This window comes from Geotrypetes seraphini, chromosome 14 (assembly GCF_902459505.1).
Source record: "Geotrypetes seraphini chromosome 14, aGeoSer1.1, whole genome shotgun sequence".
NCBI lineage: Eukaryota > Metazoa > Chordata > Amphibia > Gymnophiona > Dermophiidae > Geotrypetes > Geotrypetes seraphini.
The window spans coordinates 59,465,072-59,529,415 of NC_047097.1; the positions used below are offsets into that span (position 1 = coordinate 59,465,072).

Genomic DNA, 64,344 nt, shown 5'->3' on the forward strand with positions numbered 1-64,344 from the left:
TTAATTTTGTATTCATATTTTTGTATAATTGTATATTCCTTCAATAAAAATGGAGGGAGCAGTAGAAGAGCCAACTGCTCAGGATCCCTCATCTTTCCCCATTTCACAGGATCAAGGCTGGTGCTAAGGCCCAGGGTACAAATTTGGAGCTTAGAAGCAGGCTGTGTCTTCTTGACATTCAGTTGACATTTGGGGATCCCATAATATGGACCAGATGGTGAATGATGAGTTATGAGTTTGCTTGTTGACTGTCGAATTAATTTGCACTCAAAAACAAGCTCATCCATTGCATTGGTTAGCAGTGATATTCTATCTACTTTAATTTCACCCTGGTTATAATTGCCTACACATAACTTAAAAAACTTTAAATAAATAACCGTCAAATTTAATTTTTTTTTTTTAGTTTTTTAGTTTTATAATTTCAGTTAGAATGTGCCGTGAAAACCATTTGCTCTGTTTATTGTGCTGGAGCTAAGACTCTAAGCCTGAGTGTGTTTCCTTTGTGGCATTCCTACAGAGAAACACTGCTATGAGAGGAAGGAGCCACAGAACCAGGACAAACTACTTTCCTGTTTTGTCCATCTCAGAGTCACGTGGTTGCATTAGGTATCCTTCTCCTGGTTTACGTGCTAGAACTTACTGTAATTCTGGAAAACAGAATTCAGACATAGATCTTTTGTGGCATATCCCACGTTCCTTTTATTAAGATGTTAGTTGTTCATACATCAATAGGTATAATCAGTCTGGAAAACAACCTCACGTCTTACACCCTGCCAGTCTTAGAACCCTGGGTATAATCTAATGCAGGGGTGTCCAATGTCGGTCCTCGAGGGCTGCAATCCAGTCGGGTTTTCAGGATTTCCCCAATGAATATGCATGAGATCTATTAGCATACAATGAAAGCAGTGCATGCAAATAGACCTCATGTATATTCATTGGGGAAATCCTGAAAATCTGACTGGACTGCGGCCCTCGAGGACCGACATTGGACACCCCTGATCTAATGCAAGCACCAATGTTCCTGTGATATGGCAGATACTGCAATCACTGAGCTGGATGGGGAGAGGAATTAGCTCACAGCTAGCTAGGACTGAGGGCTTCTGGGACCATAGCCCTAGTAGGAGTTGGTTCCGATTGAGCTGGAAGCCAAATGAAGCAGGAGGAAGCTACCAAGATAAAAATAAGAATGAAACGACTATCTGAATCAGTATTTCCCATTTATAACAAGTAGGGTGAAAGAGGCATTATTCTGTACATATAACAGTGGATTGATAAATATCTCATGTATAAACTGGAAGACATGGGCATATTTTATGCCTTAAATATACCAGAGCAAGCCATGTGCTTTCTGCACAATTAAACCTTTTATGTTAAAGAGGATTAAAGGTCTTGAGCAAATTTGTATTAAAGGAGAAGTTGCTTCAAGGACCCTCCAGGGGGCAGTCCAACAGTATACTAAAGCAGTAATGAAGGGGAAGATATTGAGTTGGTGCTCAGCATTTTGCTGACTGCTGCCAGCGTTATCCCCGGAAATTCAGTGCCAGATCATGTTCAGCCTCGGGCATTGAATTTCCAGGTGGTCAAAACATAGCAGCTTAAGTGCGGCATTTAGCACTTAAGCAGCTATAGTGAACCGCCTAAAGATAGAACTATTTTAATGCAATCTTGTTCATGAAGTGATTCTAGCTGCTTAAGTGCTGAAAATCAGTCGACTCTGTCCCGAGAACCCCCACAAAATATCCAGTTCTGGCTTTTCGCTAATGAGGCGAATTTCTGGCCAATCTCTTTGAATATCTATCCCTTCTTCGCTTTTAAAAAACTGGGTGATGGGATTATTTTATGATTTCTTTTACTTATGAATAAATATAGGATACAAGGGAGAGGGATTATTCGATATAGTTTAGAATTTGATGTTATATTAAGTGTGATTTAAGTATAAATGATTGTATTATATGTTACACTTACTGGGAGCTTTAAAAATGAATAAAGATTAATTAATATAACAAGTTATGGGGAGGAGGGGGGGAATGATTGTTTTATGTATTAATTGTGTATTTAAAGTGCCTTTTTGGTAGTGTTTATATCCAAATTAATTGTATGGCACTGTCAAAGTTTAAAAATCAATAAAGATTTTTTTTAAAAAAACCCAACAACTGTGAGATTTATTTTTTCTTTTGGGGGGGGGGGGTGAGAAATTTGCTGCAGGACCTAGTCCTACCACCTTAATCTCACCTTGGCCTTGAATTAGGGTTACAATATTTGTGATGGAAAAAAAAGAGGACATAGGACTCTGTTCCTGCCCCCACCTCCAACCACACCCACATTAAGTAGTCCCCTCTGCAGTCCCCTCTGGAGCTGGCCGCAAGCCCACCCATCTTGGCAGGGTCGGCTTATAGGGAGACCGGTGGCTCTTTCCAGGGCTTCTCTTACCTCCTTGGCACTTCAATTCAATTTTTGTCGGGCTGCCAACAGCTCAGTGAGCTGAGCCTGCTGCCTTTGGCCTGCCCTTGAAGCCTTATCTTTGCAGTGTCCCGCCTATGCGAGAACAGGAAGTCACTGGAGAGAGAAGGCCTCCAGGGTAGGTTGAAGGCAGCAGCCTCAGCTCGCTGAGCTGCTGCCGACATGAAGAAAATTGAAGTGCTGAGTAAGAGGGGCCCGGGGGAGAGCCACCGGACTCCCTATAAACCACTGCCAAACCTGAACCAATTGGGGAATTTAAAATACCCATCCAGACATTCGGACAGTCCTCTAAAAAGAGGACATGTCTGGGTTTCCCCAGACGTATGGTAACCCTTCCTTGAATGTAACTTCTATTACAGGGTGACTCAGATAGACACAGTGACAACTGCTTTCCAAAAATTTCCTGACTGGTTAAAGTGACAGGGATCGTGCAGCTAAAGGCAGAGGACCAGGTAGTATTGGTGCCATCACTGGGGAATGGGCAAATGCCAGGATCATTGCTTGTGATTCCAGTTGATGGGGCGGCTCTTGTGTGCATCACACTCCAGGAAGGACTTGATCTTAGGGCGGGCAGAGAGACGTTCCACGTATGCCTTGAGCAGAGGGAAGTCCTGCAGGCAGCTGGGAGCGAGGACCAGGTGATTGAGAAGCACATCCAGGAAGCTGTAATCGGCGAATGAGATCTGGCAGAGACCCAAAACAAACGTTAAGTACCATGTGAAACAGCAGGTGCAGTGCAGTGAGGGAGGGGGGATAGTTCAGGTCAGCTGGCTGAGAGGGGGTGGGAAGATGCAGGAACATTGGATGTAGGAATGGTGATGGTGGGGAGAGTGTACAGTATGTGTTGATGACCATGAGGGATAACTGTGGCCTTGCTATAGGGTAGGATGGTTTAGGAGCACTGATTGGTGGGATGAGGTAGCAGGAAGATATCGCAGTGCTAAATGCAGGGAAGAAGATAACCCTTATTTATTTATCTATCGGAATTTATTAACCACCTTTTTGAAGAGATTGAAAGCTTTACAGTGGTGGTTGTACATGAGGGAGGGTCTTGTGGGAGTAGCAGTAGTCAGATGGTGTGGAGGGAATAGTATAGGAATGATGACTATGAGTTGGACATGTCGGAAACAGGGTCGACCCAACCATTAAAGAAGACTAGATGGTCGGCTAGGGTTGCAATCAAAGAACCGTATTTTTAAAGGAAGTTTGATGATTATGATTGTTGAATTTTAGTTAACAAAATCTTGGGGGAAGGGACTATAGGCCAGCAGCCTGACAGTTATTTTTTTTGGGGGGGAGGATAGATGTCTAAAACATGTAAGACAGAAGGTTTGCGAGAACACCCCCCTACACTTAAAGTATGTCTGTGGTTAGAATGTTTGATGAAGAGGAGATTGTGTTAGAGTCCTGGCTGTGGGAGGAGAGGATTGGGATGCTTGCCGAGGTCAGATGGTGTGGAAGGAATGGTATCGGACGGCTATGGGAAAGATTTATCTGAATGCTTGGTGTGGGGAGTAGGGGATGGTGTTAGAATGAGTAGGGGTGCTGACTGTACGGAATAGATAATGAAAAAAATCCAATCCAATCCTTGGTTTTATATACCAATTCCTCCAATAGGGCTCGACTCGGTTAACAAAATATCCATAGAACATGGAAAGAGTTAGATAAGGCTTTAACCTCTATAAGCATTAGTTTGAAGTAGAGGGATCAGTCAGAAATTTATGAAATAGATAGATTTTCTGAAAGATTGATAGGTGAGAAAGAAGTCTAACGTCTAAAGGGAACACTGGCTGTGGGAGAAATGATGCTGGACAGGGCTTGTATATACTAACTAAGTCGCCAGTGTATACAAATCTATCATCTGTATTTTCATTGTGGAAATCATGAAGATCAGGAAGGACAGGTCTGGGAAACCCTGGTGGGAAACATTGACTTTTTGCAGGATTGGGGGAGGGGGGATATTTTACCTTATCTCCCACAATGAATCCTTTCCCTGCATTGTTTTTTGATAGGTGACACTCAAAGTGCTGGAGGTCATTGGGTAAATTCTTTATGTACTGTTCCTTTTCTTCATCCTGTGAAAGAAGAGAAGGGAGACTGTGGTTCTCTTTCTCGTTCTGTAGAGCAAAGTAAAAGGAACAGAAACCCCACGTAAAATCCAATAATGAGAGAACAAGTGGGGAGTGGGATAAAACCCGTCAACCTTGGCACAAACAATCTTTGATTTCTTATAAATTCAAAATAGGTACATGAATAAAAACACATACAGTATATAAAAGTCCTATGAAATGTCTTTTATTTCAGAAAGCCTGTATGATTGGGCATAAATGTATTATGCAATTTTGGCTACAGAAAAAATCTCCAAGTTTCTGGCATTGGAGGAATCAATTGCATCGTTTATTTTTATTTGAGAGCTGGGAGTTTCGTCGTTCACCTAGAAAAACTCGTCTTTTTATGGAGGTTTGGGATCCTTATATTCAGAATCTTTCACCAAGAATAAGAAGTTTGGTTCTCAATAATTTACGATGAAAATTAGGTTTTCTAATTACATTCCAGTTATTTATTTCTTATTTTTGTCAACTTTCATCCGAGGTGAGGGATTTCATTTGGGGGGAAGGTAGGGGGGGGTAGGTGATGGAATTAAGGGGGGTAGAGTTAAGATTGGATTAGTTCACGTGAAAATTTAATTTGAAGGAATGATATAAATTTGTATGAAATATTATTATTGTGATTCTTATTGTATTGAATATATTTTTGTATTATCTTATTGTACTGATTATTTGATTCTTTCAATAAAAATTGTTATATATTAAAAGTCCTATGAACGTTGGAAGGATCCAGCTGTTTGTCCCAAGGTTGACATGTTCTATCCCACTCCCCACTTGTCTCTTTCTCTCTCTCTCAGCCCTGTGCATTTAGGTTCTCTCGGTGGCTTCCCTATTAACAATGAATTTGAAAATCACTAGCATAAGCTGATGATCCTTCTGGGATTCCAAACAAGCTTAGCGATGAGAAGAAAAGCCAGTGCTTGGCAGACCTCTGCAGCCTGTGCCCTGATCAGGACTGGCAAATTCAGCTTTGGTAGTTGCAAAATAAGGCCAGACTTCTACCGTATATGTCCTGGTTGTGGCTGGAGAATTTGGAAGGGCTGGAGTAGGGCTTCACTGAAAGCTTCAGTGGTTGGAGAATAAGGCCAGTGCCAGGCAGACTGTGCCTTGAAAATGGCAAGGACAAATCAAGATAAATACACCAATGTAATATGAGTTCATCTTGTTGGGCAGACTGGATGGGTAATACGGGTCTTTATCTGCCATCATCTACTCTGTTCCTATGGGGCTCATTTTCATAAAAGAAAGACCTCTGAAAAACGGCACTGATTTTTGGACGCTTTTCTCAAAATGCCCAAAGTCCGATTTAGACGTCCTATTGAAAATGCCCCTCCACATTTTAGCCCAATTTGCTCAGCCCTTATTATTACAGCCAGGGGTCATGATATAATAGTTCCCGCCAGCTGAACAGGTCAACCCACACAGGTTAATCCTGTCTTGGTTCTGCCCCGTCGCATGTAGGGAGATGTAGTTCTGTTGTGCTGCTCATAGTGAAATCAGAACTACAATTCTGAGCATGCAATGGGGATAACTTTAGGAGATGGAGGTCCATGTCCTCAACCTGAGACTCTGTGCTTGGAGCTAAGCAGAAGAGGAGGAGGACTCACATAAGTCTGGTAGATCAACTTGACATATTTTGAGCGTAGATCTTCTACACCATCATTGACCATGTCTATTAGAGCTGCCTCCTGCTTGTCCTTCCCGTACAGATCTAAGAAGAGAGACGGAGACAGGAAGAAATAAAATCACAGGAAAAAAATATAAAAGCCCACAGCCTGTGGCAAACTCTTCTAATATTCTGTAATTATCCCTCCCTTGTTCCCCTTTTCACAATCTCCCTGTAGACCTTACTCTCTTCATTCCAAAATCCTCCATGCCGCCTCTCCCCTGCCAGTCACAATCTTTCTTCAGATATTGAACCCCCCTCCCCCCCCCCCCCCTCCCCCCACTGTCTTCATGTGGAAATTTTCCTCTACCACACACCAGCTTGACAAATTTTAGGACAGAAGAGTCTAGGAGCAGAACTTGGACTTTAAAGTCATTGTTGTGCTGGGACCGGGGTGCAGTGTTTATCTCTGAGTTGCAGGTAAGGGTGTGTGCGCGGGAACATAACCTGGTCCCCATCATAAGAACATAAGAACTGCCATCACCGGATCAGACCCTGGGTCCATCAAGTTCGGTGATCTGCTCACGCGGAAGCCCAGCCAGGTGCGACCTGGCGAAAACTTAGTCACCGGTATCCCTCTATTTGCCTTCCGAGGAGATGTGCATCTAACTTGCCCTTAAATCCTAGAATGGTGGGTTCCGCAGCAATCTCCACCGGGAGAGCGTTCCAGGTGTCCACCACCCGCTGTGTGAAGCAGAACTTCCTGGCATTTGTCCCGGGCTTATCCCCCCTCAGTTTCAGTCCATGACCTCTTGTCCTAGTCACATTTGACATCTCCCCTCCATGCCCACCCCATTCCTATCATATTGCTACATTTCTTCACCAATCCCAGTCAATTCCTATCCCCATCACATTGCTAACATTTATAGTCCGTTGCATCCAACAATTCTGCATGGGTCACAGTAAAGCATACACAGTAAAATTAACAGACACTCAATAAACATACTGTTTCATTTAAGAAAACACTTGCTCAAATAACATAGTTTTTTTTCCCTGAACTGTAAAATACTCAATGCCTTTTTTTATTTCACTAGGCAGGCCATTCCGTAATATCAGACCCTGCACGGTCAACATGGCATGGCGAGAACCTGAAAGTCTAACCATATTCATGGCGGGAACTGCAAGAAGCATCTCATTCTTCCCCTTACTATCGCCACGGTTTTCTTTCCCGTCCCCTCACCCAACCTGGATTTAAATGATCTGGGTCCTCCTCTCTATAATAATAATAATAATAATAACTTTATTCTTATATACCGCCAACAATCTTGCGACTTCTAGGCGGTTTACAATAAAGAGAAACTGTACATACAGTTTCTCTTTATTGTAAACCGCCTAGAAGTCGCAAGATGGCTCACTAGCCCACTCACCAGGCTACTTAAGACACCTGTGTGCTGCTCAACTAGGCTTTCCCATACCTAGATGCTGCTGTTCTAAAGATAGGTATATACTGTTTCATTCAGATTTGGGGGGATGGGAGGGGGTCATAACTTAATCCCTCCAGTGGTCCTCTGGTCAGTGGTTAAAGCTACAGGCTCAGCACCCTGGGGTTGTGGGTTCAAACCTACGCTGATCCTTGTGACCCTGGGCAAGTCACTTAATCCCCCCATTGACCCAGGTACATTACATAGATTGTGAGCCCACCAAGACAGATAGGGAAAATGCTTGAGTACCTGGATAAACTCATGTAAACTGTTCTGAGCTCTCCTGGGAGAATGGTATTGAAAATAAACAAATTGATGCCTTTTAAAATAGGTCCAGGACATCTTAAGAACATAAGAAGTGCCTCTGCTGGGTCAGACCAGAGGTCCATCATGCCCAGCAGTCCGCTCACGCGGGGGCCCACCAGGTCCAGGACCTGTATAGTAACCCTCTATCTATACCCTTCTATCCCCTTTTCCTTCAGAAAATTGTCCAAACCTTTCTTGAATTCCAGTACCGTACCTTGTCCTATCAAGCCTTCTGGAAGCGAATTCCAGGTGTCCAACACCCGTTGGGTGAAGAAGAACTTCCTAGCATTGGTTCTGAATCTGTCCCCTCTTAATTTTTCCGAATGCCCTCTCGTTCTTGTAGTTTTTGAAGAATCTGTCTCTCTCCACTTTCTCTATGCCCTTCAAGATCTTGTAAGTCTCTATCATGTCCCCTCTAAGTCTCCACTTCTCCAGGGAAAAGAGTCCCAGTTCCTCCAATCTTTCTCTCTCTCTCTCCCTCTCTCTCTATTTGTCTCTCTCCCTTTCTCTCTCTCCCTCTCTCTCTTTCTATCCCTCTCTACTCTCTCTATGCCCTTCAAGATCTTGTAAGTCTCTATCATGTCCCCTTTAAGTCTCCACTTCTCCAGTGAAAAGAGTCCCAGTTTCTCCAATCTTTCTCTCTCTCTCTCCCTCTCTCTCTATTTGTCTCTCTCCCTTTCTCTCTCTCCCTCTCTCTCTTTCTATCCCTCTCTACTCTCTCTATGCCCTTCAAGATCTTGTAAGTCTCTATCATGTCCCCTCTAAGTCTCCACTTCTCCAGGGAAAAGAACCCCAGTTTCTCTAATCTTTCGGCGTATGAAAGGTTTACCATACCTTTTATCAAACGTGTCGCTCTCTTCTGAACCCTCTCGAATATCGCCATATCCTTCTTTAGGTATGGCGATCAATATTGGACGCAGTATACTCCAGATTATTACCACAAGATGTCCAAGCCTAAGCCCACCTCCAACACGCCTCCTTTGGTTTTTGGATGCCGCTAGGACGCCTCACAAGACATCCAGAAAAACAGTTTCGAAAATCAGCACGTGGACGTATTGGCCAAAAACATCCAAGTGCTGATTTATGCTGTTTTTTTTTTTTGGATGTCTTAGTGTTTTGAAAATGCCCCTGATAGAAGGGGTCTATTACTAAGTCGCGCTAGCTGATTTAGTGCGTGCCAGATGCTAACTCGCCCGTAATAGGCGCGCTAAATCAATTAGCACGCCTTAGTAAAAGACCCCCTAGAGAGCAGATCATTTTGCTACAGGGAGTGAGAGAACTTGACATGAAAAGGGACAGGGCTACATTAGCCCTGCGTTTATTGCGCTGCGTGTAGAGACTTGGAATCCTGGTTTCCATATAGAAAGGCAGCAAGCGCGACGGAATGGAACAAAGACTGGCTCAGACTCTCCACCCTGGAAAATGGATTCGTCTTCTGAGTCACACTGAATCTGCTCCAAAGCGTGGATCTGTTGCGTTCTGGCTAGCTGTCCTCTGAGCTCACGTCTTTCAAAGGGGATCGCAGGCTACAAGAGTGCGTTCAGTCACAGGGATTCACTCACCGTGTTCTCTGGCCAGGTAGCGCAGGATCGTATTGGATTGGAAAATAATAAAGTCACTCTTTATCAATGCTGGCAGCTGACCAAATACCTGTGAGAGACCAGAAAGAGAGTTACGTTCAGGGCAGGGCTAAGACACATGTAAACTGTGGCCCTAATGTTTAGGGTTACCATATGGCTCCAGAAAAAGGAGGATGGATTAAGACATCCGGGTTTTACTTTCATTGCTTTCGGTGGAAATAATACGGAGATGTCTCAATCTGCCCTCCTTACTTCTATTGCTTTCAATAGAAGTAAAACCCAGATGTCTCGATCCATCTTCCTTTTTCTGGAGCCACATGGTAACCCTGCTAATGTTTATGAGTAGGGTTATCATATGGCTTCAAAAAAAGGAGGACGGGTTGAAATATCCAGGTTTTACTTAAAATGAAACCAATGGAAGTAAAACCTGGATGTCTTAATCTGTCCTTCTTTTTCTGGAGCCATATGGTAACCCTACAAATGGCAGCAGCACACCCAGAAATAGACCGAGTAGAGGTGTATCCTGATACCTACACAAGTCTTCTTCAAATCGCCCTGATGCCAGGTTTCGGGGCTCACAACTTTCTCTTCCCAGTTTAGGTCCTGGTCTTCCAAAAGTATTCGTATTGGCTGAGCACGTCCTGTGATATAACAGCGAGAGGGAGGGAGAAAAGCAATATTCAATCGGAGTAGTTCAAGGCTTCCTCGCCTTCCCTTCTCCATGCTGAGCAGTTACAGACTTCTAGCACCTTCTACAGGGGAGAATAGAGCTGAGTAGCTTCAGATTTCCTCCCCTTCACTGCTGTAGCTCCCTCTATTGGGGAGGACAGTGATCAACTGCTGCAGACATCTTCCCCTTCGTTTCTATAGCACCATCAGTAGGGAAGGGTAGGGCTGAGCAGCTGCTGACTTCCTCCTCCTGTTTGCTATTGTACCTCGTGAAAGGGCAGGTTTGAGATGAATGGCTATTTCTCTTCATTCAAACCAAAACAAGAAGACCCAAGTTTCCACAGGAAATGAAGAACAGATCCAAACCAACGAGACTGTGGAAACTCAATGTTCTCGAACCTTGGAGATGATTTTATTTGAAATTTTCTTTTTGTTTATAAATCTTTATTCATTTTAAAACATACATAAAGTGCATACAAAAATACAACAATTGGCACTAAAGACAGCACTTTTTTCTAACAATAGTGATATAAATATCTTTGCCCCCCCCTCACCCTCCCTCCCATCCCGCATGTACATAAAACTCAATAAAATGGGAGGCTTATACTCTTAATTGGTGGTTACAAAGTTTGCTAATGGGTCCCAAATCTCATTAAAATATTTATAACCTTTTAGTTCTGCATTCATACGTTCAGAACGATAGCATAGGCATAGGGATTCCCACCAAAAAGTGTGATTCAATCTATCGCAATTTTTTGTGATTATCTGGACTGCAATCCCGGTCATTACAAGAAGTAGTCTATATTTAGCTATATTTAGAAATAGGAGACTTATGATATAATATAGTACCAAAAAGAACAACATCGTATGACATTGGAATGGAAGTTTCCAATATTTTATTAATCATAACCCATATTGACTTCCAAAAGCCAAGTATTAAAGGACAATAGTACAACTTATGATCCAGCGTCCCTATATCAAGATGACAATGCCAGCATCTATTAGACTTTGAACTACCCAACTTTTGTAACCGAACAGGGGTCCAAAATATTCTATATAACAGAAAAAACCAAGTCTGTCTCACAAGCACAGCAATAAAAATTATTTCATAGCTCACATCCTTTTGGACACCATTTTTTCTTAGCATTTACACATACTTAGTCTAACACACATCTTTTGAAATTCATACCCTAGGATCCCTGAGGAAGGCGTGTTTAGCCGAAACACGGCCCGTGTTGGGTCCTTCCAAAAGACACATGTGGATTAAGTTTTTATAGCAGTTTTTATTGCTGCACTTGTTTTTATCAAGAAAATTTTGAATAAAATCATCTCCAAGGTTCGAGAGCATTGAATTTCCACAGTCTCGTTTATTGGGATCTTTCTCTTCATTCAGCATTCCTTGGTTCTTACTACATGCGAAGTATAAAGAACTATTTCTGTGTTATCCGTGGAGTGAACGTTGCAGTGACATAGCCAGACAGTAAGTTATGGGTGGGCACAAAGTTTTCTCTCTGCTCTGCCCTCCCTGCTCCCCCAGCATCCCTCCCAAACTCAAAATCTAAATGCCTGAACTGGGGTGGGGGGGATCCCCAAGCCCTGCCACTGAAGTCCTCTTCCACCAGTGGCGAGAACTCTTTCCAATTTTTTCAGTAGCCGCACCCGCATCATGGAACGCCCTACCCCTGACCCTGAGACAAGCAAAGAACCTTGACGACTTTCAATCTAGTCTTAAAACATTTCTTTTCAAAGATGCTTTTGAGATCTATTCCGAGGTCTCCTTATGCATAACACTAGGCCTAACATTAAAGATTCTCTCGACCCCTTTCGATTTTCACTTCCCCTCTCTTTTTATTTTTAGGCAACGTATCCTTCCCATGTGCCCTTATGTATCATGTCATGTCTGTACTGATCTTGCGAATTTGTGGTCCACCATTTTATATTTTTCACATTTTTGTATTTTTGTATAAATTGTAAACTGCTTTGCACCTAAAAGTGGTATATGAAGACTACTTAAAACCCACCTATTCCGAGAGCAAGACCCTTAAAGTCCCTAATGCCCCTTCCTTTAATCCTCCTCCTCCCTCCTACCGAAACTTCTCCCCCCCCGTCTCTCTCCTCTCCCCCCTTCTTCCTCCTTGTAGTTCGTAATTCTATGATCAATTTGGAATGTAACCACTTGTAACTACTTTCTCCTTGCTATTCGCAACTCTATGATCAATTTGGTATGTACCCATTTGTAACTTCTTTCTCCTTGCTGTTCGCAACTCTATGATCAATTTGGCATGTAACCTCTTGTAATTTGTTCTAACCAATGTGAACCGCCTAGAACTCTTCTGGGTATGGCGGTATACAAAAATAAAGTTATTATTATTATTATTATTAAAAGAAACTTGAAGCTAGATTAGCAGAAGATGGTAACTAGCAGCATCTGATTGTCTCTATTCTGGAATTAGTAGTGTCTGATTGGTCAATTGAAGAAGGGCAAAACTTACCTCGAACATGGAAATATTGCAGTGTATACATGACCACTAGTGAGGAAATAGAAAAAATACAGAATTAGAATGAGAGCAGGGGAGAGCTTTTTGAGGCTCAGGAGGAAACAAATATTGCAGAGCAAACTATATTTAGCTACACCAAATCCCGGACATAGGGCCCCACCCCCGTTCTGCCCCGCCCTGTTCTGCCCCCAGCCTGCCCTCACAAAGCCTCGTCTCTTCCTTCTCAACCTCCGGGGCCATGTCCGGAGGCCCTTCGAGAAGGCGCGGATGCGTGTGATGTCATCTGCGCATGCTCGGAGGCCCTCCAGATGCGGCTGGAGGTCAGGGCTTTACAAAACCCAGGTTTACAAACTACCAGGTTTTGGAAAGTCTGTCTGGGCACCCAGACAGTCCTCTAAAAAGAGGACATGTCCTAGTTTTCCTGGACGTCTAGTAACCCCATATCAAACGTAATGGATATTTAACCACACTGGATGAGTCATGCTAAATGCAAAGTTGGCCAAATGTGTTTACCCTCTTCTCTATCATTTCAAAATTGTAGTTTGACCTCCTAACCTCACTTTCATGTCGTCTGTGATATATTTGTATCACTAATCACCCCAGTCCTTTTCCCATTGAAATTTAGGTTGTAAGCCGCCCGGAAGGTTTGCCGTTGGTGCCGGATAGTAAGATTTGAATAAACTTGGATTTATTTTATTTATTGGGATTTATTAACCGCCTTTTTCATAAAATGATTCATCCAAAGCAGTTTACAATACACTGAATAGTAATCAGGTACTCTTAAGTATTTTCCCTATCTGTCCCAGAAGACTCACAATCTAACTGTGGTACCTGGTGCAATGGAGGGATTAAGTGACTTGCCCCAAGTCACAAGGAGCAGGTTGGGATCGAACTCATAACCTCCAGGTGCTGAGACAGCGGTTCTAACCACTAAGCCACACCTCTACTCCGATCTTCATTTTAGGGTTTCCAGACCATCCGGATTTACTGGAATGTCCTCTCTGTCTTAACAGCTTTCATCCTTGTCCAGATTTTCTTTCCAGTCCCCCACCTACCTCCAGTTCCTCTGAAATGTAATCTTCAGGCTAGCTGGCTGTTGCTGTTGGCCTGCTACAGAAGCTGCTTCTCTGGAGAGCCCCACCTATGTGAGATTAAGAAGTTGCTCCAGAGAGGTGGCTTCTTAGACAGGCCAACACAAGAGACTCACCTTGCTGTTGCAGCTAGTCAGCCTGAAGATTACATTTTAGTGGAGCCAGAGGTAGTTGGGGGACAGAGAAAAGAGACAAGCACTGTCCCATTTGGGGGGGAGGTTGGAGACAGAGAAGCACACATAGGAGGGAGTTGTCATAGCTGAAACTCAATATCTGCTTCAATAAACCTTACAAAATGAAAGCACCAATGCCAAACATCAATTAGCTACACTCTCCCTTTCTTCATATATTTGTTTTTTTTTTAGTTCATTAATTTTATTGAATATTATAAGTAATATACAGAAAGCAGTTCAAATACATAAAAATTGAATAAGAAATAGTGATTTAGGAACAAAAGAAACCATAATTGCTGTTATTTGCATATAGTAGATTAGTAAGAAGAATTCAGAGTATTTGAAACTGCTAAGAAAAGAAATAGAAAGGATAGAAAAGCAGAGAAGATGAATTGAAATAAAAAAGAAAAAAGAGAGATAAAGAAAGAGAGAGAGAAAGAGAGAGAGGCAGAAGTGTCTACAAGGCAGAATGAACATATGAATCTAAGAATGACCAAGGTGATTTATTTCGCACCAAATTTGTAGATAAACGAGATATCGTGTTCTTTTCATATGCATATGATTCGAATTTGTGGTACATATATTCTTCATATATTTGTAATTGGTGTACACAAGTATTTTAACGGTGGCAAGTCAAATACGCGTAAGACAAATGCACGCAATGCCAATTGCACCGACAAACGCGCACGATTGCAACGACAGTTCTTATTGAATACGCCCTAATTTTAAAAAAGCACGATAATGAAGCGAATGCACTTTGAGAAATGCACGTCAAGGAGTGACAATAGAAAGGGAAGCCAGCGCATGCCTGATAAACTGGTGCGCCCTCATAGGCCATGCCGTGTTCGTGCTGCTTGCAACGGCTTTGTGGGAGGGCGGAATGAAGGCGTCATGAGCACAGTCCAGCTCCCTCTTCCACTAGTCCAGGGGTAGGCAATTCCGGTCCTCGAGAGCCGGAGCCAGGTCAGGTTTTCAGGATATCCACAATAAATATGCATGAGAGAGATTTGCATCTCAAGGAGGCAGTGCATGCAAATCCATCTCATACATATTCATGGTGGAGATCCTGAAAACCTGACCTGGCTCCAGCTCTCGAGGACTGGAATTGCCTACCCCTGCACTAGCCTATCCTCTTCTTCCAGCTGCTCCCATTTCTTGGGGGAGGGGTTGTCCCAGACTGCACGAGTTGACTAGGCATAATGTATATTCCACTCACAGAAATGGATGTTCAAACAGGCAAAAGTCTTCCTCGAGCTCTGAAGACATGCACAGACTCTATTTCATTACCTGTATGTCCAAGCAAAGGTTGTGAAGCCCTGAAGAAGTATACAAAAGGTGGAAGAGAGAGCACTTACTGTTGCTGGGAGATCTTGGCTTTAGAGAGTGCTTGCCCCAGAGTGAATTTTAGGCTGCTCCACTGGTGATTTTAAATCTTTAGCAACACCCAAGAAGACTGTGTGTACGCCCAGGGAAGATTAAGCAAAGGCAATGCGACCTAGTCCTGTTTTTCTAGTTTCTGCAAGGTTGTAACTTGGATCACAATCTATAAATGCATTGCCTGATTGGTTTTGTATAAATATACTAGCTGATGACCTGGCGTTGCACGGGAATTTAATTATAGCAATAACACTGTAAATGGATTCAAATAAAGATACTTTATAGTGGTGAATGAAAGTATTTTTTTACAGCTTAATAAAAAGTAAAATATTCAAAGTATAATGTGAAATATTTGACAAAATGAATACAATACAACTAACGCAAAACGTGATAATAAACAAAATTTTTAGTTTCACCTCCAGGAGCAAGAATATATAAATTGTTGGGTGAACCCACCCTTGAGCAAGCAACATAGAGTTGTGGGCCGAGAGACCCCCAGAACATATCACCCCAGGTAGTGAGGGATCTGCATACCAAGTTTCGTTCAAATCGGTCAAGCCGTTTTTGCGTGATCGCGGCACATACATACATACATCTGATTTTATATATATAGATAAGATGAACGCTCAACATTTTTGAGGTACAGTACTTTGTTCACATTTTTCTGATTTCAAGGCCCTACTGTCTGATTCTTTTCTACACTGGCTCACCATCTGTGGGGTCCTGGAGGAGGTTCATATAATTTATGAAGAGTAGGCAGTGAGTATTGGAGTAGAGAATGACACAGTGACAAAATTCATCACCGTTCCCGTCCCCGCGGATAACCGCGGGAAATAACCCATGACATTTTCTAGTGTCTATTTCAACCTCGGTCCTTCTACACCAGCATTCTTCAAAGCAAAGCTTGCGGGTCAGTGGTTGTGGCCATTCATACTCTGATTCTTATGGGAGCCAAGGATAATGAAGCCATTGTGACATCACTGATGTGATTGGCTCTTAGGCACTGGTGGAATGAGGCATTATGACATCACAATATCTGCTCTGGAATGTTGCTGCTCAATCTCAGCATTCTTCAAAGCAAAGCTTGCGGGGCAGTGGTTGTGGCCATTCATACTCTGATTCTTCCCTCTCTCCTTAAAGAATGACATGAAGATGGTTTCCCACGGTGATGAATTTTGTCACCGTGTCATTGGTTGCCCACCGCAGGCATAGAGTAGTTGGATCTCTTCTTTAACACCTCCACAAGAGCAGATGGCTTCTAGAAGACTGATTGAGTATCTGTATAGAGGTTGGGGAATAGGTTGTGAAAGCAGGAGGAGAAGGAGGACGATAAACCAGGAATGAGCCAAAGTTTACATCTCTAATACCTCAGAGATAATGATCAATGTGATGCATAAGTTGTGAGGTCATATCCAACTTGGCATAACATCTTCAGATTGGTCTCTGGGTACCTAGTTGATGTGGAAGCTTTGTACACCACCAAACATATCTTCCCAAATTACAGTAATACATTAAGAAGGTCATTTTAGAAAAGGGTAGGCATGAGCGCATATTGGGTCGCTTAAAACCAGTCTAATCCCTATATAGTTGTCATGGGCAGATAGTGAAGTCAGCAGAATGCGTGGATAGAGGCTGTCAACATTGGTTCTATTGGAACCTGAGATACTATTGGAATGATCTCGTATAGAGTTTGGCTAATGGTACTATTTGGAAGCGTTTTATAATAATAATAATTTTATTCTAATATACCGCCATACCCAGCGAGTTCTAGGCGGTTCACAGCAATTAGATTAGGATCCGCATTGACATGTACATTTACAACAATTTATCAGATTTACAACAAATTTAGCCGAACTTGGCAGATGAAAGAAGGAAGAGGGTAGAAGAAAGAGATGAGCCGAGCGAGGGGTCAGGCGATTGCCGGAAGGGGGAACGGTTAAGGGTCTTGTTTGCTGAATAGGTAAGTTTTGAGTAATTTTCTAAAGCCGAGGTAAGTGGGGGCCTCGAGTATCATTTGGGCTAGCCATGGGTTCAGCTTGGCTGCTTGGAAGGCGAAGGTTTTGTCTAGGAATCTTTTGAGATGACAAAGCTTTAGCGAAGGGAAGGCGAACAGCTGAATTCTGCGGGATTTCTTGTTGGTGCAGTAAAGGTTAAAGTGGGGATTGATGTATCTTGGTGAAAAGCCATTTACCGATTTGTAGCAGAAGCATGCGAACTTGAAAAGCACTCTGGATTCGAATGGCAGCCAGTGGAGTTGGTGGTAGAACGGGGTGATATGTTCCCATTTCTTATGAGCATAGTTTAAATATCAAAGAACTTCGATGGATGTATAATCTCAATACTATGTATCCTCATGGATTGAACCAATCTACTGATTGGTTAACAGCGAGCATTTGATTACATCTTCAGGACAGTCTGGCTTTAGTTGTTTAGTTTAGGTTCGGCTGATTTCATAGGTCAAAATTGGGTCAGGTGACCGGGGTTTTTCAGTTTATTAGTCCCTCCAAATTGTAATGGCTACACTTCCGGCTCTTTAACTATGGATCTAGCGTTCGGCTAGGAAAAGATTCTGCTCTGGTATGCTTAATAGTGGTTACTATTTGTTGTTTTTTTAAATGACTGGGTCTTTTATAGTTTATCAGCTCTTTTTTAATGTATCCGATGTCGTTGTTTTTTTTTTTTCAGCGTTCTCTTTCCCCGACCCTGATGAAAGTGTGAAACGCGTCGGTGGGGATCGAGCTAGACCCAGAGCCAGACCAAAGCTAAGTGACTGTTATCTTTGCCACTTTTGCTAAAAATGATAACTTATTAGGCATAAGTATCTCAGAGTTATAAATTATTGAATATATTAAAGTAAGAAAAAGGAAAAGAAAAGTATAAAAAATAATGAAAACTATACACGCTATAAAGTTCCTATGAGGACAGCTACCATACTCAACCATTGTGTGGCAAACTGAGGAACCAGTGATTAGTTTTCTATATACCTTTATTTGGTGACTAATTCACTTTATTGATTAGTTTTTGAACCCATTTCTTTAGGCCACAGATGAGGCGAACGGCGGTGTTTTGGATCATTTTTAGTCTCCTGGTAGTTTTCTTCGTGGAGTTCAGGTAGATAATATTGCAGTAGTCTAGAATGCTGAGAATGGAAGATTGCACTAGTAGGCGGAAAGAGGTGTCATTGAAGTATTTTTTTATGGTGCGGAGTTTCCAAAGAAGCATTTCCTGACGATAAGGTCGGTGTGATTTTCTAAGGATAAATTTTTGTCCAGAGTGACATGATAGTCTACGGACGCGTTAGCATTTAGCGCATGTGTATATTTAGCGTGCCCTAAAACGGCTAACACGCCTTAGTGAAACAGGGTCTCAGATAATGGAACGACGCATATTAAATGAGAATTCTCTAATGTTTATTAAAATCTTTATATGCCGCATATACAACCAAAAAAAGGATCAAATATAATTTAGTCAAAATGATGAAAAGAACTCCATTTAAATAGAAAAGAAAAAGAAAAGAAATAACATTTCTAATACATATTATATGACATGCAAATTAATCAAATTAAATTTAAAATTAATTAGCTACTAAAAAATTATAAAAATGTATAAATGCAGACTGAAGTCCCGAATTCATATCCCGTCAATTTAAAAAGGCCAGTTGAAAAAAAAATATGCCTTTAAATGTCTTTTGAAATTCTGAAAAGATTCTTCCTTTCTCAATTGTACAGTAACATAGTAGATGACGGCAGATAAAGACCCGAATGGTCCATCCAGTCTGCCCAACCTGACTCAATCTAAATTTATTTTTTCTTCCTTCTTCTTCTTAACTATTTCTGGGCAAGAATCCAAAGCTCTGCCCGGTACTGGGCTTAGGTTCCAACTACTGAAGTCTCCAAGCTGTTCCATAATATTGGGACTAATAAAAAAAAAATGCACAATTTCTCATCGAGGCAATTCAACACAGAGATGCTGTAATGGAGTACTCTACCAAACTATTTTGACTCACTTCAAGTTATCAATAACTGACCTGAACAGCAAATTCGCTCAGAACAGGCTGTACAATCCAATGGGAATTCTGATTCCACTTCCTCAAAACGAGTCAGCGGTGTTGGGATTCTTCATCATTCCCCATAAATGGAAAGTACTATATTTAAATTTTTTAAATTTTTCTTATTTTCTTTTCTCTTTATTTGTAACTTATTAATAATTTATAGCTTATTTATAATTAGATAAAGATTTAAAAGTGTATCACTTATCTTCAATCCTTATCGGTTCCCCTTCCCGACGCTTTTCAGAACTCTTTTTCAAGGTCGGGGGAACAAGAGATAAGGGTAATCCTCAACCATGCTTGAGTACCTGATTGTAAAAACCGCTTAGATAACCTTGATAGGCGGTATATAAAAATCCTAATAAACTTGAACCGATAAGGATTGAAGATAAGTGATACACTTTTAAATATTTATCTAATTATAAATAAGCTATATGTAAGCTATAAATTATTAATAAGTTACAAATAAAGAGAAAAGAAAATAAGAAAAATTTAAAAAATTTAAATATAGTACTTTCCATTTATGGGGAATGATGAAGAATCCCAACACCGCTGACTCGTTTTTGAGGAAGTGGAATCAGAATTCCCATTGGATTTGTACAGCCTGTTCTGAGCGAATTTGCTGTTCAGGTCAGTTATGGAGTACTAACATATGTCTGCATTTTCGCACTTAATGCAGGCGCCTATATGCTGGCGGTTAGAAGCATACGCCATTCTATAACATCATGCCTAATGCTTGCCATTGCCCCTGACCTACTCCCGCCCCTCCCAGATCTCTGTCTCCTTTGGAGTTGCATGCCATAGAAAGTAGGCACTTGATTTATAGAATAAGGCCCTGTTTCTATAAAAAGCTAAGCACCTACCTTTAGGTGCCTAGATTGGCATGCCTAGCAGATCTGGGTGCATAACTTAATTTTTTTAATCGGTTCAATCAGCACAGTCATTAAGAAACAACTAAAAAAAATGTTTTTTTTCAAATTTTGGGGTAGGTGCGTAATTCATAAGAACATAAAACTAGCCTTACTGGGTCAGACCAATGGTCCATCAAGCTCACTAGTACTTGGCCATGTAGGCATCTACACCGAGGCACCTACTTGAAAAGTAGGTGTGGCTAGGGGCGGAGTTTAGGTGTTCACTTACCCAAAGAAATGTCCTTTTCTCCTTTCCTCAGATTTCCTGCCTTTCTGTGGTACAAATCAAAGTGGTTTACATTGCTGTTACATGCAGGTTATCCAAACATTGGATTCTCCTCCCACCTTGCATCCCTACAGGCTGGTAGCCAGGGACAGGTTTAATCTGACATCATCTCCTGCTGCAGTGAGACCAAATCTGGCAGCTCTTATTGTGAGATTTGGGCCCAGGGCAGGAGACGATGCCAGATCCTGCAGCAGCGAGATCAAATCTGGCAGCTCTTATTGTCCCCAAGGCAGGGGATGATGCCAGATTAAACGTTTCTCCTGCTGTTGGCGCTCAGTAATGCATAATCGGAGGAGAACTGGATCTGGTAACCTGCAACAGCTGCTCGGCCTGGGAGGATGGGGAAAGTTGAGAATAATAATAATAATAATAACTTTATTTTTGTATACCGCAAATACCACAAAATAGTTCAGAGCGGTTCACAATGCAAGAGACTGTACATATACAGCGATGATACAGAGAATTAATTATCACAATGTGCAGTGGAGATACAGGGAATCAATTATCACAATGTCGGGGATCAAGCGGTTCCGGGCGGTTCGCAAGGCAGTTAAAGTTTGGGGAGAAGGGAGAGAATGAAGGAGAGAGTTGAAGGAAAGAGTGTTCCCGGAAACCTATTGGGGCAGCCGCCCCCCTTTGCCACCCCATAGTCCTGTTGCTGAAAATATATTCTGAATACTCATGTGTAAGCAGTATATAAAATTTAATAAATCAAATCAGAGAACCCAAGTATATAGATCACAAGTACTTGGGGTTTTGTCAGGTACTTGTGACCATAGGAGCCAGCTCTGTGGGTGCTTAAGCACCCCCAATATTTGAACCAATTCCTTGACTATGTTCAGGGAGAGAAAATGTCTGTTGGGCTTAGCATCCCCAATTTGGAAAAGTTAGCTCCCATGCTTGAGACCTGCATTGACCACTGTGGAAACCGTGTTGGGACTGATTTACCCCTGAGGCAGTTCTTTTGAGCTGAAACATGGACCATGTCTGGTCTGATTTATTTATTTTCAAGTTTCAAGTTTTATTTAAATTTGATAATCGCTTATATATAATTTACTAAGCGAGTTACAATAAAATATAAAATAAACATACAATTTAACGTACAACTTAAAATGGGTGAGATGGACAGACATATAAACAAACTTGAGGACGTAAGGAAAAAAGGGAGAAAGTTACAAAGTTAATGATTTTCATTTTTAAAAGAAAAGAAGAAGCCATGAATGGAAGGTACATGAGGAAAGGTAAAAAAAAATTTTTTTTTAATATATATAAATGGTGTTTGGTACGTTAGATATAAGTCATTTAAAGATTAAAAGCTTCTCTAAAAAGGAAAGTTTTCAGGTTGTTTTTAAATCTATTAAGATTTAAATTTTAATATTTTAATAGAGACTTTTTAATATTATATTATGTGAAAGTTATATTTATCCCTGGTTGATAGGTATGGTTCCACCCCCACTAGCTTTGCTTTAGATTGTCTCTTGTGGGGTTTTATTTCCTTGGTTGTTGGGTATTTTTTTTGTTTGCTAGGAATACTACCAATGTGAACAAAATCCCAAATAAATTAATTGGAGCAGTCTAACCCTTTGGAATAGGCTACATTTTGCATTAGCCATAGAAGATCTTTCTTTGAATGATAGTCTGGAAGTCTCTCTTTAGTTTTTTCATTGCAGAAAGATGAAACATATTCCTCCTACATGTAGGAGATTGGTAGGGTAAACACTACACAAATGACCCTTCTCTCTGCAAAATGAAGGATATTGCTCAAGATTGATGGTGCAATGTGTCTATTTTACCTCTATAGGCAGGGCCAGTGTTTTATTTTGTTTTTTTCATTTTTGGCCATCTTCTCTCAGGTCATTGTCTCTTTAAGAAGGGGGCGTGGGTGGGGTCTGTAAGGGATTGGCACATAGAAAATGACTCAGCAGTATTGGTGGTGGTGGTGGTAGGGGGGTGATCATGTGATCTGAGCTTTAAAAGGAACCCGGGCAGAGGTGATAGTTTTCTACCAGTGCACGTTTTGTTACTGGAGTTGGACTTGCTGACCAGTAAGTTGCTCTTCCCCTTTGGCAGCGAGGGCTTTGGGGTTTCTTCCCCCCCACCAAAAAAGGATAATTAAAAAAGAAAAATTAACCACAGGTAAACAGATCTACAAAAGGTTAATCAAAATAGAGAGAAAAAAACCATATAAATAAATGATTTAATTACTACCAAAATGAAGGAAAAAATCTCAGAATTGCCACTCCAAGGATCATAATACTATCATCCATATAAGGAATTGTGGCTAGGGTTTCTTTCATAGATCCAAAACCTTCATATACCGCCGCTTTGAGCCCCGTGTATCACATCCAACGGGGCTCAAAGCGACGGTATTTCTATGCTGCTTTACTGCTAATGTCAAGCTGAAAGATAAGTGCTTTGCTAAGGCTGTAAAGTTTTTTACATAAGTTATTTTGCCTTTTGCACAGCTATTTTGCACAACTTTGCATTTTTGCACTAATGTTAATGCTATTTGCACAGTTTTTGAATTTAAAAAGTTTAAAAAAGCTAAAAAAAAAGTTAAAAATCAAAATTTAAATTATTGAGTAGTGAAGCTATATATTTACAAATGAATGACGGAATAAGTCAAGTTAATATATGAAGGTTTTGGATCTATGAAAGAAACCCTAGCCACAATTCCTTATATGGATGATAGTATTATGATCCTTGGAGTGGCAATTCTGAGATTCTTTCCTTCATTTTGGTAGTAATTAAATCATTTATTTATATGGTTTGTTTCTTCCCCCCTCCCCCCCCCCACCCCGGGTTCTGGGCTTTTCTTTGCAGGAAGTAAGGGCGATAGCTGGTTCCCGTTTCCCCTTTTTTCCCCGAAAGAGAAGATTTTTGCTAAGAATCGTTTCATTGACTCATATCTAGTCTTTCTTGACTACCCAGTGTTACCTTTCCTCCTTCTTTTCTTCTCAAAGCCAACGATTATTATCTTGGGTGTTCAATCTTTTAATGGGTCTTTCTTTGTTGGAATTAAGGGCATTACACCTTAAACTGAAAACTCATCTGTTTGACACTTAATCTCTTGCACCCTCTCCTCTCCTCTTCTCCTCCCCTTCCCCTCCCACCTCCACTCCCCCCTCTTTTCTCTCTCCTCCCTCTCCCTCCTACCTCCCCTCTCTCCCTCCCTTCCCATCCTCTCCCCTCTCTTTAAAGTTACCTTGAGCCTGTATAGGTATGTACAATGCACAAATAGAAGATTAGATTAGAAAAATAGATTTCAGTACAGAACTGATGATGCAAAAACGTTCAGTCTTCCCGGTGCACTTAATCGATTAGACCTTCAGAATTATGGGGTTTTGCACCCAAGCACCCATGTTCCTGTCTTAAAATCTGTTGCATGATCCTCGGGCTAGGTGATCTTACAAAGCCTCAAGCTCCTGTCTTGAAAGCTGGTGTTTGTGAGCTAAAAGTTTAGACCCACTTGCTGGACCTCAGGATGCTTGCTTTAAGTATTAACTTTTGTATTTTTAACCTGGCTTTCTAGTGCAAAAGGCATATAAATCTTGAACCAGTGGATTTTCCTCCTCTAGTTGCAAGTTGTGTAGAAGGCATCATCCACAGTTTTTCTCTCTTGGTTCCAACTCCTGCAATGCTCTAGTTCCTCAGTTTTTCCTTCTACATGTAAATTGGAAGATGTCTTTCTGATCTGCTCTGATCTTACTTTGTTATTTTCCTTTTTATAAAATCCGGATTTAGGCGCCTGAAATGTAGGCCTTTAAAACATTTCAGCCACCTAGGTTTTTACATAGGCCAACTGCGATTCTATTCACTGCACCTATGCGCGATTAACATGTGGCCGGTGCATTTTTTTATAGGCATTGGCTGATTTAGGCACTGCTTATAGAATCAGCCCCTTTGTGTTTACATGTTTTGTCAACCTGAAGAAGGCGTTATAACCGAAACACAGCCCATGTTGGGTCTGCTGCTCATGAACCCCTTTGTTTGGATCCTAATAAAAGGTCTTTAAGTTGTCATCCTGGTTCATCTGCGTGCCGATTCTCACCGTTCCTGTTCCTTGAACAGAATGCCATCACCCGTAGAGCCCCCTCTCTCCCAGTTCTCAAACAATTCAAATGCTCCACAATGTGAAGCGTCAGCTTCTGTTTTGTTTGTCCAGCAGACCATAACCCACAAGGGCACTGGATCAAGTTAAAAATTGTTACTACTTGTGAAACTGAGCAAGTTATTTACCAGAGCTGTTAGGGAAAACATCTCTCAAATTTTTACCTCTACAGGATGCAAATTAAGGAGGAGTTGAAAACACATCAAACAGTTTAAAAAATAATAATTTATATTCTACGTGGATTACAAATTATTCAAGTACTCAAGCATTTTCCCCTAACTGTCCCGGCGGGCTCCCACTCTATCTAATGTACCTGGGGCAGTGGGGATTAAGTGACTTGCCCAGGGACACAAGGAGCAGTGTGGGATTTGAACCCACTTCAGGGTAGGCTGTAGCTCTAACCACTGCACCACACACTCACACTGTTTATAGGTTTTGTTTTGGGGTTGGTTTGTTTATTACAGTCCATAGGGGTAATTTAAGTATTTATATACCACTTATAGTCTAAGTGGTTTATATTCAGGTACTCAAACATTTTCCCCTGCCTGTCCCAGTAGCCTCACACTCTATCTAATGTACCTGGGGCAACGGGGGATTAAGTAACTTGCCCAGGGTCACCAAGAGCAGCATGGGATTTGAACTCACAACCTCAAGGTGCCGAGACCATCGCTCTAACCACTGCACCACACACTATTGCTTGCTAACCCCCGGATACCATAAAGTTGGGCACCCAAATTTCCGACTGATGCACAAGTTATACAGTAAAATAGCGCCAGTTGCATGTCTAAATTAATTGCTAAATTAGGCACTGATTGGCATTAAAAGTACCAGTCATAGCCTTTAAGTTGTGCTAACTGGCACTAAATCGGAGCACGTTGGCAAGTCACACTGCTGAATCTATACAGAGGAGGATCAGCCTTGAAACAGCCTAGTCAGGGCGAAACACGGATTTGTGTCAGCATTAACCACCCCCCACCCCCCTCCGATACAGCTTTAACAATAAGCGCTGTAAATTCTCTAAATTTCAAGTTTATTATAAAATTTGATTAATCGCCTATTCCAAATTCTAGGCGATGTACACTAGCTAAAATAACCAGATATGGGTTAAAAGATTTAGATATAAGAATTCACAGCTAAAATTATGGATTGATGAAGAAGTGATGTTCATTCATTATGTTAGGAACAAACAAACCAAAACGGCAGAAATGTACAACGATGTAGGCAAATTTTATTGTGACAACCAAAATATATTAAAAACCTTTTTACCAAACAGGGAACCCAACACGATCCGTGTTTCGGACAACCTTCATCAGGGGTCCATGGTAGAAAAGGGAAAAGAACATATGTCACAAAAAAATGTCGAAAAATACAGTAGAAACAAACGGATGATTTGTCACGCCGAAAGTTACTCAATCGTAAAATCTGGCTTGTTTGTCCACTCATTATGCTATACTGAACAGTATACCGTGCATACCTCTGATGGTCCATGTGGTGTATGCACAGGTATTTGTTTGAGATATTTAGGTGTTGCGTCCTTCTGAAGAGACACATCAAGTCGGTTGCTTCTTAAACATGTAACTACACTTAGGTTCTGTTTATAAATGTAAGACTCTTTTGTGTACCCGGCTGCAGGGAAGGGGCCACGCAAAGTATTTTTCTCCATAGTAGGGCTGTGAGCCAGGACTAGCGCCAAGCTGGCAGGCCGTCGCAAGCACTCTCCACACAGTCTCTCTCTCTTTGAAATGAAGCAGACCACTCCAACTTTTAGCTCTTCTTCCAATGGGAACAAGAGGCACTCTTAAACAATACATTTCCAAGAGAAAGAGGCGCTATGTACGGTCTTTCTCCTGGACTCCTAGCAAAAGATCCTCCATTTTGGCCAATTCATGACCTGTTGGGGGAGATCTGCCCAAAGACAACTTTCCCGCCCAAAGCATGAGCTTAAGGAACCCTCTGATGATGTCACTCACTTGTTTCTTCCAAGCCACCATTCAGAGAGATCCAAGCACTGCCTGGGTCTCATTCACTGAATGTTTCCAGAAGCTGCTGGAGCCCAAAGACTGGGTTTCCAACTGCCTTCTAAACTTTGTTTATCCTTCCTTACCAGATCATATTTCACAAACCAACCACCTTTTGGCAGGCCCTAAGCCTAAGGATTGCTATCAGCCATGGTCAGGGGACACTCATGCACCAAAACTCAAAGCTCCCTGGAGCATGAAGTCAACCCTTGGCTACATAAACTTGCCTAACTGCTCTGGTGTGCAGCTACAAAAGGGCATGCCCATGGGTGAGTCAGGGCGGGTCATGCCTAAATTAGAGAATACTATCGCTTATGCATGCAACTTTCAACTTCAGCTGCCAGCATTTACATCAGCCTTTGACAAGATCAAAGCAGTCGTAAATATTGAAAAGAACTTCATTAAAAACAGATAAAATAAAATCCATTCAAGTAAGTATTCATTAACGCACACATATATTACATTACAGATTGCATCAAAGAACTCCTGTTATTTTAATCTAAAAAAGCTAGTTGAAAATATTTTTAATTTTCATTTTATTTCATGTATTACAAATTTTACAAGTACACATTGGGATATAAAACAATGTTATTAGCCCTGTTGATATTTGTGTGATTGTGTACGTTGGTATGTGCCAAGATCTCTCCGATCTGAAACTTCAGTTCGAGAAGCACGACTTGAAACTACTCAACGGAAAAGTTACTCGGTTGCTGGCCTTATGGCCTGGAATAAACTTCCAGTAGGATTGCATCGAGAGCACAATTTAATATGATTTTAAAAACTGTTGAACATGCATGAGAGAGATTTGCATACCAAGAAGGCAATGCAGGCAAATCTCTCTCATGCATATTCATTGTGGATATCCTGAAAACCTGGCCTGCCAGTAGATCTCGAGGACCGGACTTGGGCAGCCCTGATCTAGAGAGACTGTGGGATGGGACTTCGATGTCTGCATGTGTTTTGTTTGTTTTAACTATTTTGTATGCTTTTATGTACACCAGTGGTCTCAAACTTGCGGCCCGCCAGGTACTATTTTGAGGCCCTCGGTATGTTTATCATAATCACAAAAGTAAAATAAAACAGTTTCTTGATCGTATGTCTCTTTAGCTATGAATGACAATATTATTATTAAGACTTAGCCAAAAGGAAAAATTTATAAACTATAAAGAGTTTTACCTTACGCAAAATTGTCATTTCTTTAATAAGAGATTAACTATTTTTTCTGTGGCCCTACAAGTACCTACAAATCCAAAATGTGGCCCTGCAAAGGGTTTGAGTTGGAGACCACTGGCCTATAAGAAGAGGAGGTGCAAATGTTAAGAGCCTTAGCCAATAGGGAGAGGAGGAGGTAGTGGGTGCTGTGGATGGCCATTGTGTTACTATGTTTCTATAACCATAAAGTTCTATGACATCACAATACAGGTGTAAAGAGCCTTAGCCTATAGCAGTGGTCTCAAACTCGCAGCTCGCCAGGTACTATTTTGAGGCCCTCAGTATGTTTATCATAATCACAAAAGTAAAATAAAACCGTTTCTTGATCATATGTCTTTTTAACTATGAATGACAATATTATTATTAAGACTTAGCCAAAAGGAAAGATTTATAAACTCTAAAGAGATTTACCTCATGCAAAATTGTCATTTCTTTAATAAGACATTAACTATTTTATTCTGCGGCCCTCCAAGGACCTACAAATCCAAAATGTGGCCCTGCAAAGGGTTTGAGTTTGAGACCACTGATGTACACCATCTTGGAATAAGGTTTATAAATTTGTAATAAATGAAAAAAAAAAGTTGAAAATAGTGTGCTTTCAGCTGGGGTGTTTGTTTTTTTTTTAAATTTACTAAGAATTTACTATTTACTAATACTGTAATAGTAGCGTCCAATCCTACCGATACAGCGTTCAAGTTTTTAACTCTTCAGTATGAAAATTAAGGAGAAATTGAAAACACATCATACAGTTGTTTCTGGTTTATTACAGTCCAAGGGGTTATTCTATCTCTATAAAGATCCAAGATAGGAATAAGAGACCCAACTATATGTTATAACCACCCAATTATGGTCTTAATCAACATCGGAAGATCATTCATAAAGAGAGAAAAAAGGAGCTCAGTAACCTAACAATCTTATTCAAGAACTATAGCCCATGTCAAAAAGGGTTCCGTTGTCTTTCATCGATCCAAAAAAACCCTCATTTATAAGGCCAAAATTGAGGATATATAGGATTGCTTTCCTAAACAACTCTTCATATAATCAAGTCCCAAAATAATATTAAATATTGAACTAAGGCCAGTACTGGGTAGACTTGCACGGTTTGTGTCTGTATATGGCCGTTTTGGTGGAGGATGGGTTGGGGAGGGCTTCAGTGGCTGGGAGGGTGTAGATGGGCTGAGGTGAGTTTTGACAGAGATTTCGGCAGTTGGAACCCAAGCACAGTACCGGGTAAAGCTTTGGATTCTTGCCCAGAAATAGCTAAGAAGAAAAAAATTTAAATTGAATCAGGTTGAGCAGACTGGATGGACCATTCGGGTCTTTATCTGCCATCACCTACTATGTTACTATGTATATATCCAGGGAAGGAGGATTTTAAGTGGTGTATTCTGAGATAATCATTTCTTGAACTTGTGTCTTCTGACTGGTAGCATTTTTCAGCCTGATCTTGTTCCCTAGCGGTGCTTTATCTCTATCCAGTGCCGACCTCTTCTGGTACTCTAAATCAAATAGGCCTCATTTGCTGTTGAAGAATTTATTGGTATACAATTGCCTAGACCTTGTCCCTAGACAAGATGGTGTATGAAAGGAATGGGACTTGTGTGCTGCCTTTTTGCGGTTACACATTCAAAGCGGTGGGCAATGGAGGATTCCGTGACTTGTCCAGGGTCACAAGGAGTAATGCTGGGATTTGATCCCATCACCTCAGAGTTCTAAGGCAGCAGGTCTACCACTAGGCCACTCCTCACCTGTCCTGAAGCTCCAGTTGCAAGTGGTAGCATGTTAGCCTTAAGACACCTGACTAGGGATGTCTCTCCGTAGTGTGAAACTATAACTCAGCTATGCATCCCTGTTTTGAATGACATAGAGGGAGTGTGGTCCTCTTACAAGCTCTCTCTATATACTTCTAGTGCAAGGGTTCTCATTAGAGACTGACACGGGGAAAAAATTTGTCCCCATCTCCGTTCCCAAGAGCTCAGTCCCTGTCCCCACAAACCATCTGATCACATCCACTCAAGCCTCAAATAGTTTTATACTGAACTTATTTTATTAAAGTATAAATAGAAACAATATTCTGTTCAATTGTCATTTTATAAATCAAAGTTCTGGCTGGTGAACTAGAGGAAGAGATCTTCAACCAGCAGGGCTGTTTATAAATGTTTATCAACACAACTAATATACTTCTTTATCCTAAAGCAAAAATAAAAGAAATAGAAATTGTTTTTCTACCTTTGTCTGGTTTCTGCTTTCCTCATCTTCTCATCATTCTATTCCTTCCATCCACTGTCTGCCATCTCTCTGCCTCTTCCATATGGTATCTGCTCTGTTACTGTGCCTCTCCTAGCCATCTCTCCCTCCCCCTATTGGTCTGGCACCTAAATGCTTCCCTCCGCTGCCCCCATAGTCTGGCATCTCTGTCTTCTTCCCTTCCATCTTCCCTCCCCAGGTGGTTTTTAGCATCTTTCTCCTCAGATCTGGTATCTGTCTCCCCAATCCAGTATGTGCCCTTTTTTCTTTATCCCTTCCTTCCATCCAATATGTGCTTCCCCTCTCTTTACCTCCCACTTCCCTTCAGTGTGTTCCACTCTCTCCCCTCCCTCTTTCCATCAGTGTGTTCCCCTCTCTCTCTCCTACCCATTTCCATGCAGTGTCTGCTCCCCACTCTCCTAACCATTTCCCTTCAGCATCTGTTCCTTTTTCCCCTCTCCTTCCCTTCAGCACCCTTTGTGTGGGCCAGCAGGCCCTCCCACTTGCCCTTCACTACTTCTTACCTTCAACCCATGTCCTTTCAACCTCTAACCAATCTTCCCTCTCAGAAGCTGAATTTTCCTATTTAGATGTCTAAGAGCGAGCAAATGATATTACTCACCAGTTGTAGGCAGCAGAATTCAGCTTAAACTCACATTCTGCTGCTGCCTGCTCTCCACTTTTCACTTAACAGCCTCTTGGCCATTCCTCCCAATAACTTCCAAGGACTATTTTGGGTTTCTCCTCCAAACCCTGCCTGCTGTTTCCTATCCTTCCTTGTTCTGGCTGCCTTTGTGCTTCAGTCCTTTTGGTAGTATCTTCTTCCTCTCCTCTCGAATGTGATTCTTCCACTAACTTTCAGTGCATGTAGGATGCTCAGTCTCTTTTTACCAACAGAACCTGGATGTGCCTGGCAGTGCCAGTTATAATTCTCTTGTTCTATCCAGTTTCCCAGCAACAAGGGTTCTGTTGCATAGTCTGTGACATCATCAGCCTGCATCCATCTGTGCTGAAGCTGTAATTTCTGAAAGGCCATTCCTAACATTAATAATGTATTCATAGGGAGGGGGGAGGGGTTATAATTGCACTCTTCCTCCCCACTTAAACAGTGCTTTAAATACAAAACCTAACCTACTAATGTTCTAGGGAGCAGGAGAGAACAAGAGATCTGATAACCCATCCTCCCAGGAGAGCTCAGAAAGGGTTACAAGTTTACCTACATATTAAAGTGTATCTATACAAGGTGGTGGCAAACATGGCATGGCAGGACATTGACAGATGGTAAAACATAACAGCACAAAACATGGTATGGTGAGACAAAGCATGACAAGCATTGTGTATGATGTGGTATTATAAGTATTAGGAATAACTGCACTGCTCTTACTATAGACCAGGGGTGTTAAAGTCCCTCCTGGAGGGCCGCAATCCATTTGGGTTTTCAGGATTTTCCCAATGAATATGCATGAGATCTATTTGCTTGCACTGCTCTCAATGTATGCTAATAGATCTCATGCATATTCATTGGGGAAATCCTGAAAACCTGACTGGATTGTGGCCCTCAAGGAGGGACTTTGACACCCCTGCTGTACACGTGTGTTGTGTGTGTGTGGGGGGGGGGGGGGCAGGTTGCTTCTCTATCATACATAGCGTTTGAATCAGCTGCAGTTTGAGTAAGATTAATTCTCAGAGCAATGTTTCAATTTGAAGATAGTTAAACTTGTGTCTCAGTGGTTGGTTTATCTGGTGTTCAATCCTCCTACCTGGGGCAATGGGGAATCAAGTGGCTTGCCCAGGGGCACCAGGAGCAGCATGGGACTGTGTCAGATTTTCTCTCCCTTCTACGCATTCTAGGCCCACATAGCTCCCTATGGCAGAACTGTTGTGCTGAGGTTTGCAATAATTGAGAAACACCGTTTTTATAATTCCTGCTATTTCCTTCTTTTTTTTGGGATTGTGTAATTTAATATATATATTTTTTAAAAATAAAATCCAGCTCTCCACTGATGAAAAAGGGATTCATGGCCATTGTATTTAATGTCCAGGCCCTTGTCTGTTATAAACCATAATCACAGTTTGCAGTGGTGTGATCTCCTCTCTGCTTATGTTTCTGTAAGAAAAGCTTGTAGATTTACAGTCCAGTCATGCAATAATTTTTGCCTAAAAATACCTGCAATCACCAATCCCATCGATACTTTACAGGCTCCCCCTGAACTTCACCGTCTAACTCAGCCATGGGTAACTCTGGTCCTCGAGGGCTGGAATCCAAATAGATCTCATGTCTATTCATTGGGGAAATCTCAAAAACCCTATTTGATTCCAGCCCTCGAGGACCAAAGCTACCCATGGCTGGTCTAACTATTGATGACCAACCTAATCCAAACTTTCCCCCTACAACCTTTAAAAACCAACACACATCATCAATAACTTACTTCCCGATCAAGTTACCACTCAGACTCCCCCCCCCCCCCCAATGAAGTTTTGTAACTCAAGTATATACTCATGAAAGGGAACATCCAGGCTATGCAAGGGTGATAGTTGCTACCCAACCAGGACATTTAACTATGGCTCCAGCAACATATGACATGGAAATGGTGATTTAAGGCTATTGTCCCCTAAGCAGTCTCAGATTGCAAACCCACCGACTAGTTTCCAAAACTCCCTGGCTTTTCTCCCTTCGCCTTTAACTGTGACAGGTACTTGAAAGGGGCAGATCACTTAAGGGAAACCCTACTCATCTCCCCCCCCCCCCCCAAAAAAAAAAAAAATAAATAAATAAATAAAGAGAAGTACATTACATGGAATCACCCTTACAGGACATTTTGCTGTCTGGGTTATCACAGTAAATTTAGAGATTTATACATTACTAGTATTTTAGCCCGTTACATTAACGGGTGCTAGAATATATGTCTGTCTGTCTTTATTTCCGTCTCTCTCTGTCCTGCTGTCTTTTTCTGTCTGTCTCTCTCCCTGGCCCCCTTTGTCTGTCTGTCTGTCTTTCTGTGTCTTTCTTCTTTTCTTTCTGTCTCCCTTCCTCCCCCTGGTGGTAGAATATATGTCTGTCTTTCTTTCTGTTTCTCTCCATACCCCTGTCTTTTTCTTTCCGTCTCTCTTCCTCTCGCTGTCTTTCTTTCTGTCTCTCTCCCTCCCTGGCCCCCTTTGTCTGTCTGTCTTTCTGTCTCTCTCCCTGCCCCTTTCTTCCTATCTCCTTCCCTACTTCCCTGTCCAGCAGCCGCAGAATTCCCTCTCCCTCTATTTACTGCGAGAGGAGCCTGTACGGACCTAACAGCCCGAGCCCCCAGCAGTGTAACTTCCCGGCGGCTCCTCTCACGATCGCCGCCTTCTCCGACGCAGGAGCGGCTCTTGAGAGGAGCCGCTGCAGCGTCTTTGAGAAGTTGAAAAAAAACTTCAGCCCGTCTCTGTGCTCGGCCGCGGCGGGCTAGTTGCCGCGGCCCGCAGCCGCATCTTTTTTTTTTTTAGTTAAGACACGGCGGTGGCTCCTCTCATGATCCCCACCTGCGTCGAAAGTCTGACGCAGGCGGGGATCGTGAGAGTAGCCACTGCTGCGTCTTTCAAAGAACCGTAAGCCGCTCATGCGCACTTGCTATGGGTTGCTACAGCTCACGGAAAACGGACCCACGCGATGGGAGTGCGCATGCGTGGCCTAGTGTTTTATTATATTAGATTCCAATTATGTGTGAAGCCCTAGACACCCCTGTTCAGCACATAGAGAGGAAGGGGGGAGGGGCTCTTCCATAGAAACTGAATATTCCTGTGATGGTTAACAGGCCAGATCTACTCTTACACTCCTGCATAAAGTCTGCAGGTCATACTTCAATAGGATAGATTGTTACCCAATATGGTCAGGTTTGGCAAGAAGCACATCCTGTAGGCAGGCAGCTGGCACCTCTCCTCCTCCAGTACCCCCCCAACCAGCATGGTAGTTGCAGGCTCAGGGCCCATCTAGAGGCCTCTATGCATGCATTGATGTGATGACATTATGTGTGCAGATGACATCATTGCATTGATGTCAGGTCATTTTTGGATGCCCTCCATGACCCAAAGTTTAGGGGACACTGATCTAAGACTTGCCTATGATCAATGAGATCTCCACTATAGAACCCCTGAGGTTGCCCCAGTGGTGGACAGAACATGGCCATGTTGGGTGATTATGTGAGATTACAATAGGAAAGATTCTTTTACCCAAAATGAAGTGCGATCTGTTCTTGCACTCCTGACTATTCCTTACAGCATCAGGAAGGGCAAAGTCAAGAGACCCTGTTTGAAAAGGCTTTGTCAAAGCTTTATTAACAAAGTTACACTTTCGCTATAAACAAGGTTTGATCCCTACTATTTCGGCAATTCGTAACTTGCAACGGAACGAACAGTGTTGGGCAGCAGTGCCCAAGCCCAGACCAAGAGATCACTGCTTGCCATTGCCGTTGATGCGACGATTCTTGTGCGCATCGGACTCCAGGAAGGACTTTATCTTGGGGCGGGCAGAGAGACGTGCCACGTACGCCTGCAGCAGAGGGAAGTCATGAAGGCAGTTTGGAGCAAGGATCTGGTGATTCATCAGGTTATCCAGAAGATTGTAATCAGCAAATGATATCTAGAAGTAAAAAGTATTCAAGAGTTTAATTTAAATTTATAACCCAACATCACAATTCAACGCAGGTAAACTTTACATAACCAAGAACAAACAAAAACAACAGGGATCTCAAAGTCTCTCCTTGAGGGCCGCAATCCAGTCGGGTTTTCAGGATTTCCCCAATGAATATGCATTGAAAGTAGTGCATGCACATAGATCTCATGCATATTCATTGGGGAAATCCTGAAAACCTGACTGGATTGAGGACCTCAAGGAGGGACTTTGAGACACCTGTGCTAAACCCACCCTATAACAGTAAAAACATACAACCAGACAGAAACCTCCATAAAAAGATAAATCATAAACCTCTTCCCCAACAGCTCATCTCACTTGACAAGACAATGTTCAAATAAGGCTGTTTTTAAACCTTTTCAAAACTGCAAGCAAGCTTTTGTCAAGATTTTACCTTGAGTCAAGTTATAGGGAAGAGGAATATATAGCGAGAACACAGGTGCTATGCTTGGTCAGCCCAAATATCCAAACCTTGTATCCTGCAACATTAACCAGTCTGTGTTACCTGCAACCACCAAGTGGATCATGGTAGCAGGCCCATTCTTATACCTAAAAGACCTGGACACCAAAGTAAACAGGCCCATTATGAACCAGTACTACAGAATGTCTGGACTGGTTTAGAGACAATAGTACAACTTGGAACAAAGGGGGGGGGAGGGTAATAGAAGCACATGGGCATCCACATGAAAATCTTGTGTTGCCAAGTTCAAGACCATGTTCACTGTCCTAGAAAATCATAGAATCTTTGCCTAGAGTGTCTAGACAAGAACAGGAAAAAATCATGTTGAGGGGTTTGTTCTCAGCATTAGAGAATGACACGGTGACAAAATTCTTCACCGTTCCCATCCCCGCGGATAACCGCGGGAAACCATCTTCATGTCATTCTTTAAGGAGAGAGGGAAGAATCAGAGTATGAATGGCCACAACCACTGACTCGCAAGCTTTGCTTTGAAGAATGCTGAGATTGAGCAGCAACATTCCAGAGCAGATATTGTGATGTCATAATGCCTCATTCCACCAGTGCCTAAGAGCCAATCACATCAGTGATGTCACAATGGCTTCATTATCCTTGGCTCACATAAGAATCAGAATATGAATGGCCACAACCACTGACCCGCAAGCTTTGCTCTGAAGAATGCTGATGTAGACGAACTGAGGTTGAGTAGCAACATTCCAGAGCTGAGATTGTGATGTCATAATGCCTCATTCCACCAGTGCCTAAGAGCCAATCACATCAGTGATATCACAATGGCTTCATTATCCTTGGCTCACATAAGAATCAGAATATGAATGGCCACAACCACTGACCCGCAAGCTTTGCTCTGAAGAATGCTGGTGTAGAAGGACAGAGGTTGAAATAGACACTAGAAAATGACATGGGATTATTTCCCACGGTTATCCGCGGGGACGGGAACGGTGATAAATTTTGTCACCATGTCATTCTCTACTCAGCATCTGGACAGCTGTGGAGCTATGGAGCTATGACAGCAATGTTTACATGAGGTGTAAACACAATTAAGATATGAAAATGGTGGGTATGTACCTGATCTCCCACAATGAATCCTTTCCCACCTCCATTTCTTGCCAGAAGCTGCTCGAAGGCTTTGAGATCATTGGGGAGTTTTTCAATATAATCAGCTTTGCCATCCTCCTGGTGAAGAACACCAAATTTAGTCACAGATACGACCAGATTAATCTATAGTACACCTTTACAAGCTCTTTAGAAGGTAAGTGTTCCTAAGCAGTTTACGGCATAATGAGATAACCGACCACAACAAACACCCCCAGCAGAGTTATAGGGGGGGGGGGGAACCCATTTAAAAATCAGAAACTATCCACCCTTCTGACTCAAAACAAAAAATTGTGGAACCCCCCCCCCCAACCAACACATACCATGACTCAAGCTCCTAGATATTTGAGTTCAGGTTTGCACTTTGAAAGCTGGCTGCAGTGTAAACCTCATTAAGGCATTCAGATGGCTGGACGAGTTGAAAACCACCATGGGGGTGCTAGGCTAGAGGACCTTACCCAGATTAGCCCAGAGCTACAATTCATCACGTCACAAGGAAGCGAACACAAGTTGATGGCACCTAACTAGCAGTGATGCAGTCATGCGTGGGCCTGGGCCCATCCAATTTGGGTTCAGGCCCATCCAAAGTTGCGGCACTTCTTTTAAAGCCTGGTGGGATCCAAGCCCTGCCGGCTGAAACAGCCCTGAACTTTGCAGCCAGCGGTCAAACATCGCTGTACTACTCTGTGCCTGCTGCGGCACCAGAACCCCCTTCCACACATGCTGGGGGGGGGGGGGGGTTGCTGGCATCAGATCTGCTGCTGATCCCACTTTCTCCCAGGGATAAGGTGAAATAGCGACAGACAACTTACATAGTTCTGGTAGATGAATCTCAAATATTTCACACGCATATCCTCAACACCATCGTTGGCCATATCTATTAGAGCCGCTTCCTTTGCGTTCTTCCCATAAAGATCTGAAAAACGACAGTATTTAAGTCAAGGATTAAGTATTTTGAAATTTAAACAATGCTCTAAGCAGTGTAGTGAGGATAGGAGGTGCCCAGGGGGGGTGGCACCCCCCTTGCCCTCTTCCCCACCCCATCACATGCGCTCCCCTTCTGTCCCCCTGTACCCGTTTCGTTTCCCTGGCGTGAGCAGCATCTCTAACTTGTCTGCACCAGTATCAGCTCCCTCCGATGTCACTTCCTAGTTGTGGGACCTGGAAGTAATGTCATGAGGGGGGGGGGGCAGCAGCCAAGGCCGACATGAGAAGCAGGTTGGAACTGCTATTTGCACTAGTGAAAAGTTAGAGGTATGGTGGCAGGGAATTGAAGGTGTGCGCATGGTGGGGGAGGAGTGGGAAGGGGCAGGGGGTGGAGGAGAGGTACCAGCACCCCCACAAAGTGTCTGGGACTACCCCCCCCAGCTTTTACTATGACACTGGCTCTAAGAACTACACTCCTCCCTCAATATTAGCGGGGGGCGGGGGGGTTAGGGGCAGAACCAGCCCGCGAATATTGAAAATTCACAAATAACTTTTGTGCCAACTCTGCCCCCCCTTCCCCCCCTGGCATCCCGGACCTTACCTGGTAGTCTAGCAGTCTTTCGGGGCCAAAGCAATCTTTCTATGCAGCTGCCCTATGCAGATCTCTCATCCAAAATGGCTGCAGTGAGTTCCCGTAGAGACTACAGGAACTCACAGCAGCCATTTTGGACGAGTGAGCAGCCATTTTGGATGAGTGAGCTGCACAGGGCAGGCATGTAGGAAGATTGCTCTGGCCCCAAAAGACCGCTAGACCACCAGGTAAGGTCCAGGGATGTGGAAGGTAGGTGGGGGCGATTCCAGTTTTAGGAAATCATGAATAATCAAAATTGCGAGTCCTAAAACCATGAATCGGGAGGTGGGGGGAATGAGTGTAGTCTTACTCAAACTGCTTCCGATTCTCAAATGCATGCAAACACCGATCGATAGAAGCACTTGACTCTTTTCAATACAGCTGGGATAAGATAGAAGCAGCAAGCAAGCCTCTGCTGGAACCCAGCTGACGGCCACAGTGCATCAAACTCAAAGAGGCCCAATCGCAAAAAACTCACCATAAATTTTGCTCAGATAGCGGAGGATCGCATTTGACTGATAAAGCGAAAAGCTGCCATCTCTGAATCCTGGCAGCTGGCCAAACACCTGCGAGGGACAAGAAACAGTTTAGCATCAAGTCAAAAGGCCTCATTCGTGCCAAGTTCAGATGCAGTGACCCAGTAATTAGAGAAGATGGCTTGTACAATCTTTCAAATCAAAAAAAAGAGTTTACAATCGGTCAAAAATGCCAGATAAATTACAGAAAAAGATCAGATAAAACTCCGTTCTAAATCAATGAGTAGCGGTATATTCATTAAGGATGTCCTAAAAACCCAACTGGCTGGTAGTCCCCCAGGACAGGGTTGGGAACCACTGGGCTAGAAGGATCAGCGTTGATCTGACCCATTATGGCTATTATGTTCTTAAGGAGACTGTGGCTATGAAAGTCCTTTAGCAAGATGGAACTTCAGCCCTATGTCAGGCTTCAGGTTCTATCCAACTGAAAAGCCTGCCAGGATCCTCAGCTAGCAGGAACACAGGCCAAGTGAGTGAATTCTAAAGTTGATGTAATCCACCTGAACCCACAAAATAACAGTCGCAGTATAGAGCAGCGTCTCGCAAACTGCAAGCTGGCGGCACACTAAATTGTGGCGGTGGCTCGAGAGCATCTGGAAGTGCATGGACATCAATGTGCGATGTCATCACGTCAACATCCGCGCACGCACGTAGGCCTTCCAGATGGGGCTGTGAGATGTCAAGGGGGGGGGGGGGGGTGCTGAAAGACGTGGAGAGGAAAGGCACCTGTGCCAGCTGACGGCCTACAGGATGTGCCTCCGTCAGCCGGCGCCGCTCCTCCTTCCCGGTGTCTGGCGGCACACCTGAATCTCTCGGGCATACGCGTGTGCCTCTGCCCACAGCCTGAGATACACTGGTACAGAGCGCTTTGCTGAAATTTGAGGGGTGGAGAGGAAGGCAATGGTCTTTGGTACAGACCGAGATACTAGCTGCTTACGCCAAGGGAGAGGAAAAGTTCAATCAGTAGCTCACAACCTGGTGTTAACGGGAGGGATTTAGAAAAGTAGATCGAGCAATGCGAGAGACTAAATGCAACAATGCGCTAGATCTTTGTGGCTGGAGAGCACTCTTAAATATTTTCAGTTTCTGTTCCTACTGAAACGAAATCAGCCCATTTTGGTCAACAATCCTGGGTCTGATCAGGCTCTAGCAAGAAATATTTTTAAATCTAATGTTTCAGGATTTGGGGCCACCAAGATCCCATCTCCCGGGCAGCTTTAAATATCCCCAGAAACTTACAGCTTTCTTTTTCAGGTCTCCCTGCGTCCAGCTGTCAAAGGTCACAACTTCCTCCTTCCAGTGCTGACCCTGGTCACTCAAGAGGAGACGTACGTGTTCCATGCGCCCTGCAACATGAAAGGGAACTGCTCAGGCATCTAGAAAAGATACAAACCACTCTGCACAGTGAAAAGTGCCTTCGTAAAAGGGTTCTGTGAACTGGCTTTCTATTATGAAGGAGGGGTGAAGAAGTTTAATGAAAGTTAAGCCTTGGGCCTGACTTGTCGCCTTTAAAATGTTTGCTTGAATTAGCAGCAAGCGTCTACTGTTCCTAAACATAAGCTTCCAACGGTGCTACTACAGAAAAGGGTGTCAGGTCAAAAGCGCGCCGGGACAAAGGCGCGCCCAGACAATTGAGCGCAGCGCGCACCGCCGCGCCGCTCTAAATTACTGTTTTTAGTGCTCGACGAGGGGGCGTGGGGGGAACCCCCCCCACTTTACTTAATAGACATCGCGCCGCGTTGTGGGGGGGTTGTAACCCCCCACATTTTACTGAAAACTTCACTTTTTCCCTGTTTTTAGGGAAAAAGTTCAGTTTACAGTAAAATGTGGAGGGTTACAACCCTCCAAACCCCCCATAACGCCGGTGCGATGTCTATTAAGTAAACTGGGGGGGGGTTCCCCAACAAAAACCCCCGTCGGAGCGCTAAAAACAGTAATTTAGAGTGGCGTAGCGGCGCGCGCTGCGTTCAATTGTCTGGGCACGCCTTTGTCCTGGCACGCTTTTGACCTGACACCCAATTGGTTCATAGACAACGGCGCGAAAGACAAAATTGTCTGGCCGCGCCTTTGTCCCGGCGCGCTTTTGACCAGACACCCAATTATTCAGGTAAATGATTTGTTGGAGAAAAAAAAACAAACACAAAAAAACCCCTCCTGGCTTGCCCAGACGCAGCTTTAGCTAAACACTGGCTGGCCACAGTCTGCTTTGGCTGAATTGCTAAAACTAGGACGGCATGAGATCTGGCCCAGCGTCCCATGCACAGCCGAACCTTACAGACATCAAGATCCATTGAGAACACTCGGACATAAGATACGTGGACTTTAAAGCACGACATGAATGAATCTAGAAGTCCAGACAAATTATTGAATTCAGTTTATTGTACTAGAGGTTTTTTTTATGCCAATGAGGTATCTAAGTTTGCGTCTGCAACAAACAAAATGGATGGTGGTAGGTTAAAGTCTGAAGCTTTCCTATTATTCTCTTAGAAAATTAGTGAAGACTTGTCTTTTTGATAAATTTGTCACTTGATTCTTTTCTGTTTCCCATTGTTTGTATTTCTTCAGTATTTGTATTATTCACCGATTGTTCAGTTCTCTTTTTTGTGAGCCGCCTAGTGGTGGTGTGGCAGTATACAAGAATAAAGTTTATTTATTTATTCAATTTTCTATACTGTTCTCCCAGGGGAGCTCAGAACGGTTTACATGCATTTATTCAGGTACTCAAGCAGTTTTTTCCCTGTCTGTCCTGGCGGGCTCACAATCGATCTAGTGTACCTGGGGCAATGGGGGGATTAAGTGACTTGCCCAGGGTCACAAGGAGCAGCGTGGGTTTGAACCCACAACCTCAGGGTGCGGAGGCTGTAGCTTTAACCACTGCGCCATACTCTCCCCTTAAGTTAGTATTCTCCACAAATCATTTATCTGAATAATTGCAACTCAAACAAATTGTTTGTAGTCTTTCCAGACCAAAGCTTAGCAGTTTTATTTGAGGGGTTTTTGGATGGTGATTTTGTGCAACTTTTAGGATTTTCACTTGGAGAATGGTAGAGACCCCATGTTATAGCTGAACTAGCCTCTAGGGGTCACTAGTATGCTTCTGACGAGCATGGATTGAAGGGGAGGAATATTTTAACCCAAAAGAAATATTTTTGCAACCAGTAATCAGGAATTTGATTGATCACTCACATTCAGTCAGATCAAATCTTGCTTTTCTAGAATGAAATTGTTACTGTCACACATCATGATTCTGATTGTATAGGACTGTTTTTTTTTTTTGTTTTTTTTTTTACAATTAATCACTATAAAAGTCAAATTGGGAAGAGATCAAGGTTTGAACATTAACTAAGGCTAATCAAAAACTCTTGAATATAACTGCCAAAATTATATTACACAAAATGGCACACAAACCTTTTACTTATTACTCTAAATTGGTTACCTATTGCACCTACAGTATACAATTTAAAGTCTTATGAAAGGCCTTTGTTATATATGGTCTGACTTTGGACTTCTCAAAACCTGTTCTTCCCAGATTTACATATACCAACTTCAAATTCCTTCTGTCTGACAAGAAAGCACTTCATCTAAGTTTGAGGATGTACCTAGTATACTCCTAGTAGCTCTGTCCAGAAACATGTTTTCCAAGTTTGTTAAAATAAAAAATCCCTGGTTTTTTTTATTCACTACTTTTAATAGTTCTTATTTAAAGACCATTATGGGGTATATTAAGCCACTAACTTTTTGTTCTTGGGATAGTTATTTTGCACTTATTTATCTTTTTGTAAAGCATCAAGCCATTCATGGCTGGAGCAGAGTGTAATTGAGGTTTCTAATGCGCCACTGCATAACATATGGAAAAATTAGGTCTTACCTGATCATTTTCTTTCCATTAGACACAGCCGATGAATCAAGAGACTAATAGGTTTGAGTCCATCTACCAGCTAGTGAGGATTAGAGTATCGAGTTGAACTCGGCCTTACTGGATGCAACGTCTTCTGTCAACTAGTATTGCTCTTTGCAAAGCATCAGGAAAGTGGTCCTTTCCCACATAGCCAATGTGTGGTCACAAAACAAGTACCTGAAATGAACACTACCTGAAAAAGGTATCCCAAAATTGCCGAAAATCGAGACAGGGTGAGACTCTGGATTCATCTGCTCTGTCTAAAGCAGGGGTGTCAAAGTCCCTCCACAAGGGCTGCAATCCAGTCGTGTTTTCAGGATTTCCCCAATGAATATGCATGAGATCTATTTGCATGCACTGCTTTCATTGTATGCTAATAGATCTCATGTATATTCACTGGGGAAATCCTGAAAACCAGACTGGATTGTGGCCCTTGAGGAGGGACTTTGACACACCTGGTCTAAAGAAAAAACAAAATCAGGTAAGAAGTCTTTCCTTAGCATCAGCAGCAGATGAATCCAGAGAGACTAGTAGGATATAGCAACAGTCCTCTGGTAGGGAGGGAAACAATCACCACTGAGAGCACTGATGCCCCATCAGCAGCCTTCCTCCCCCTCCCCCCCCCACCACACCCATTCGGTAATGCCTACAAAAAGGTATGTCAAGAATTATCTTGTTTTAGACCAAGAAGAATCTACAAAACTCTAGAGCAAGTGTTACAACCTGAGGTCCATGAGGGTCAGAAAAAAAATAACAAAAAAACCCCTAACATTTATATACACTATAGGACTGTATATAGTGATCTGTTAATTTGCACAAGAGGATTGTATTTCATAATCATAATTAGTGGCCATTACTTTGTGCATGAAAAGGAGTATTTTAAGATTGTGTACATCATATGTATGAGACAACAAAGCACTAAACTTTAAGGTAAACAATCAAATCGATAAAGTACATTATATTCATTGCATGCAAAGTTGTGTTTCATGTGAATATTTCTAGGGAAGGGGGGGTCCATAAGCTTTCATCAGATTCTTAAAGGGGTCCACGATTCAAAAAAAAAGGTTTTAAGAATCACTGCTCTAGACACCACCAAAGGAGGTTTCCATAAAATGGAAGACTGGAAAGACCCCAGCCAAATGAATAAACACGTGCATTAAGAAAAGCTGTGGTAGAATAGCAAAGATGCCAGAATCCTGGTGCCCAGAGCTATTGTCAGAGCCAAGGCTGCTGAGCCAGCATCATAGAAGTGTTAAGGCTTCTTTCTTGTAGGGAAGGCCTGGAACCAAATAAGCTTAGTGGTGCTTAGATGGCCACACAATTGAGAAGGCGAGCCAGATTCCAACAGTCGTAAGAACATAAGAATTGCCGCTGCTGGGTCAGACCAGTGGTCCATCGTGCCCAGCTCCTGCGGCGGCCTCTAGGTCAAAGACCAGTGCCCTAACTGAGACCAGTGAAGTTTCAATTGTTTGGGTTGAGTGTTTTGTGTTTTGTTTTGGTTTTTTTTTTTGGGGGGGGGGTTATATGAGTGGGAAAGGAGAAAACTGCACGGAGGAGAAGAGGGAGGGTGATGTAGGGACCTAGGGGACATCAGGTGTAACCCCTAAAGCCGACACCGAAAAGCCAGAGCACCCTTCAGCTCAACTAAACCTTAACTTTATATACCGGGTCTTCAACCAGAGGAAGCTCAACGCGGTCATCAATGAGTTTAAAAATACGCAAAACTGCAAGGAGATTAATTTTCAAAATGTTTAGCAAAGAGAAAAGTTTTTAAAAGATTAACGGAAAGATTGGAAAGAGCTGGGACACCTCAAGATTAAAAGGAAGTTCATTCCATAATTGGGGAAAATTTAAAAGCCAAAGAGACTGACCAAGGCCTGAACAGGAGCTGTGAGCAACACATCCATCAGCCTGCTGGAGACGAGAATACTAGTTGACCAGGATGATGTACCTTCAAATAAGGCCAATTTCAACTCAGTACTCTATTGCCACCTGTGGCTAGATGGGCTCAATCTACTAGTCTCTGGATTCATCTGCTGCTGACGCCAAGGAATTGTTTTATTGATACATTGCTTATAAACTAAGTGGTTTACATTCAGGTCCTCAAGTATTTCTCCCTATCTGACTCACAATCCGACTAATGTACTGGGTTAATGGAGTGTTAAGTGACTTGCCCAAGGTCACAAGGAGCAGTACCGAGGCTACAGCCCTAACCACTAGGCTCCTCTACTTCACTCACTAAATTCTTTTGGTGTGGAAACAATGGGAAACCCAGTCTTAATGGAGCTGCAGCAAAGCTGAGAAACCTAAGAGCAGGATCGGTAAGACCAGGGTGGATTTAAAAAAAAAAAAAAGTTTTTAAATTGGATTTTTAATTTTAGTTGGGATTTTTTTTTTTTTTTTTAAATAAATGCTAAAAATTAATCTCCTTGTAGTTTTGCATATTTTTAAACTCATTGTTAACCGCGTTGAGCTTCCTCTGGTTGAAGACCCGGTATATAAGGTTTAAGGTTTAAGGTTTAGTTGAGCTGAAGGGTGCTCTGGCTTTGCGGTGTTGGCTTTAGGGGTTATACCTGATGTCCCTTAGGTCCCTACATCACCCTCCCTCTTCTCCTCCATGCAGTTTTCTCCTTTCCCACTCGCATAACCCCCCCCCCCTAAAAAAAAACCACCTACCTAAAATTAGTTTCTAAGTAAGATAGGTCCAAAAGTTAACCATGAAACAAAAATTAGTTTTTAATTATGTAGCACGAGACTATATATCCATGCAATGATCTGTTGTATTCAGTTAACCTTTGGAACAGCCATTTCACTATTCTGCAAAGTCTAATCATGTGCCACCTCTTTAGCAAAAACAATGGCTGCCAGCGATGCCCCAAGACCCATGTCAAGATTCTCACGATTGCCTCCTAAGACTTTTTACAGGGCTTCTTATTTTTCTTCCCTCTTATACCGTAACATCAAAGGCACTGCTCAGGGAGAGAATGGGGGGCAATTCTGAGAAGGACAACTTTTTCTCCTATGGAATTACAAGACATTCATAAGTAGACTTTTAAGACATTTGTTTCAGACCATATTTCCAGTGGGTGGAAAGTCTGGGCTACAATGACAGGCCCTGGTAGGTATGCTCTTTAAATCCGTTTGTCCTGTTGATTGGCACAATTCCTCTGTTCGATAAGCACTCTGCAGCCTGTGAGCAAAGGGCAGCATGAACAAATACATAACCACGAGGAGTTCGGGATTGTAGTATTTTGTTCAAATGTAGCAAAATGCTACAGGGTGAATTTAAGCTTTAAAGAACCTGCAATGTGGATAAAAAGTTGAAAATATTTTGACAAAGTACTGCTGAAATGATCCAATGGGCTGCCCCTTTAAAGAAGGCAGTTCTGCAACAAATGCAGAAAAAACTCACCTGGCAGAACTAAGCTACCCAACTCCTGCAAAGAGGACGTGACCTGTTCCACCACCCATATGCTTCCTGACCCAAGACCAAAGCCCCACTGCAGGGCACAACACAGACTTGTGATGAGCACTACAGAGCAGCCAATAAATCCCCTCTCAATGTTGTCCACTGTGACTCCGTGCCAGATGTGAACACAGTCTAACACTATAGGAGCCTCTTGCAACCTAATGTATCCTCCATGGACTGGCTAATAGCAGAAGACTAAGGTGTGCAGTGGTTCCGTAACTAAAGCGTGCCAACATGGGCATGCCGACAAAGACGCACCGTCTGTCCCGCCACATTAAACCTGTAACGTTACCGCTGTGAGGTGGTATGGCGGAGCAGCCTGCAGAGAGGATCGCCGGGGCTGTAGCAATCCTTGCAGGCTGCCATTGGCCTCTGGAGCTGTTCCCTCTGCTGTGATCCTGCCTCTGACATCGGAGGGGCGGGACCGCAGAAGAGGGAACGACAGTTGCAGAGGCCGATGGCAGCCTACAAGGATCGCTACAGTACCGGCGATCCTCTCTGCAGGCTGCTCTGCTGCTGTAATTAAGTAAAAGTAAGACCAGGAGACTGGGGGTGGGGGAAGGCCTTTGGAACCCACCAGGATGTCTGGAGAAAAAACCCCCACCCAATTGGGCAGGAAAATCGAATTGAAAAATCGATTCAATAGGCTGTATCAAATCAAAATTTTTTCCAGAATCGGGCAGCACTAATGCCAAGAACAGGGGTTCTCATCCCAATCCTTTAGAAGCACCTAGCCAGGTTTTTGGGATACCCACAATATGCATAAAAATCTATGCACTCCCTCCATTGTATGGATCTCATACATATTCATTGTGGATATCTTCAAAACCAGACTGGCTCGATGTCCTGACTGGGTTAAGGAGACTCGTTTTGTCACTGGGTTAAGAATCCGACAGGACAGCTAGAAAGAGGTTTCCAGACGTTCTCAAACTGTTCCAATTTGTTTCACTGGAGGACTTTCCTATTCCACCAGTTGCTTTGATGCCCACCTTCCCCCCACCCCCAGTCTGAACCCCCACTCACACCACTCCTAAACTGATGCACCAATGAGCTTCACCCAGCTATTCAAGGTCTATCTTCCCCCCTTCACTCCAAGGCACCACCCACTTATATCCCAGCCACTATCTGGTAAGGGGCTACAAGCCACATGCATCCTGTATTCTACCTTCAGAATCACTTGCGCAATAGGTGGACTTCATCATTCCAAGCACTCCCTCCTCCCAACACTATTGGCCAAGCTGACCAGCCCACGTTTGCACTTCTTGGTGCAAAAAACCGATACTAGTGTGTAGAGGAACCAGAGACCTATACACAAGTGACTTGTGTTAAACTAATTAGTTTGGGGTAGCCTACAAAAGGATATTTTACTCCTAACCCAAGATTGGAGACATATGTAGGATGCACAAGCAATTCCATTCCCAAAAGTGGTTGTGGGCAAGACAAAGTGAATCCTACCCCTCCCTCAAGCTCGGATAAGCACTTCCACCTGCAAATATTATTGGCATCAATTTTATGGTATGTTTTAAATCTGTTTTTATTTTATAAGCTTAATTGTAGACAGGGTAAAATTTTTTAAATTAAAAAAAGCAAACCAGTATATGAGAAAAATGGCACTTACCTCGCACGTCAAAATAGGTTATGGTGTACTCAGGCACTACAAAGAGAAAAAAAAAAAAAAAAAGTTAGTGAAAATATTGTACATTGCCTAGTCATGAAAATGTTGAAAAATCTACTAGTTTCAGTCAGCTGCAGACCCAGAAGAGGCGGCAGCTCAACCAGACAATTGTCATAAGAACATAAGAATTTGCCTCCACTGGGTCAGACCAGAGGTCCATCCTGCCCAGCGGTCCGCTCCCGCGGCGGCCCATCAGGTCCGCGACCCGTGAAGTGGTTTCTGACCACTTCTATAACCTACCTCAAGTTCTATCTGTACCCCTCTATCCCCTTTTCCTCCAGGAACCTATCTAAACCTTCCTTGAACCCCTGTACAGAGTTCTGGCTTATCACCTCCTCCGGAAGCTTGTTCCATGTGTCCACCACCCTCTGAGTAAAAAAGAACTTCCTGGCATTTGTACTAAACCTGTCCCCTTTCAATTTCTCCGAGTGACCCCTAGTGCTTGAGGCTCCCCACAGTTTGAAGAATCTGTTCTTATTCACTTTCTCTATGCCCTTTAGGATTTTGAAGGGTTGTCCATGGAGCATTACCAATGTCTTGTCATATCAGGGCAACGAGGTCAAAAACCATTTGGAGGATCAGCTGTGTAGCCAGCACTTTACCTGGGCTGCTAACCAGGACACCAAAAAGTTCAAGTCACCTTCCTGGTTCACACTTTGCTGTGACTAGGGCGAGTCACCGTTTCCCCACTCGCTTTATCTGTGCCAGAATATTAATACCCGCAATGCTGGCCACAATTTCCAGGAAATGGCTACTATAGAACACCAGAAGGAGCTAAATCGAGACTATACTTCTCATTTTAAGGGCCAGAAAAGAAACCATGCCAGCTGCAAAAGGGTGAGCCCCTGCTTAATGGGGGCATGCATTGGCACTCATGATGCTCCAGGCCTGGGCGTGCACTCTTCCTGGAAGAATATAAGGGATATAGCAGACATTTTCAATAAACCTAATTTGATCCCTTCAGTGCCACTCCAAACTCATTAGGACAGACACGAGTCTGGTAACCTGCCGTTTCCTTGCCCCAAATCCCTTAAATAGGCCATAGGTGACTAAACTTATTGCACGCCCATTAAGAATCAGAAATGTACATAACAGTCTTATCACCAACTATAGACCAAGGGCATCCAGTAGGCTAAATATGGCATACTTGAGTTTTGTTTTTTTTTTTTTTTAAAGCAAATATTACCTCTAACAGTAATTCTTCAAAATTGTGTCTATTTGGCACATAAAATCAACCTAAAAATGAGATAACTAGTTCTGAGCATAAGTCATGCTATAACAGATTAACACGGTCAGTTTCTGTTTATGGTCCACCTTTGAAATAAGGGATATCCTTGATTTAACGTTACAATTAGTCCTTGCTACTGAATGCCAAGAACCTTAATGGTCATATATGCCATTTTCTATTTACTCTTCTCAAAAAGATTTTAGACAGCAGTGTGTCAAGACTGGCTGCCCCTGGAGGCGAGAGTGCTGTTCAAGTTTGCCTGCCTCTGTTACAAATCCATCCATGGTTCGGCCCCCTTATACATGGTCCCCCACTTTACCATGGATCGTCCATCCAGACCCACTCGCAAAGCTCATCTCTTCAGCCATCCAACTCTATAAAGGCCGGCCGTTACAAAAGACACCTGAACAGAACTCTAGCCTTCCAAGCAGGTCATCTAAATGACTGGCTGTGTAATATTTTCTCGCGCTCCTCATCCTACCTAAACTGCAGAAAATTATTAAAAACTAATCTATTTAACCGATTTGTAGCCCAAGACTCCTACCCTACCCTTGTCCCCTAGATCTCCTTTCTCCTCCTTCCCGCTCACCTTACTCTTGACCCCTTATATTGTACCAGCTCCCCTGCTTACATCTATTAATTGTATCTATTTTGCCGATTGTTCCCATTCACCGATTGTATTTGCTGATTGTACCCCTTCGCTGATTGTCCAGCCCTTCTTTATTGTAAACCGCCTCGAACTTCTACGGCTTTGGCGGTATATAAGAAATAAATTATTATTATTATTATAAATACTGAAATTCTTCAAATGTCATGCCTATTTGGCAGATATTTAGTCCTGACCTAAGACCAAAGACTAAAAAAACACAAAAAAAAAACCTACCGGTAGTTCCGAGCATAAGCCCTACTAGCATCGTGTAGTTTGCTTGTGGCCCATCTTTGAAAGGGATATCCCCGATCACAGGTTTATTCACTGCTATTTCACTCTACAGTCAAAATCAGGGTGGGTGGGTTGTTTGGGGGTTTTTTCATATTGATAATAATGAAGAAAATAAGCCTCCCCTCCCCGTAAACCACCCCAAAGGGTACCCAATAAAAATATGACCTTGTGCTCACAGTACTCCGAAGTTATCCTTCCTCTAATCAAATCCCATAAGCCTTTTGAAACCCAACAGGCTTTTAAGGTAGGATAATTACTCCCTGAAGTCTTGTGGAAGCGAGTTCCACATTATAGGTGCAGCATAAACGAAAAGTGCCTGTTTTTTAAATTACAAATTAGTCCATGCTACTGAACAAGAATTAGAGAATGACACGGTGACAAAATTCATCACCGTTCCCGTCCCCGTGGATAACCGTGGGAAACCATCTTCATGTCATTCTTTAAGGAGAGAGGGAAGAATCAGAGTATGAATGGCCACAACCACTGACCCACAAGCTTTGCTTTGAAGAATGCTGAGATTGAGCAGCAACATTCCAGAGCAGATATTGTGATGTCATAATGCCTCATTCCACCAGTGCCTAAGAGCCAATCACATCAGTGATGTCACAATGGCTTCATTATCCTTGGCTCACAAGCTTTGCTTTGAAGAATGCTGGTGTAGAAGGACCGAGGTTGAAATAGACACTAGAAAATGACATGGGATTATTTCCCGCGGTTATCCGCGGGGACGGGGACGGTGATGAATTTTGTCACCGTGTCATTCTCTAACAAGAATCTTCATGAAATGGGGCGTGTGGCACAGTGGTGAAAGCTGCAGCCTCAGCACCCTGGGGTTGTGGGTTCAAACCCACACTGCTCTTTGTAACCCTGGGCAAGTCACTTAATCCCCTCCCACTGCCCCAGCTACATTAGACCGATTGTGAGCACACAGAGAAGAGAGTTTTGAGTACCTCAATAAACTCATGTAAACCGTTCTGAACTTTCCTGGGAGAACGGTATAGAAAATTGAATAAATGGATATGCCATCTTCTACTCACGCCTCTCCCTCCAAACTTGATGTCAATATGTCTGATCCAAACAGGTAGTACAACCCACCCGGGGCTCTGAGAAGTGCTATCGATCTTTCACCTCATCCCGCCCTACTCCAGGCGTTTCTTCTTACTGGCCGATGCTTTGGCATGTCTGTATACACATTAGGGCCCAAACCTCACAACGTCCCTCATCCTGGGTCAGCTGGTGGATCCAAGCCTTCTTAATGCCATACAAATTCACTTAGCACGTCAAGTCTTAAATCTCCCACCTGTACTATGTACACTACACGAGTGGTTCCCAAACTATCCCAATGATCTCTCTACCCAGACGCTTCTAGAGAACTCCCAAGCCCTCAGCACCTTGCTACTCTCAGGCCTGCCGCTTAGCCATCTTGCTCCCATCCAATCATTGGCTTCCCATCCATTTCCAGTAACCTCAGATGTTGAATCTCCGAAATCCTTCATCAACTTGTCCAAATCTTCACCAATCAGCCAACCCTTAAAAGGAAGGCGTACTAAACGTAGCTTGGAAGCCGCATCCGCCGCCCAATGGCGCAACCATAACGATCTGCGAGAAAGAGCGGCATCTGCTTTGCCAACACCCAGATTACATCATATAAGGCCTCCACCAAATACGCCAAGCCCATCTCTACATCTGGAAACTCAAGAGGGAAGAGGAACCCCCGACTCCAGCATGCCATCCGCCATTTGTTGAACCCACTGCAAACAAGCACGAGCCGCATAGGAGTTGCGTACCGCCGCCTGCAAGGTTGACAGCTGCTACTTCAAAGATAGCTTCAGCAAAGATTCCATCTTCCTATCCTGGGTGTCTTTCAGGGTCGCCATCGGTTCAAGGCAACGTGTGGCCTTTAAAGAGATACAATTTAGCACAGTACAAGGAAGCTACAAGAGATGTATCACCTCTCAAACTGTTTTTGTCATGTAATACAAGAGATGAGTTAAGAGAAGCTGGACAAAAAGGTTTTATCTATATACAATGAGACAAGATATTGGCGCTTAGTAGTTGGTTGGATTTTGGAACCGAAAGTAGCCTCAAAGTAGTGGGATTTGAGTCTGGATTTGAAGACTGCCACAGAAACTGAGCTTGACCCACCGAGTCAGGCAGTTTGTTCCAGGCATACGGTGCAGCAAAGTAGGAGATGGCGTCTGGAGTTGGCCATAGAAGAGAGCAAAGAGAAGAGATGTCCATTATCACCCGATATCAAGAGCAAGACCATCAAAGAAATGAGGAGAGACTGGAAGCCCTGAATATGTATACCCTAGAGGAAAGGAGAGACAGGGGAGATATGATTCAGATGTTCAAATACTTGAAGGGTATTAACGTAGAACAAAATCTTTTCCAGAGAAAGGAAAATGGTAAAACTAGAGGACATAATTTGAGGTTGAGGGGTGGTAGATTCAGGGGCAATGTTAGGAAATTCTACTTTACGGAGAGGGTAGTGGATGCCTGGAATGCACTCCCGAGAGAGGTGGTGGAGAGTAAAACTGTGACTGAGTTCAAAGAAGCGTGGGATGAACACAGAGGATCTAGAATCAGAAAATAAGAGTAAATATTGAAGAACTAAGGCCAGTACTGGGCAGACTTGCACCGTCTGGGTCTGTGTATGGCCGTTTGGTGGAGGATGGGCTGGGGAGGGCTTCAATGGCTGGGAGGATGTAGATGGGCTGGAGTAAGTCTTAACAGAGATTTCGGCAGTTGGAACCCAAGCACAGTACTGGGTAAAGCTTTGGATTCTTGCCCAGAAATAGCTAAGGAGAAAACATTAAAAAAAAAAAAAATTAAAAATTAAAATTGAATCAGGTTGGGCAGACTGGATGGACCATTGGGGTCTTTATCTGCCATCATCTACTATGTTACTATGTTACTAAGAATGTGTGAAAGCGTTGGCTTCTGATGTATTTACAAAACAGATAACTTTAATTGTTTCTATTATAAAGAAAAACTAACCCCTTAAAAAAAAAAAAGAGAGAGAAACAAGTCAAAGACTAATCCATTTCCATAATGTTCTCAGAGACTAAGCCACACCAGCTGCAAGGATACTCCGGCAGCAAGAATTCCTCCCTCTCCCGCTTGCTCCAGCTACGGTACTGACCCAAGTGCTGGCATCACACTGGCCTCACCCTACCGGCACAGGCTCAAGTTTCACACATGCACGGGAAAGGCAGGGCAGGGGCAGTGCAAACAGGCCGCAAAGTGGCAGCGGGAGGAATTCCTGCCATTGGAGAGCCCTTGCTCTGGAGTGGCTTGGGGGATCCCCCAGGTATTTTTACTGCACCGAGTTGGCCCAGGGGAGGGGATAGGAAGACCACATGTGCCCACCCACCCAAAATTTGAGGTCTGGCTATACCTCTGTAAGGCAGAATGTTATTTGTAGGACCTGATCCTGTCAGAATGACCAGAAATACTTGGCATCTTTAAAGTTATATAACAAAATATAAGCAGTCAATAGGAACAAAACCAGGCAAAAAAATAGGGCACTGGCTCTAAGTACCTAGCCAGGTCTCAAGTCAAACAGATTTTATGCTGCTCATCCTAGGAATAAGCAGTGGATTTGCCCAAACCATCTCAACGTCTCTGCTAAAAAGGAATGGAATCCCTCCACCCCCTAAATCACTTTTTACACCACAAATAAATCACTGCTAAAGTTACAGCTTATTTCCCTTACACTCGGACATACAAGGAAACCTGGGCTATTGAATTATCGTAGGCACCTTTGAGTAGTGCCACAAGCCAGGTTCAAAACCCAAAAGGTATATAATTAAAGCAAAAACATCTGAGGTCTAGCAGAGTTAAAAAAAAAAAAAAAAAAAAAAAAAGGCAGGAGCTCGAGGCTTTGTAAAACCACCTTGTCCTTGGATCACGGGCACTTACTTGGGTGTATAAAAAACACCCGGATTCGGAAGAGCTCGTGGAGTAAATGCACAAGAGTGAACGGTTTTGCACCAGCGCTTGCACACGAAAGTCTGTGTTTTAACGCTTAATGCACTAATTCCAACCCAAGATAATAATCCTCGGCTTTAGGAAGAAAGGAGGGAAGACGAGTAACGCTTAAGACTAGATAGCATCGATGTAACGGGGGGGGGAAAGAAAAAGGGGGGTCGGGGGAAGAAAGGGGGGGGGTCGGGGGAACCTCGGTTATCAGCGATCGCCTTTCCTTCCTGCGAAGCAAAGCCCAATATCGGAGGTTTGGGGGGGGGGGGGGAAAGAGGAGAACCAGAAAGCCCTGACAGGCAAAGACCAGCAACTTACTGGTTTAGAAGCGAGTCCAACCCCCTACGCACTGGTAGAAAACGAACGCAGCCCCTCGAGTTCCTTTTAAAGACCGGACGACGTGACTCCGCCTCCTCCCTTATTCTGCTGAGTCATCTCCACGTACTGCCCCCCCCCCACACCTCCTGATAGAGACATATGACCTGCGAGGAGACAGCCAAAACCGGCAAACTTCTATTTATTATTTCTATAGCGCTGTACATTTTAACATACAATAGACAGTCCCTGCTCCGAAGAGCTTACAATCTAATTTAGACAGGACATTTCAGGGTTGGGGAGGTTATAGTGGGTCTAGGTATCTGACATTTTAACATACGTTAGACAGTCCCTGCTCAGAAGAGCTTACAATCTAATTTAGACAGGACATTTCATGGTTGGGGAGGTTATAGTGGGTCTAGGTATCTGACATTTTAACATACGTTAGACAGTCCCTGCTCAGAAGAGCTTACAATCTAATTTAGACAGGACATTTCAGGGTTGGGGAGATTATAGTGGGTCTAGGTATCTGACATTTTAACATACGTTAGACAGTCCCTGCTCAGAAGAGCTTACAATCTAATTTAGACAGGACATTTCAGGGTTGGGGAGATTATAGTGGGTCTAGGTATCTGACAGCAGGGAGGGGGAGTTAAGAGTTGAAGGCAGTTTCAAAAAAAAAGTGGGCCTTTAGCTTGGATTTGAACACCGCCGGGGACGGAGCACGGCGCATTGATTCAGGCAACATGTTCCGGGCGTACGGCGCCACGAGAAAGGGACAGAGTCTGGAGTTGGCAGTGGAAGAGAAGGGTACAGATAAGAGGGGCTTGCCCGACGAGCGGAGATCACTGGGGGGAGATGAGCTTCAGAGCGAACCCACTTGAAGGGGTTCGCAAGAGCAGTTTAAACTGTATTCGGAAACGGATGGGGAGCCAAGGAGGCCTCCTGGCTATAGAGTTAAAATAGAGAGTGTAACACCGTTAATCTTGAGCAGCATCTTCCTTTTGTAGAGGGAAGGGTCATAATAATTTGTGGAGTGTTTTAACCGCATCAATCTCCTATGTGTAGGAGGAATGTGGTTTAATCTTTCCACCCTCTGGAAAAAGGGAAGGACTTCCAATCCGCATTTATAGACAGATCTTCCAGGATTAATGCAAAATGTAGGACCTTTCCAAAGAGTTAGACTGCCCCAATTAATTTATTTGGATTTCATTCACCTTGGTAGTATAACTTTTTCTCCGAACAGGCAAGAAGCACAAGACTTATCTGGGCTTGGGTTCTTGATCTGACTGCAAATTTTGCAAGATAACACGAGAAGATTAATTGCACTCACCTCTCATACTGGAATATATTTTCAGGGACATGACTAGGGAGTGGCAAAGGGGGCCCCTGCCCCAGTAGCATGCAGCAACAGGTTTCCATCAACTCCCTTCATCCTTTTCTCTCTACTTTGGGGAGAGTTACCATATTTGTGAAGACTAAAAAAGAGGACACATGAACCCCCCCCCCCAACGGCCCCACCCCACTCCACTCATTTCCTTTGTCCCCATTTAGCTCTTTTAGTGCTTCTTTCTCTCCATCCTCTCCTCCCCCACAGGTGTTTTCTCTCTCTCTCTCTCTCTGTCTCTCCAACCCCCTCCTCCCCTGTGGGTGCTTCTCTCTTTCCTTCCAACCCCCCTCTCCTGCGAGTGCTTTTTTAATTTCTCTCTCCTTCCAACCCTCCTCTTCCCCCCGGATGCTTCTCTCTCTGTCTCCTTCCAACCCCCCTCTCCTGCAAGTGCTTTTTTAATTTCTCTCTCCTTCCAACCCTCCTCTTCCCCCCGGATGCTTCTCTCTCTGTCTCCTTCCAACCCCCCTCTCCTGCAAGTGCTTTTTTAATTTCTCTCTCCTTCCAACCCTCCTCTTCCCCCCGGATGCTTCTCTCTCTGTCTCCTTCCAACCTCCCTCTCCTGCGAGTGCTTTTTTAATTTCTCTCTCCTTCCAACCCTCCTCCTCCCCCCCGGATGCTTCTCTCTCTGTCTCCTTTCAACCTCCCTCTCCTGCAGGTTCGACAAAACTTATTGGGACCTACTATACATAGACCCTCTATCAATAGTGGGGATGTGCAGGTTTCTGAGACTCTTTTCCTCCTTTGAATTTTTGGAGATCTTCTCTTTGATTGCTTTATGAAGTTTTTTTGGGTCTCTATTACACCCATAAAAACGTAAGAATTGCCACTGTTGGGTCAGACCAGTGGTCCATCGTGCCCAGCAGTCTGCTCACACGGCGGCCCTTTAGTCAAATACCAGTGCCCTAACTGAGACTAGTCCTACCTGCGTACGTTCCAGTTTAGTAGGAACTTGTCCAACTTTGTCTTGAATCCCTGGAGGGTGCTTTCCCCTACAACAGCCTCTGGAAGAGCGTTCCAGATTTCTATCACTCTCTGGGTGAAGAAGAACTTCCTTACGTTCGGACGGAATCTATCCCCTTTCAACTTTAGAGAGTGCCCTCTTGTTCTCTCTACCTTGGAGAAGGTGAACAACCTGTCCTTATCTACTAAGTCTATTCTCTTCATTATCTTAAATGTTTCAATCATGTCCCCTCTCAGTCTCTCCTCTTTTCAAGGGAGAAGAGGCCCAGTTTCTCTAATCTCATACTGTACGGCAACTCCTCCAGCCCCTTAACCATTTTAGTCGCTCTTCTCTGGACCCTTTCGAGTAGTATTGTGTCCTTTTTCATGTATGGTGATCATTGTTGGATGCAGTACTCCAGGTGAGGGCGCACCATGGCCCAGTACAGCGGCATGACAACCTTCTCTGATCTGTTCGTGATCCCCTTCTTAATCATTCCTAGCATTCTGTTCACCCTTGGTTCATCATTAAGGGCCTCTTTTATGAAACCGCACTGGTCCACGCCATCGGGCTTGATAAAATAGGCCCTATATTTGTCCTCGTTCACTTTACAACAAAGACCACCCTTGGGACCCATTCCATCCTGTTTATATTGTTCTACAGAATTGTACACAATATTCTAAGTTAGTCTCACCAGTGTCTTACACAGAGATGTCACCTCCTTTTTTTTTGTCATTCCTCTCTCTGTGCACCCAAGCATCCTTCTAGCTTTCCCCATCGCCTGTTCTACCTATTTGGTCACCTTAAAGATAATCAGATATGATCACACCGAAGCCCCACTCCTCTTTCGTGCACAAAAGTTCTTCGTCCCCTAAACTGTACTGCTCCCTCAGGTTTTTGCACTCCAAATGCATAGCCCTGCATTTTTTTAGCATTAAATATTAGCAGCTCAAAACTGGACCATTCTTCAAGCTTTACTAGGTCCTTCCTCATGCTATCCACACTATTAGAGATGTCTAACCTATTGCAGATTTTGTAGAAAATCTGACCGATGAGAAGGGGCAGAGACTAAAGACTGGGGATTAGGGGGAAGCAGGAGGAAATGGGTAGTGCTCGGGCATGCCCGGTGGGGCCCCAGGCACTGCAAGTGCTCAGAGAGAGAGAGAGAGAGAGAGAGAAATCTCTCTGAGCTATTGGAGAGCTTATCCGCAAATGGGAGCTGATGGGACATCACCCATATGTGGCTGACTCATCCTGCTTGTCCTAGGAGAAGCACTGATTACCAAAAACCACGGCTTTGGTTTGCTTTTGTAAACAGATCAGGAAGGACAAGGACTGGTAGATCCAGTCTTTATTATGAAAATGCAAAGAAATATGTAACAGCAGCAGCATAAGACAATGTACTGAGTTGCATAAACAAGGGGAAATACTGGTATGAAAGAACTCTGAACACCTGCACAAATAGTAATTCTGCGATACAGACTATGCTTAAGAAACTAAGGGCTAGATTCGCTAACCTGTCCGAATCGGAACAATTCGTTTCCAATTCAGACAGGTCCGACGAATTCACTAACCTAAAATATGCAAATGGGGGCGATCGGAGGAACGCCCCCATCTGCCTGCATGGATCGCGCATGCGCAATCCGTGCACATGTGCAGATCCGTCCTAGCCACGACTTTTTTTTTTAACTTTAAACTTTTGATAGCCCGTGGATTTAATCCACTTCGGGTTGAAACCACGGGCTTGCGCAAGCATGTTCGGGGCCCGACTCTCCTGCTCCTATGTGGCGGTGGTGGCAGCCTCTTCCCTCCTTCCCTTCAGTGTGAGCCCGCGGGTTTAAAGCTGGCGCTGCACTGCGGCGTGCAGACCCGCTTTAAAACCACGGCAGAGAGCAGGAGAGGCGGGGCGAGCAGGCAAGAGAGATCGGGGCAGGCAGGCAGGGGGTTCGGGTTCAGCAGGCAGGCAGGCTCGTTCAAGGCTGCAGGAGATGGGGCTGACAGGTTAGAAAGCAGGGCGGCAGAAGGCAGGGCAGTCGCTAAGGGCTTCAGCGACTGGTCCTGAGCAGTCGCTTTTTGTGAGCCCAGTCGGATCGAAAAAAAGTTTAGTGAATCGCGTCCCTGCCTACTTTGCATACAGTTCCCCTCATTTGCATCGGAAGCGGATCGCTAACCAGGTTATTGAATACTGCAGGAGGGAAATCTGTTCGCTAAGGGCTCTCAAACCGATCGGTACACGATCGGTTTGCTTAGTGAATCCAGCACTAGGTCCCTAAGAGAAAGGAAAACACAGCTAGGATTTACCACTGAACTAATCGCCACATCCCATAAACCAATGGTCTCAAACTCGTGGCCCGAGGGCCACATGTGGCCCACCAGGTACTATTTTGAGGCCCTCGGTATGTTTATCATAATCACAAAAGTAAAATAAAACAGTTTCTTGATCATCTGTCTCTTTAGCTATGAATTACAATATTATTATTAAGACTTAGCCAAAAGGAAAAATTTATAAACTATAAAGAGTTTTACCTCATGCAAAATTGTCATTTTTTTAATAAGACATTAACTATTTTTTCTGAGGCCCTCCAAGTACTTACAAATCCAAAATGTGGCCCTGCAAAGGGTTTGAGTTGGAGACCACTGCCATAAACCTACTCAGGGCAAGAAAAATGCCATGTAAGCTATCTATGCCAGCTCACCATAGACAAGGAGGGGTTACTCCAAAGGCAGATGCTCTATCTTGCGGGCAGTGAGCCAGCACCTTCTCAGTCCTGTGGGTTTTAGGCTGATTACAGCACGTCGCAGGTATCAGTTCTTGGAATGATGGAAGCCAGCACTCTCAGCTGCTTTGTTCTATCAGTGTGTATGAAAGCATAAGTTAACCGGAATAAAAGAGAAAAAACAGAGAAGAGAATTGTGTCTGCGCACAGATGACGTACGAGTGAGTTCTATGGGTACGTGTTTGTGCCTGAGATATATGTGTAGGGCACAAAGACACCTCTGAGATCTGATATGTCCTCTGGAGTGTGTGTTTGGTGCTCTTACAATTTTGGGTATCATTTTGCAGGGTTTTGTATTATTTCATAAAGTGTCTAGCCCAGTGGTTCTTAACCTGGGTTCGACCGAACCCCAGGGGTTCGGTGAGTCAGTCTCGCGGGTTCAGCGGAGGTTAAAACACACCTCCGACTCATATAGCGCTTCGGTCACGTTCAATCGTCTATCAGTTATTCAGTGATTTTGATCAAGACTGATCGTGTACTCGGTTTCTTGATCTATCAATCTGTAACTAACGCCTTATATACATCAATCAATTCCTGATCAAAATTTGTGATTTAGCTGATAGATGATTGAACGTGACCCAAGCGCTTATGATTTGTGATGATACGCCCCGCTTGTCCATAATTGGCTGCAGGTGATCACGCAACATCGCTTGGCCTATCTGTGCTGCAGGGGATTTGATGGGCACAGTAGTCGAATTGTAACTGTTGTGATGGTACGTCGTGTGATACCTATCTTAATATTTTAATCCCTTACTAACTATGTCGAGCAAAATACGAAAGTGGTCGGACAAATATGTACAATATGGATTCACATGTATAACGGAACGTGATGGGAGTCAGCGTCCTAATTGCATGATTTGCAATGCCAAGTTGAGTAATTCTAGTCTAGCTCCGGCAAAACTAAGGGAATAAAGAAGGGTTCGGTGAATACGCATATGAAACTGGTGGGGTTCAATACCTCCAACAAGGTTAAGAACCACTGGTCTAGCCCTATTTGAAAGTAGGCCAACGGTGGCCCTTCTTATCCAAAATAAAGATGCTCAATACCAGTGGTCTCTACATTTTATATGTAGAAGAATCATCAAAAATCCATCTGTTTTAATCAAAGGCCCGGATTCTCTAACTCAGTGTTCTACAACCTTTTGACACCTATGGACCAGCGGAAATAAAATAATTATTTTGCGGACCGGCAGTTGAAGAACACTGGGCTAAATCGTGGGCCAGACCCCACCCATCTCCACTCAATCTTCACCCCAGACCCCTCCCCCATAATAGTACTAATTGTAACACTATTTTTTCCATTCATTTTTCATATATACACACAATATAATTGTATTAACAACACATAATGGTTAACCACAAAATTAAAATACACAAAGCACACTGTATGCTTTTCAATATTCATTCCTACCAGAAAACAGATAACCCCATGCAAATGCAGGACCAAAGACTAAAAGTACTAATACATACAAACAAACCCTAAGATGCAAGACTCTGCAAGCAGTGCAACCCCGAGGAAAAGAAACAAATGCATTTCTTCCTGAACAGACAGCAGATATAAATCAGTCACTAAATTAAAAAAATAAAATCATTCCTCCTACTGTTGTTGTCTCCCTCCCTCCATGCTGTGCCTTGCCTTCTGGTCCTCTCCCCGGTGTTATCTTCGTGCCGGCTCCTTCTTCCTCAGTGCTGCAGTGCACAAAGCCGTGGGCAGTGGCTCCTCGCGCGTCCCGCACCTCATCCAAAAGCCTTCCCTCTGACGTTGTGATGTCATAGAGAAGGCTTCCGGTTCAGACGCAGGACGCGCGTAGGAGCCTCTGCCCACGGCTTTGTGCACTGCAGCACTGAGGAAGAGGGATCCAGCCCGAAGACAACACCGCATCGATCGCACCATGGACTGGCGGCTGAAGAGCACTGTTTGGGGCCTGATGCACATGCCGGCAGGAAATTTCTGCGGACCAGCACCGGTCCACGGACCGGTGGTTGAAGAACACTGCTCTAACTGACATAGGGTTACCAGATGTCTGGATTTCCTGATTTTAGTTGTTTGAAATTTATTTTAGGCTTTTATATACCACCTATCAAGGTTATCTAAGCCGTTTACAATCAGGTCCTCAAGCATTTCCCCTATCTGTATGTTGGGATAGATATTGAAAGGGGTTTAAGTGGGCAGAGCTACCCAAAGGGGTGCTAGGATTTAATGAATTTTCCCCTTCAATCAAGAACTGGAGGGACAAGCTGTGAGAACCTGAAGAAGATCCAAGCAATTTGTTAGTGTATTTGTGTCCGTGAGGGTGAAACGTTACTGTGTAACCGGATAATCCAACCTGACCCAGATTTTGTACGTTGTAACTGAACCTCTCTGAAAGATGAGTGCCTGTGTATGTTAAATCCTGCAAAGAGTAAGCTAATATGCACTTGTGGTTTGGGTAAAGGACATACTGGAATAAAGCACAGCTTTGAATTCTGAACAGAGTGTGGCTTTTGCTTGTAAAAACTGGGGTGGAGAGGGTAGCCTAATGGTTAGTGCAGTGGTAGGCAATTCCGGTCCTCGAGAGCAGGAGCCAGGTCAGGTTTTCAGGATATCCACAGTAAATATGCATGAGATAGATTTGCATCTCAAGGAGGCAGTGCATGCAAATCCATCTCATACATATTCATGGTGGATATCCTGAAAACCTGACCTGGCTCCGGCTCTCGAGGACCGGAATTGCCTACCCATGATCTAGGGCAGTGGTTCCCAACTCTGTCCTGGAGGACCATCAGGCCAATCGGGTTTTCAGGCTAGCCCTAATGAATATGCATGAGAGAGATTTGCATATAATGGAAGTGAGAGGCATGCAAATCTGCTCCTTGCATATTCATTAGGGCTAGCCTGAAAACCCGACTGGCCTGTTGGTACTCCTGGACAGGGTTGGGAACCACTGATCTAGGGAACTGGTTTAATTCCCACTGCAGCTCCTTGTGACCCTGGGCAAATCACTTAACCCTCCATTGGCCCAGGTACAAAACCATAGTTTGTGAGCCCGCTGGTGCAGTGGCCTCCGACCTCTTCCACGTAAAGGGCTGCAAAGAGGATGTGAGAAAGTTCCACGGGCCACCAAAAGATTTTAGGCTTAGAAATGTAATTTTATGTGACTCCCCCCCCCTCCCTGAAAAACGCTTCTATCATAAAGACAGAGTTTTCAGAGGGTTACTAAGACTAAGCTGAAATGGTTCCTTATTCCCTGATGGGAGGGGGGGCAGAGATTCCTGGCTTTTCTCCCGCCAAAGCCCAGGGTACTGAGGGAGACTCCTATTGGTTTCTGGGAGGGGACAGAGAATAATGGATTGAGCATGCACAGGCTAATGAATTGAAGAGAATGGGCAGAAAAATACAAGCTTGGGTTTCTCCTGCCAAAACTGTAGCTCCGAGGAGGACTCCTTACTGGCTGGGAAGAGAGGGCAGAGCAATTGAATGCTGTACTTGAAATTTGGAGCTGGAGAAAAGAAGTGACTATTTAGCAAGTTGAACCTGATGACTGCCAACACTGAAGGAATTGCAAATAGTTGAATGTGACATCTACAATCAAGTTAAATAAAGAGTTCCAGTTTGTTTCACTTATACCTCGGCCTGTGTTTCTTGCAAAATAGCAGGGGAGAGACTGAGTGCAGCGACTGAGACCCAAAGTTTCCAGCTTACCGCAGTTGTCCAGTCCCGGCCTACGAACAAGCTTGAGACCGTGAAGTTGTGACCTATGAGAGATGTCATCGTTTTGTGAGCCCTGGTTGTGGGTACCTGTGGCGCCTTCTTCTCCCACTTGGTGCTCATGCCAGCCTCGGCTCCCTTCGGATATCACTTCCTGGTTGCGGGACCAGGATGTGACATCAAAAGGGAGCCGAGGCTGGCATGAGCAGCAGGTGGAAGATGCTGCTTGTGCTGTCAAATGTTTCAAGAGGTATACAGGGGGGAGGGGGCACAAAGTGCGTTGATGCCAGGCGCCACCGTTACTCGCCCTCGCTACGCCACTGCACAGACCTTTTCTCTAATTTTCAAACCTATCAAGCCAATATTACAAGACCATGAAGGGGAAAGGAGGGAGATGGACTGAGACGGGGGAAGAGATGTCCGAACCGCGGAGCCCCCTATATAAAAGTGGTTTCCAATGCGTGGCCCTCAAACATTTGGTGGAAATGCTCTTCATATCCTGTAAATGTGTTAATTTCAATCTCTGTGCAGTGACGATGTTCCCAAATGGACTTTATTTGAAAGTATCAAAGTTCCAAAGGTACACTGAAATCATCCACATAAAATAATTCCATCCACATAAAAGTAAATCATCCAGTGTCAGGTCAAAAGCGCGCCGGGACAAAGGCGCGCCCAGACAATTGAGCGCAGCACGGAGGTGCGCGCCGCTCAAAATTACTGTTTTTAGGGCTCCGACGGGGGTGTGTGGGGGGAACCCCCACTTTACTTAATAGACATCGCGCCGCATTGTGGGGGCGTTGTGGGGGGTTTGGGGGGTTGTAACCCCCCACATTTTACTGAAAACTTCACTTTTTCCCTGTTTTTAGGGAAAAAGTTAAATTTACAGTAAAATGTGGAAGGTTACAACCCCCCAAACCCCCCATAACGCTGGCGCGATGTCTATTAAGTAAAGTGGGGGGTTCCCCAACAAAACCCCCCGACGGAGCCCCTAAAAACAGTAATTTTGAGTGGTGCGCACCTCCGCACTGCGCTCAATTGTCCGGGCGCGCCTTTGTCTTTCGCGCCGTTGTCTATGAACCAAATCATCCACATAAGAGCCTTAAAGGACCTAGTCCGCTAGGGATACAGGACCCAACACGGTCCGCGTAAAAAACCCCTGAAGAAGACTTTTTGTCGAAACGCGGAGCAGGTCCTTTAAGGCTCTTATGTGGATGATTTACTTTTATGTGGATGGAATTATTTTATATGGATGATTTTAGTGTACCTTTGGAACTCTGATACTTTCAAATAAAGTCCATTTGGGAATATCGTCACTCCACAGAGTTTTTTGGGTTTTCTCTGGATTTTCTTCTTTGTGGATATTTTGGGGTCAATTCCTTTTGTTTTTTAATTTCAATCTCGCCTACTTGATATAGTAACTGCCAACAATCTCGGGTGTCTCATTAATGGAATTTGCTACTGTCGACAATCCAAAATAAAGTGAGTTTTTAAAATATATCCATGCAGTGTCGTAGAATCAATGTTAGCATTAATT

General features: G+C 43.5%; 2 protein-coding genes across 3 annotated transcripts; both read right to left on the reverse strand.

Moving 5' to 3' along the window:
- Nucleotides 1–2,534: 2,534 nt before the first annotated feature.
- LOC117348695 (glutathione S-transferase P 1-like) lies at nt 2,535–31,529 on the reverse strand. 2 transcript variants are annotated; one of them, XM_033921098.1, is made up of 7 exons: nt 30,805–31,529; nt 12,703–12,738; nt 10,076–10,182; nt 9,524–9,611; nt 6,176–6,279; nt 4,428–4,535; nt 2,535–3,143 (listed from the first exon to the last, which is right to left on the reverse strand). In XM_033921098.1, the coding sequence occupies exons 2-7, from the start codon at nt 12,731–12,733 to the stop codon at nt 2,955–2,957; spliced, it is 627 nt and encodes a 208-aa protein (XP_033776989.1). In that variant the 5' UTR covers nt 12,734–12,738; nt 30,805–31,529; the 3' UTR covers nt 2,535–2,954. The 2 variants fall into 2 exon arrangements, with proteins under 2 accessions (XP_033776989.1, XP_033776988.1); XM_033921097.1 differs by lacking the exon at nt 30,805–31,529 and adding an exon at nt 15,328–15,411 and having other exon boundaries at nt 2,536–3,143.
- Nucleotides 31,530–34,460: 2,931 nt separating this feature from the next.
- On the reverse strand, nt 34,461–54,142 carry GSTP1 (glutathione S-transferase pi 1). The gene is made up of 7 exons (XM_033920374.1): nt 54,019–54,142; nt 47,492–47,527; nt 39,746–39,852; nt 38,449–38,536; nt 37,225–37,328; nt 36,386–36,493; nt 34,461–34,791 (listed from the first exon to the last, which is right to left on the reverse strand). Coding segments are annotated over exons 1-7 (633 nt in total). The 5' UTR covers nt 54,020–54,142; the 3' UTR covers nt 34,461–34,602.
- Nucleotides 54,143–64,344: the final 10,202 nt, after the last annotated feature.

What these genes read in the sequence shown, in the direction of transcription:
- GSTP1 (XM_033920374.1), bottom strand. An exon ending in GAGACCTGAAAAAGAAAGCT is followed by an intron (nt 38,537 to 39,745) that starts GTAAGTTTCTGG and finishes TGTCCCTCGCAG; the next exon opens with GTGTTTGGCCAGCTGCCAGG. An exon ending in GATTCATCTACCAGAACTAT is followed by an intron (nt 36,494 to 37,224) that starts GTAAGTTGTCTG and finishes GTTCTTCACCAG; the next exon opens with GAGGATGGCAAAGCTGATTA.
- LOC117348695 (XM_033921097.1), bottom strand. An exon ending in GCAATATTTCCATGTTCGAG is followed by an intron (nt 10,183 to 12,702) that starts GTAAGTTTTGCC and finishes GTTATATCACAG; the next exon opens with GACGTGCTCAGCCAATACGA. An exon ending in AGTTGATCTACCAGACTTAT is followed by an intron (nt 4,536 to 6,175) that starts GTGAGTCCTCCT and finishes CTTCTTTCACAG; the next exon opens with GATGAAGAAAAGGAACAGTA.